Below are 72,089 nucleotides of genomic sequence, written 5' to 3'. Positions count from 1 at the left end.
TATAGGAAGGGTCTCAGGTTTGGTATAAGCATTGAAATATCACATCTCTGCTATCGGAAGGGTCTCAGGATTGGAATGGGAAGGATTTAGATATCACATCTCATGCTACAGGGAGGGGCTCAGTTTTGATATTAGAAGCATTGAGATATCACATCTCATGGTATAGGAAGGGTCTCAGGATTGGAATGGGAAGGAGTTGGCTGTCACATCTCAAGCTATCTCAGGACTGGAATGGGAAAGATTTTGATATCACATCTCAAGCTATAGGAAGGGTCTCAGGTTTGGAAAGGGAAGGATTTGGATTTCACATCTCATGTTATAGGATGGTTCTCAGGTTTGGTTTTAGAAGCATTAAGATATAACATCTCAAGCTATATTAACGGTCTCAGGTTTGGAATGGGAAGGAGTTAGATATCACATCTCATGCTAAAGGAAAGGTCTCAGGTTTGGAAGGGGAAGGATTTGGATCTCACATCTCATGTTTTAGGACGGGTCTCAGGTTTGGTATTAGAAGCATTGAAATATCACATCTCATGGTATAGGAAGGGTCTCAGGATTGGAATGGGAAGGAATTGGATATCACATTGAATGGGAAGGAGTTTGATATCACATCTCAAGCTATAGGAAGGGTCTCAGGTTTGGAAAGGGAATGATTTGGATTTCACATCTCATGTTATAGGATGGTTCTCATGTTTGGTTTTAGAAGCATTTAGATATCACATCTCATGCTATAGGAAGGGTCTCAGGATTGGAATGGGAAGGAGTTGGATATCACATCTCATGCTATAGGAAGGGTCTCAGGTTTGGTATAAGCATTGAGATATCCCATCTCATGCTATAGGAAGGGTCTCAGGATTGGAATCGGAAGGAGTTGTATATGACATCTCATGCCATAGGAAGGGTCTCAGGTTTGGTATAAGCATTGAGATATCACATCTCTGCTATCGGAAGGGTCTCAGGATTGGAATGGGAAGGAGTTGGATATCCCATCTCGTTATAGGAAGGGTCTCAGGTTTGGTATTAGAAGCATTGAGATATCACATCTCATGCTATAGGAAGGGTCTAAGGTTTGGAAGGGGAAGGATTTGGGTATCACATCTCATGTTATAGGACCGGTCTCAGGTTTGGTATTAGAAGCATTGAGATATCAAGTCTCATGGTATAGGACGGGTCTCAGAATTGGAATGGGAAGGAGTTGGATATCACATCTCAAGCTATAGGAAGGGTCTCAGGATTGGAATGGGAAGGAGTTTGATATCACATCTCATGCCATGGTATGGGTTTCAGGTTTTGTAGAAGCATTGGGATATCACATCTCATGCTATCAGAAGGGTATCGGGATTGGATTTGGAAGGAGTTGGATATCCCATCTCATGCTATAGGAAGGGTCTAAGGTTGGAATGTGAAGGAGTTGGATATCACATCTCATGTTATAGGAAGGGTCTCAGGATTGGAATGGGAAGGACTTGGATATCACATCTCATTCTATAGGAAGGCTTTCAGGGTTGGAAGGGGAAGGAGTTGGATATCACATTTCATGTAGAGGTAGGATCTCAGTTTTGGTATTAGAGGCATTGAGATATCACATCTCATGCTATCAGAAGGGTCTCAGGATTGGAATGGGAAGGAGTTGGATATCACATCTCATGCCATAGGAAGGGTCTCAGGTTTGGTATAAGCATTGAGATATCACATCTCATGCTATAGGAAGGGTCTCAGGATTGGAATGGGAAGGACTTGGATATCACATCTCATGTTATAGGAAGGGTCTCAGGTTTGGTATTAGAAGCATTGAGATATCACATCTCATGCTATAGGAAGGGTCTCAGGAATGGAATGGGAAGGACTTGGATATCGCATCTCATGATAAAGGAAGGGTCTAAGGTTTGGAAGGGGAAGGATTTGGATATCACATCTCATGTTATTGGACCGGTCTCAGGTTTGGTATTAGAAGCATTGAGATATCAAGTCTCATGGTATAGGACGGGAGTTTGATATCACATCATGCCATGGTATGGGTCTCAGGTTTTGTAGAAGCATTGGGATATCACATCTCATGCTATCGGAAGGGTATCAGGATTGGATTTGGAAGGAGTTGGATATCCCATCTCATGCTATAGGAAGGGTCTCAGGTTGGAATGGGAAAGAGTTGGATATCACATCTCATGTTATAGGAAGGGTCTCAGGATTGGAATGGGAAGGACTTGGATATCACATCTCATGCTGTAGGAATGCTCTCAGGTTTGGAAAGGGAAGGAGTTGGATATCACATTTCATGTTAGAGGTAGGATCTCAGGTTTGGTATTAGAGGCATTGAGATATCACATCTCATGCTATCAGAAGGGTATCAGGATTGGAATGGGAAGGAGTTGGATATCACATCTCATGCTAAAGGGAGGGTCTCAGGTTTGGAAGGGAAAGGATTTGGATATCACATCTCATGTTATAGGAAGGATCTCAGGTTTGGTATTAGAAGCATTGAGATATCACATCTCATGCTATCGGAAGGATCTCAGGTTTGGTATTAGAAGCATTGAGATATCACATCTCATGCTATAGGACGGGTCTCAGGATTGGAATGGGAAGGAGTTGGATATCACATCTCATGCTAAAGGAAGGGTCTCAGTTTTGGTAGAAGCATTGCGATATCACATCTCATGCTATAGGAAGGGTCTGAGGATTGGAATGGGAAGGACTTAGATATCACATCTCATGCTATAGGGAGGGTCTCAGTTTTGATATTAGAAGCATTGAGATATCACATCTCATGCTATCGGAAGGGTCTCAGGGTTGGAATGGGAGGAGCTGGATATCACATCTCATGCTAAAGGAAGGGTCTCAGGTTTGGAAGGGGAATGATTTGGATATCACATCTCATGCTATAGGAAGGGTTTCAGGTTTGGTAGAAGCATTGAGATATCACATCTCATGCTATAGGAATAGTCTCAGGTTTGGGAAGGGAAGGATTTGGATTTCACATCTCATGTTATAGGATGGTTCTCATGTTTGGTTTTTGAAGCATTGAGATATCACATCTCATGCTATCGGTAGGGTCTCAGATTTGGTATTAGAAGCATTGAGATATCACATCTCATGCTATAGGATTGGGCTCCAGATTGGAATGTGAAGGATTTGGAAATCACATCTCATGCTAAAGGAAGGGTCTCAGGTTTGGAATGGGAAGGAGTTGGATATGACATCTCTTGTTATAGGGAGGGTCTCAGGATTTGAATTGCAAGGGGTTGGATATCACATCTCATGCCGTAGGAAGGGTCTCAGGTTTGGTATAAGCATTGAGATATCACATCTCTGCTATCGGAAGGGTCTCAGGATTGGATTGGGAAGGAGTTGGATATCACATCTCATGTTATAGGAAGGGTCTCCGGATTGGAATGTGAAGGATTTGGATATCACATCTCATGCTAAAGGAAGGGTCTCAGGTTTGGAATGGGAAGGAGTTGGATATGACATCTCTTGTTATAGGGAGGGTCTCAGGATTTGAATGGCAAGGAGTTGGATATCACATCTCATGCCATAGGAAGGGTCTCAGGTTTGGTATAAGCATTGAGATATCACATCTCTGCTATAGGAAGGGTCTCAGGATTGTATTGGGAAGGAGTTGGATATCACATCTCATGCCATAGGAAGGGTCTCAGGTTTGGTAGAAGCATTGAGATATCACATCTCATGCTATAGGAAGGGTCTCAGGATTGGAATGGGAAGGACTTAGATATCACATATCATGCTATAGGGAGGGTTTCAGTTTTGATATTAGAAGCATTGAGATATCACATCTCATGCTATCGGAAGTGTCTCAGGATTGGAATGCGAAGGAGCTGGATATCACATCTCATGCTAAAGGAAGGGTCTCAGGTTTGGAACGAAAAGGAGTTGGATATCCGATCTCATGTTATAGGAAGGGTCTCAGGTTTGGTATAAGCATTGAGATATCACATCTCTGCTATCGGAAGTGTCTCAGGATTGGAATGGGAAGGAATTGGATATCCCATCTCATGTTATAGGACGGGTCTCAGGATTGTTATTAGAATCATTGAGATATCATATTGCATGCTGTAGGAAGGGTCTAAGGATTGGAATGGGAAGGACTTGGATATCACATCTCATGCTATAGGAAGGGTCTCAGGTTTGGTATAAGCATTGAGATATCAAATCTCATGCTATAGGAAGGGTCTCAGGATTGGAATGGAAGGAGTTGGATATCACATCTCATGTTATAGGAAGGATCTCAGGTTTGGTATTAGAAGCATTGAGACATCACATCTCATGCTATAGGAAGGGTCTCAGGATTGGAATGGGAAGGAGTTGGATATCACATCTCATACTATAGGAAGGGTCTCAGGTTTGGTATAAGCATTGAGATATCACATCTCATGCTATAGGAAGGGTCTCAGGATTGGAATGGGAAGGAGTTGTATATGACATCTCATGCCGTAGGAAGGGTCTCAGGTTTGGTATAAGCATTGAGATATCACATCTCTGCTATCGGAAGGGTCTCAGGATTGGAATGGGAAGGAGTTGGATATCCCATCTCATGTTATAGGAAGAGTCTCAGGTTTGGTATTAGAAGCATTGAGATATCACATCTCATGCTATAGGAAGTGTCTCAGGATTGGAATGGGAAGGACTTGGATATCACATCTCATGCTATAGGGAGGGTCTCAAGTTTGATATTAGAAGCATTGAGATATCACATCTCATGCTATAGGAAGGGTCTCAGGATTGGAATGGGAAGGAGTTGTATATGACATCTCATGCCGTAGGAAGGGTCTCTGGTTTGGTATAAGCATTGAGATATCACATCTCTGCTATCGGAAGGGTCTCAGGATTGGAATGGGAAGGAGTTGGATATCCCATCTCATGTTATAGGAAGAGTCTCAGGTTTGGTATTAGAGGCATTGAGATATCACATCTCATGCTGTAGGAAGTGTCTCAGGATTGGAATGGGAAGGACTTGGATATCACATCTCATGCTATAGGGAGGCTCTCAAGTTTGATATTAGAAGCATTGAGATATCACATCTCATGCTATAGGAAGGGTCTCAGGATTGGAATGGGAAGGAGTTGGATATCACATCACATGCTATAGGAAGGGTCTCAGGTTTGGTATAAGCAGTGAGATATCACATCTCATGCTATAGGCAGTGTCTCAGTATTGGAATGGGAAGGAGTTGGATATCACATCTCATGTTATAGGAAGGATCTCAGGTTTGGTATAAACATTGAGATATCACATCTCTGCTATCGGAAGGGTCTCAGGATTGGAATGTAAGGAGTTGGATATTCCCATCTCATGTTATAGGAAGGGTCTCAGGTTTGGTATTAGAAGCATTGAGATATCACATCTCATGCTATAGGAAGGGTCTCAGGATTGGAATGGGAAAGACTTGGATATCACATCTCATGATATAGGGAGGGTCTCAAGTTTGATATTAGAAGCATTGAGATATCACATCTCATGATATCGGAAGGGTCTCAGGATTGGAATGGGAAGGAGTTGGATATCACATCTCATGATAAAGGAAGGGTCTAAGGTTTGGAAGGGGAAGGATTTGGATATCACATCTCATGTTATAGGACGGGTCTCAGGTTTGGTATTAGAAGCATTGAGATAGCAAGTCTCATGGTATAGGAAGGGTCTCAGAATTGGAATGGGAAGGAGTTTGATATCACATCTCATGCCATAGTATGGGTCTCAGGTTTGGTAGAAGCATTGGGATATCACATCTCATGCTATCGGAATGGTATCAGGATTGGATTTGGAAGGAGTTGGATATCCCATCTCATGCTATAGGAAGGGTCTCAGGTTGGAATGGGAAGGAGTTGGATATCACATCTCATGTTATAGGAAGGGTCTCAGGATTGGAATGCGAAGGACTTGGATATCACATCTCATGCTATAGTAAGGCTCTCAGGTTTGGAAGGGGAGAGAGTTGGATATCACATTTCATGTTAGAGGTAGGATCTCAGGTTTGGTATTAGAGGCATTGAGATATCACATCTCATGCTATCAGAAGGGTCTCAGGATTGGAATGGGAAGGACTTAGATATCACATATCATGCTATAGGGAGGGTCTCAGTTTTGATATTAGAAGCATTGAGATATCACATCTCATGCTATCGGAAGTGTCTCAGGATTGGAATGGGAAGGAGCTGGATATCACATCTCATGCTAAAGGAAGAGTCTCAGGTTTGGAACGGGAAGGAGTTGGATATCACATCTCATGTTATAGGAAGGGTCTCAGGTTTGGTATAAGCATTGAGATATCACATCTCTGCTATCGGAAGTGTCTCAGGATTGGAATGGGAAGGAGTTGGATATCCCATCTCATGTTATAGGACGGGTCTCAGGTTTGTTATTAGAATCATTGAGATATCATATTGCATGCTGTAGGAAGGGTCTAAGGATTGGAATGGGAAGGACTTGGATATCACATCTCATGCTATAGATAGGCTCTCAGGTTTGGAAAGGGAAGGAGTTGGATATCACATCTCATGTTAAAGGAAGGGTCTCAGGTTTGGTAGAAGCATTGAGATATCACATCTCATGCTATAGGAAGGGTCTCAGGATTGGAATGGGAAGGACTTAGATATCACATATCATGCTATAGGGAGGGTTTCCGTTTTGATATTAGAAGCATTGAGATATCACATCTCATGCTATCGGAAGTGTCTCAGGATTGGAATGGGAAGGAGCTGGATATCACATCTCATGCTAAAGGAAGGGTCTCAGGTTTGGAACGGGAAGGAGTTGGATATCCGATCTCATGTTATAGGAAGGGTCTAAGGTCTGGTATAAGCATTGAGATATCACATCTCTGCTATCGGAAGTGTCTCAGGATTGGAATGGGAAGGAGTTGGATATCCCATCTCATGTTATAGGAAGGGTCTCAGGTTTGGTATAAGCATTGAGATATCACATCTCATGCTATAGGAAGGGTCTCAGGATTGGAATGGGAAGTAGTTGGATATCACATCTCATGCTATAGGAAGGGTCTCAGGTTTGGTATAAGCATTGAGATATCACATCTCATGCTATAGGAAGGGTCTCAGGATTGGAATGGGAAGGAGTTGTATATGACATCTCATGCCGTAGGAAGGGTCTCAGGTTTGGTATAAGCATTGAGATATCACATCTCATGCTATAGGAAGGGTCTCAGGATTGGAATGGGAAGGAGTTGGATATCACATCTCATGCTATAGGAAGGGTCTCAGGTTTGGTATAAGCATTGAGATATCACATCTCATGCTATAGGAAGGTTCTCAGGATTGGAATGGGAAGGAGTTGTATATGACATCTCATGCCGTAGGAAGGGTCTCAGGTTTGGTATAAGCATTGAGATATCACATCTCTGCTATCGCAAGGGTCTCTGGATTTGAATGGGAAGGAGTTGTATATCCCATCTCATGTTATAGGAAGAGTCTCAGGTTTGGTATTAGAAGCATTGAGATATCACATCTCATGCTATAGGAAGGGTCTCAGGATTGGAATGGGAAGGAGTTGGATATCACATCTCATGCTATAGGAAGGGTCTCAGGTTTGGTATAAGCAGTGAGATATCACATCGCATGCTGTAGGAAGGGTCTCAGGTTTGGTATTAGAAGCATTGAGATATCACATCTCATGCTATAGGAAGGATCTCAGGTTTGGTATTAGAAGTATTGAGATATCACATCTCATGCTATAGGAAGGGTCTCAGGATTGGAATGGGAAGGAGTTGGATATCACATATCATGCTAAAGGAAGGGTCTCAGGTTTGGTAGAAGCATTGAGATATCACATCTCATGCTATAGGAAGGGTCTCAGGATTGGAATGGGAAGGACTTAGATATCACATATCATGCTATAGGGAGGGTCTCAGTTTTGATATTAGAAGCATTGAGATATCACATCTCATGCTATCGGAAGTGTCTCAGGATTGGAATGGGAAGGAGCTGGATATCACATCTCATGCTAAAGGAAGAGTCTCAGGTTTGGAACGGGAAGGAGTTGGATATCACATCTTATGTTATAGGAAGGGTCTCAGGTTTGGTATAAGCATTGAGATATCACATCTCTGCTATCGGAAGTGTCTCAGGATTTCACATCTCATGCTAAAGGAAGGGTCTCAGGTTTGGAATGGGAAGGAGTTGGATATCACATCTCATGTTATAGGAAGGGTCTCAGGTTTGGTATAAGCATTGAGATATCACATCTCTGCTATCGGAAGTGTCTCAGGATTGGAATGGGAAGGAGTTGGATATCCCATCTCATGTTATAGGACGGGTCTCAGGTTTGTTATTAGAATCATTGAGATATCATATTGCATGCTGTAGGAAGGGTCTAAGGATTGGAATGGGAAGGACTTGGATATCACATCTCATGCTATAGATAGGCTCTCAGGTTTGGAAAGGGAAGGAGTTGGATATCACATTTCATGTTAGAGGAAGGATCTCAGGTTCGGTATTAGAGGCATTGAGATATCACATCTCATGCTATAGGAAGGGTCTCAGGATTGGAATGGGAAGGAGTTGGGTATCACATCTCATGCTATAGGAAGGGTCTCAGGTTTGGTATAAGCATTGAGATTTCACATCTCATGCTATAGGAAGGGTCTCAGGATTGGAATGGGAAGGAGTTGGATATCACATCTCATGTTATAGGAAGGATCTCAGGTTTGGTATAAGCATTGAGATATCACATCTCTGCTATCGGAAGGGTCTCGGGATTGGAATGGGAAGGAGTTGGATATCCCATCTCATGTTATAGGAAGAGTCTCAGGTTTGGTATTAGAAGCATTGAGATATCACATCTCATGCTATAGGAAGTGTCTCAGGATTGGAATGGGAAGGACTTGGATATCACTACTCATGCTATAGGGAGGGTCTCAAGTTTGATATTAGAAGCATTGAGATATCACATCTCATGCTATAGGAAGGGTCTCAGGATTGGAATGGGAAGGAGTTGGATATCACATCTCATGCTATAGGAAGGGTCTCACGTTTGGTAAAAGCAGTGAGATATCACGTCTCATGCTATAGGAAGGGTCTCAGGATTGGAATGGGAAGGAGTTGGATATCACATCTCATGTTATAGGAAGGATATCAGGTTTGGTATAAGCATTGAGATATCACATCTCTGCTATCGGAAGGGTCTCAGGATTGGAATGGGAAGGAGTTGGATATTCCCATCTCATGTTATAGGAAGGGTCTCAGGATTGGTATTAGAAGCATTGAGATATCACATCTCATGCTGTATGAAGGGTCTCAGGATTAGAATAGGAAGGAGTTGGATATCACATCTCATGCTAAAGGGAGGGTCTCAGGTTTGGAAGGGGAAGGATTTGGATATCACATCTCATGTTATAGGAAGGATCACAGGTTTGGTATTAGAAGCATTGAGATATCACATCTCATGCTATCGGAAGGGTCTCAGGATTGGAATGGGAAGGAGTTGGATATCACATCTCATGCTATAGGAAGGGTCTCAGGTTTGGAAGGGGAAGGATTTGGATATCACATCTCATGTTATAGGAAGGATCACAGGTTTGGTATTAGATGCATTGAGATATCACATCTCATGCTATAGGAAGTGTCTCAGGATTGGAATGGGAAGGACTTGGATATCACATCTCATGCTATAGGGAGGCTCTCAAGTTTGATATTAGAAGCATTGAGATATCACATCTCATGCTATAGGAAGGGTCTCAGGATTGGAATGGGAAGGAGTTGGATATCACATCTCATGCTATAGGAAGGGTCTCAGGTTTGGTATAAGCAGTGAGATATCACATCTCATGCTATAGGAAGTGTCTCAGGATTGGAATGGGAAGGAGTTGGATATCACATCTCATGTTATAGGAAGGATCTCAGGTTTGGTATAAGAATTGAGATATCACATCTCTGCTATCGGAAGGGTCTCAGGATTGGAATTTGAAGGAGTTGGATATTCCAATCTCATGTTATAGGAAGGGTCTCAGGTTTGGTATTAGAAGCATTGAGATATCACATCTCATGCTATAGGAAGGGTCTCAGGATTGGAATGGGAAGGACTTGGATATCACATCTCATGCTATAGGGAGGGTCTCAAGTTTGATATTAGAAGCATTGAGATATTACATCTCATGATATCGGAAGGGTCTCAGGATTGGAATGGGAAGGAGTTGGATATCACATCTCATGATAAAGGAAGGGTCTAAGGTTTGGAAGGGGAAGGATTTGGATATCACATCTCATGTTATAGGACGGGTCTCAGGTTTGGTATTAGAAGCATTGAGATATCAAGTCTCATGGTATAGGAAGGGGATCAGAATTGGAATGGGAAGGAGTTGGATGTCACATCTCAAGCTATAGGAAGGGTCTCAGGATTGGAATGGGAAGGACTTGGATATCACATCTCATGCTATAGGGAGGGTCTCAAGTTTGATATTAGAAGCATTGAGATATCACATCTCATGATATCGGAAGGGTCTCAGGATTGGAATGGGAAGGAGTTGGATATCACATCTCATCATAAAGGAAGGGTCTAAGGTTTGGAAGGGGAAGGATTTGGATATCACATCTCATGTTATAGGACGGGTCTCAGGTTTGGTATTAGAAGCATTGAGATATCAAGTCTCATGGTATAGGAAGGGGCTCAGAATTGGAATGGGAAGGAGTTGGATATCAAGTCTCATGGTATAGGAAGGGGCTCAGAATTGGAATGGGAAGGAGTTGGATATCACATCTCATGCTAAAGGGAGGGTCTCAGGTTTGGAAGGGGAAGGATTTGGATATCACATCTCATGTTATAGGAAGGATCTCAGGTTTGGTATTAGAAGCATTGAGATATCACATCTCATGCTATCGGAAGGATCTCAGGTTTGGTATTAGAAGCATTGAGATATCACATCTCATGCTATAGGAAGGGTCTCAGGATTGGAATGGGAGGGAGTTGGATATCACATCTCATGCTAAAGGAAGGGTCTCAGGTTTGGTAGAAGCATTGAGATATCACATCTCATGCTATAGGAAGGGTCTCAGGATTGGAATGGGAAGGAGTTGGATATCACATCTCATGCTATAGGAAGGGTCTCAGGTTTGGTATAAGCATTGAGATATCACATGTCATGCTATAGGAAGGGTCTCAGGATTGGAATGGGAAGGAGTTGTATATGACATCTCATGCCGTAGGAAGGGTCTCAGGTTTGGTATAAGCATTGAGATATCACATCTCATGCTATAGGAAGGGTCTCAGGATTGGAATGGGAAGGAGTTGGATATCACATCTCATGCTATAGGAAGGGTCTCAGGTTTGGTATAAGCATTGAGATATCACATCTCATGCTATAGGAAGGGTCTCAGGATTGGAATGGGAAGGAGTTGTATATGACATCTCATGCCGTAGGAAGGGTCTCAGGTTTGATATAAGCATTGAGATATCACATCTCTGCTATCGGAAGGGTCTCAGGATTGGAATGGGAAGGAGTTGGATATCCCATCTCATGTTATAGGAAGAGTCTCAGGTTTGGTATTAGAAGCATTGAGATATCACATCTCATGCTATAGGAAGTGTCTCAGGATTGGAATGGGAAGGACTTGCATATCACATCTCATGCTATAGGGAGGCTCTCAAGTTTGATATTAGAAGCATTGAGATATCACATCTCTTGCTATAGGAAGGGTCTCAGGATTGGAATGGGAAGGAGTTGGATATCACATCTCATGCTATAGGAAGGATATCAGGTTTGGTATAAGCATTGAGATATCACATCTCTGCTATCGGAAGGGTCTCAGGATTGGAATGGGAAGGAGTTGGATATTCCCATCTCATGTTATAGGAAGGGTCTCAGGATTGGTATTAGAAGCATTGAGATATCACATCTCATGCTGTATGAAGGGTCTCAGGATTGGAATAGGAAGGAGTTGGATATCACATCTCATGCTAAAGGGAGGGTCTCAGGTTTGGAAGGGGAAGGATTTGGATATCACATCTCATGTTATAGGAAGGATCACAGGTTTGGTATTAGAAGCATTGAGATATCACATCTCATGCTATCGGAAGGGTCTCAGGATTGGAATGGGAAGGAGTTGGATATCACATCTCATGCTATAGGAAGGGTCTCAGGTTTGGAAGGGGAAGGATTTGGATATCACATCTCATGTTATAGGAAGGATCACAGGTTTGGTATTAGAAGCATTGAGATATCACATCTCATGCTATAGGAAGTGTCTCAGGATTGGAATGGGAAGGACTTGGATATCACATCTCATGCTATAGGGAGGCTCTCAAGTTTGATATTAGAAGCATTGAGATATCACATCTCATGCTATAGGAAGGGTCTCAGGATTGGAATGGGAAGGAGTTGGATATCACATCTCATGCTATAGGAAGGGTCTCAGGTTTGGTATAAGCAGTGAGATATCACATCTCATGCTATAGGAAGTGTCTCAGGATTGGAATGGGAAGGAGTTGGATATCACATCTCATGTTATAGGAAGGATCTCAGGTTTGGTATAAGAATTGAGATATCACATCTCTGCTATCGGAAGGGTCTCAGGATTGGAATTTGAAGGAGTTGGATATTCCAATCTCATGTTATAGGAAGGGTCTCAGGTTTGGTATTAGAAGCATTGAGATATCACATCTCATGCTATAGGAAGGGTCTCAGGATTGGAATGGGAAGGACTTGGATATCACATCTCATGCTATAGGGAGGGTCTCAAGTTTGATATTAGAAGCATTGAGATATTACATCTCATGATATCGGAAGGGTCTCAGGATTGGAATGGGAAGGAGTTGGATATCACATCTCATGATAAAGGAAGGGTCTAAGGTTTGGAAGGGGAAGGATTTGGATATCACATCTCATGTTATAGGACGGGTCTCAGGTTTGGTATTAGAAGCATTGAGATATCAAGTCTCATGGTATAGGAAGGGGATCAGAATTGGAATGGGAAGGAGTTGGATGTCACATCTCAAGCTATAGGAAGGGTCTCAGGATTGGAATGGGAAGGACTTGGATATCACATCTCATGCTATAGGGAGGGTCTCAAGTTTGATATTAGAAGCATTGAGATATCACATCTCATGATATCGGAAGGGTCTCAGGATTGGAATGGGAAGGAGTTGGATATCACATCTCATCATAAAGGAAGGGTCTAAGGTTTGGAAGGGGAAGGATTTGGATATCACATCTCATGTTATAGGACGGGTCTCAGGTTTGGTATTAGAAGCATTGAGATATCAAGTCTCATGGTATAGGAAGGGGCTCAGAATTGGAATGGGAAGGAGTTGGATATCAAGTCTCATGGTATAGGAAGGGGCTCAGAATTGGAATGGGAAGGAGTTGGATATCACATCTCATGCTAAAGGGAGGGTCTCAGGTTTGGAAGGGGAAGGATTTGGATATCACATCTCATGTTATAGGAAGGATCTCAGGTTTGGTATTAGAAGCATTGAGATATCACATCTCATGCTATCGGAAGGATCTCAGGTTTGGTATTAGAAGCATTGAGATATCACATCTCATGCTATAGGAAGGGTCTCAGGATTGGAATGGGAGGGAGTTGGATATCACATCTCATGCTAAAGGAAGGGTCTCAGGTTTGGTAGAAGCATTGAGATATCACATCTCATGCTATAGGAAGGGTCTCAGGATTGGAATGGGAAGGAGTTGGATATCACATCTCATGCTATAGGAAGGGTCTCAGGTTTGGTATAAGCATTGAGATATCACATGTCATGCTATAGGAAGGGTCTCAGGATTGGAATGGGAAGGAGTTGTATACGACATCTCATGCCGTAGGAAGGGTCTCAGGTTTGGTATAAGCATTGAGATATCACATCTCATGCTATAGGAAGGGTCTCAGGATTGGAATGGGAAGGAGTTGGATATCACATCTCATGCTATAGGAAGGGTCTCAGGTTTGGTATAAGCATTGAGATATCACATCTCATGCTATAGGAAGGGTCTCAGGATTGGAATGGGAAGGAGTTGTATATGACATCTCATGCCGTAGGAAGGGTCTCAGGTTTGATATAAGCATTGAGATATCACATCTCTGCTATCGGAAGGGTCTCAGGATTGGAATGGGAAGGAGTTGGATATCCCATCTCATGTTATAGGAAGAGTCTCAGGTTTGGTATTAGAAGCATTGAGATATCACATCTCATGCTATAGGAAGTGTCTCAGGATTGGAATGGGAAGGACTTGGATATCACATCTCATGCTATAGGGAGGCTCTCAAGTTTGATATTAGAAGCATTGAGATATCACATCTCTTGCTATAGGAAGGGTCTCAGGATTGGAATGGGAAGGAGTTGGATATCACATCTCATGCTATAGGAAGGGTCTCAGGTTTGGTATAAGCAGTGAGATATCACATCTCATGCTATAGGAAGTGTCTCAGGATTGGAATGGGAAGGAGTTGGATATCACATCTCATGTTATAGGAAGGATCTCAGGTTTGGTATAAGAATTGAGATATCACATCTCTGCTATCGGAAGGGTCTCAGGATTAGAATGGGAAGGAGTTGGATATTCCAATCTCATGTTATAGGAAGGGTCTCAGGTTTGGTATTAGAAGCATTGAGATATCACATCTCATGCTATAGGAAGGGTCTCAGGATTGGAATGGGAAGGACTTGGATATCACATCTCATGCTATAGGGAGGGTCTCAAGTTTGATATTAGAAGCATTGAGATATCACATCTCATGATATCGGAAGGGTCTCAGGATTGGAATGGGAAGGAGTTGGATATCACATCTCATGATAAAGGAAGGGTCTAAGGTTTGGAAGGGGAAGGATTTGGATATCACATCTCATGTTATAGGACGGGTCTCAGGTTTGGTATTAGAAGCATTGAGATATCAAGTCTCATGGTATAGGAAGGGGCTCAGAATTGGAATGGGAAGGAGTTGGATATCACATCTCAAGCTATAGGAAGGGTCTCAGGATTGGAATGGGAAGGACTTGGATATCACATCTCATGCTATAGTAAGGCTCTCAGGTTTGGAAGGGGAGAGAGTTGGATATCACATTTCATGTTAGAGGTAGGATCTCAGGTTTGGTATTAGAGGCATTGAGATATCACATCTCATGCTATCAGAAGGGTCTCAGGATTGGAATGGGAAGGACTTAGATATCACATATCATGCTATAGGGAGGGTCTCAGTTTTGATATTAGAAGCATTGAGATATCACATCTCATGCTATCGGAAGTGTCTCAGGATTGGAATGGGAAGGAGCTGGATATCACATCTCATGCTAAAGGAAGAGTCTCAGGTTTGGAACGGGAAGGAGTTGGATATCACATCTCATGTTATAGGAAGGGTCTCAGGTTTGGTATAAGCATTGAGATATCACATCTCTGCTATCGGAAGTGTCTCAGGATTGGAATGGGAAGGAGTTGGATATCCCATCTCATGTTATAGGACGGGTCTCAGGTTTGTTATTAGAATCATTGAGATATCATATTGCATGCTGTAGGAAGGGTCTAAGGATTGGAATGGGAAGGACTTGGATATCACATCTCATGCTATAGATAGGCTCTCAGGTTTGGAAAGGGAAGGAGTTGGATATCACATTTCATGTTAGAGGAAGGATCTCAGGTTTGGTATTAGAGGCATTGAGATATCACATCTCATGCTATAGGAAGGGTCTCAGGTTGGAATGGGAAGGAGTTGGATATCACATCTCATGCTAAAATGGAGGGTCTCAGAATTGGAAGGGGAAGGATTTGGATATCACATCTCATGTTATAGGAAAGATCTCAGGTTTGGTATTAGAAGCATTGAGATATCACATCTCATGCTATCGGAAGGATCTCAGGTTTGGTATTAGAAGCATTGAGTTATCACATCTCATGCTATCAGAAGGGTCTCAGGATTGGAATGGGAAGGAGTTGGATATCACATATCATGCTAAAATGGAGGGTCTCAGGTTTGGAAGGGGAAGGATTTGGATATCACATCTCATGTTATCGGAAGGATCTCAGGTTTGGTATTAGAAGTATTGAGATATCACATCTCATGCTATAGGAAGGGTCTCAGGATTAGAATGGGAAGGAGTTGGATATCACATCTCATGCTAAAGGAAGGGTCTCAGGTTTGGTAGAAGCATTGAGATATCACATCTCATGCTATAGGAAGGGTCTCAGGATTGGAATGGGAAGGACTTAGATATCACATATCATGCTATAGGGAGGGTTTCCGTTTTGATATTAGAAGCATTGAGATATCACATCTCATGCTATCGGAAGTGTCTCAGGATTGGAATGGGAAGGAGCTGGATATCACATCTCATGCTAAAGGAAGGGTCTCAGGTTTGGAACGGGAAGGAGTTGGATATCCGATCTCATGTTATAGGAAGGGTCTAAGGTCTGGTATAAGCATTGAGATATCACATCTCTGCTATCGGAAGTGTCTCAGGATTGGAATGGGAAGGAGTTGGATATCCCATCTCATGTTATAGGAAGGGTCTCAGGTTTGGTATAAGCATTGAGATATCACATCTCATGCTATAGGAAGGGTCTCAGGATTGGAATGGGAAGTAGTTGGATATCACATCTCATGCTATAGGAAGGGTCTCAGGTTTGGTATAAGCATTGAGATATCACATCTCATGCTATAGGAAGGGTCTCAGGATTGGAATGGGAAGGAGTTGTATATGACATCTCATGCCGTAGGAAGGGTCTCAGGTTTGGTATAAGCATTGAGATATCACATCTCATGCTATAGGAAGGGTCTCAGGATTGGAATGGGAAGGAGTTGAATATCACATCTCATGCTATAGGAAGGGTCTCAGGTTTGGTATAAGCATTGAGATATCACATCTCATGCTATAGGAAGGGTCTCAGGATTGGAATGGGAAGGAGTTGTATATGACATCTCATGCCGTAGGAAGGGTCTCAGGTTTGGTATAAGCATTGAGATATCACATCTCTGCTATCGCAAGGGTCTCTGGATTTGAATGGGAAGGAGTTGGATATCCCATCTCATGTTATAGGAAGAGTCTCAGGTTTGGTATTAGAAGCATTGAGATATCACATCTCATGCTATAGGAAGGGTCTCAGGATTGGAATGGGAAGGAGTTGGATATGACATCTCATGCCGTAGGAAGGGTCTCAGGTTTGGTATAAGCATTGAGATATCACATCTCTGCTATCGCAAGGGTCTCTGGATTTGAATGGGAAGGAGTTGGATATCCCATCTCATGTTATAGGAAGGGTCTCAGGTTTGGTATAAGCAGTGAGATATCACATCGCATGCTGTAGGAAGGGTCTCAGGTTTGGTATTAGAAGCATTGAGATATCACATCTCATGCTATAGGAAGGATCTCAGGTTTGGTATTAGAAGTATTGAGATATCACATCTCATGCTATAGGAAGGGTCTCAGGATTGGAATGGGAAGGAGTTGGATATCACATATCATGCTAAAGGAAGGGTCTCAGGTTTGGTAGAAGCATTGAGATATCACATCTCATGCTATAGGAAGGATCTCAGGATTGGAATGGGAAGGACTTAGATATCACATATCATGCTATAGGGAGGGTCTCAGTTTTGATATTAGAAGCATTGAGATATCACATCTCATGCTATCGGAAGTGTCTCAGGATTGGAATGGGAAGGAGCTGGATATCACATCTCATGCTAAAGGAAGAGTCTCAGGTTTGGAACGGGAAGGAGTTGGATATCACATCTTATGTTATAGGAAGGGTCTCAGGTTTGGTATAAGCATTGAGATATCACATCTCTGCTATCGGAAGTGTCTCAGGATTTCACATCTCATGCTAAAGGAAGGGTCTCAGGTTTGGAATGGGAAGGAGTTGGATATCACATCTCATGTTATAGGAAGGGTCTCAGGTTTGGTATAAGCATTGAGATATCACATCTCTGCTATCGGAAGTGTCTCAGGATTGGAATGGGAAGGAGTTGGATATCCCATCTCATGTTATAGGACGGGTCTCAGGTTTGTTATTAGAATCATTGAGATATCATATTGCATGCTGTAGGAAGGGTCTAAGGATTGGAATGGGAAGGACTTGGATATCACATCTCATGCTATAGATAGGCTCTCAGGTTTGGAAAGGGAAGGAGTTGGATTTCACATTTCATGTTAGAGGAAGGATCTCAGGTTCGGTATTAGAGGCATTGAGATATCACATCTCATGCTATAGGAAGGGTCTCAGGATTGGAATGGGAAGGAGTTGGGTATCACATCTCATGCTATAGGAAGGGTCTCAGGTTTGGTATAAGCATTGAGATTTCACATCTCATGCTATAGGAAGGGTCTCAGGATTGGAATGGGAAGGAGTTGGATATCACATCTCATGTTATAGGAAGGATCTCAGGTTTGGTATAAGCATTGAGATATCACATCTCTGCTATCGGAAGGGTCTCGGGATTGGAATGGGAAGGAGTTGGATATCCCATCTCATGTTATAGGAAGAGTCTCAGGTTTGGTATTAGAAGCATTGAGATATCACATCTCATGCTATAGGAAGTGTCTCAGGATTGGAATGGGAAGGACTTGGATATCACTACTCATGCTATAGGGAGGGTAGGGAGGGTCTCAAGTTTGATATTAGAAGCATTGAGATATCACATCTCATGCTATAGGAAGGGTCTCAGGATTGGAATGGGAAGGAGTTGGATATCACATCTCATGCTATAGGAAGGGTCTCACGTTTGGTAAAAGCAGTGAGATATCACATCTCATGCTATAGGAAGGGTCTCAGGATTGGAATGGGAAGGAGTTGGATATCACATCTCATGTTATAGGAAGGATATCAGGTTTGGTATAAGCATTGAGATATCACATCTCTGCTATCGGAAGGGTCTCAGGATTGGAATGGGAAGGAGTTGGATATTCCCATCTCATGTTATAGGAAGGGTCTCAGGTTTGGTATTAGAAGCATTGAGATATCACATCTCATGCTGTATGAAGGGTCTCAGGATTGGAATGGGAAGGAGTTGGATATCACATCTCATGCTAAAGGGAGGGTCTCAGGTTTGGAAGGGGAAGGATTTGGATATCACATCTCATGTTATAGGAAGGATCACAGGTTTGGTATTAGAAGCATTGAGATATCACATCTCATGCTATCGGAAGGGTCTCAGGATTGGAATGGGAAGGAGTTGGATATCACATCTCATGCTATAGGAAGGGTCTCAGGTTTGGAAGGGGAAGGATTTGGATATCACATCTCATGTTATAGGAAGGATCACAGGTTTGGTATTAGAAGCATTGAGATATCACATCTCATGCTATAGGAAGTGTCTCAGGATTGGAATGGGAAGGACTTGGATATCACATCTCATGCTATAGGGAGGCTCTCAAGTTTGATATTAGAAGCATTGAGATATCACATCTCATGCTATAGGAAGGGTCTAAGGATTGGAATGGGAAGGACTTGGATATCACATCTCATGCTATAGATAGGCTCTCAGGTTTGGAAAGGGAAGGAGTTGGATTTCACATTTCATGTTAGAGGAAGGATCTCAGGTTCGGTATTAGAGGCATTGAGATATCACATCTCATGCTATAGGAAGGGTCTCAGGATTGGAATGGGAAGGAGTTGGGTATCACATCTCATGCTATAGGAAGGGTCTCAGGTTTGGTATAAGCATTGAGATTTCACATCTCATGCTATAGGAAGGGTCTCAGGATTGGAATGGGAAGGAGTTGGATATCACATCTCATGTTATAGGAAGGATCTCAGGTTTGGTATAAGCATTGAGATATCACATCTCTGCTATCGGAAGGGTCTCGGGATTGGAATGGGAAGGAGTTGGATATCCCATCTCATGTTATAGGAAGAGTCTCAGGTTTGGTATTAGAAGCATTGAGATATCACATCTCATGCTATAGGAAGTGTCTCAGGATTGGAATGGGAAGGACTTGGATATCACTACTCATGCTATAGGGAGGGTAGGGAGGGTCTCAAGTTTGATATTAGAAGCATTGAGATATCACATCTCATGCTATAGGAAGGGTCTCAGGATTGGAATGGGAAGGAGTTGGATATCACATCTCATGCTATAGGAAGGGTCTCACGTTTGGTAAAAGCAGTGAGATATCACATCTCATGCTATAGGAAGGGTCTCAGGATTGGAATGGGAAGGAGTTGGATATCACATCTCATGTTATAGGAAGGATATCAGGTTTGGTATAAGCATTGAGATATCACATCTCTGCTATCGGAAGGGTCTCAGGATTGGAATGGGAAGGAGTTGGATATTCCCATCTCATGTTATAGGAAGGGTCTCAGGTTTGGTATTAGAAGCATTGAGATATCACATCTCATGCTGTATGAAGGGTCTCAGGATTGGAATGGGAAGGAGTTGGATATCACATCTCATGCTAAAGGGAGGGTCTCAGGTTTGGAAGGGGAAGGATTTGGATATCACATCTCATGTTATAGGAAGGATCACAGGTTTGGTATTAGAAGCATTGAGATATCACATCTCATGCTATCGGAAGGGTCTCAGGATTGGAATGGGAAGGAGTTGGATATCACATCTCATGCTATAGGAAGGGTCTCAGGTTTGGAAGGGGAAGGATTTGGATATCACATCTCATGTTATAGGAAGGATCACAGGTTTGGTATTAGAAGCATTGAGATATCACATCTCATGCTATAGGAAGTGTCTCAGGATTGGAATGGGAAGGACTTGGATATCACATCTCATGCTATAGGGAGGCTCTCAAGTTTGATATTAGAAGCATTGAGATATCACATCTCATGCTATAGGAAGGGTCTCAGGATTGGAATGGGAAGGAGTTGGATATCACATCTCATGCTATAGGAAGGGTCTCAGGTTTGGTATAAGCAGTGAGATATCACATCTCATGCTATAGGAAGTGTCTCAGGATTGGAATGGGAAGGAGTTGGATATCACATCTCATGTTATAGGAAGGATCTCAGGTTTGGTATAAGAATTGAGATATCACATCTCTGCTATCGGAAGGGTCTCAGGATTGGAATTTGAAGGAGTTGGATATTCCAATCTCATGTTATAGGAAGGGTCTCAGGTTTGGTATTAGAAGCATTGAGATATCACATCTCATGCTATGGGAAGGGTCTCAGGATTGGAATGGGAAGGACTTGGATATCACATCTCATGCTATAGGGAGGGTCTCAAGTTTGATATTAGAAGCATTGAGATATTACATCTCATGATATCGGAAGGGTCTCAGGATTGGAATGGGAAGGAGTTGGATATCACATCTCATGATAAAGGAAGGGTCTAAGGTTTGGAAGGGGAAGGATTTGGATATCACATCTCATGTTATAGGACGGGTCTCAGGTTTGGTATTAGAAGCATTGAGATATCAAGTCTCATGGTATAGGAAGGGGATCAGAATTGGAATGGGAAGGAGTTGGATGTCACATCTCAAGCTATAGGAAGGGTCTCAGGATTGGAATGGGAAGGACTTGGATATCACATCTCATGCTATAGGGAGGGTCTCAAGTTTGATATTAGAAGCATTGAGATATCACATCTCATGATATCGGAAGGGTCTCAGGATTGGAATGGGAAGGAGTTGGATATCACATCTCATCATAAAGGAAGGGTCTAAGGTTTGGAAGGGGAAGGATTTGGATATCACATCTCATGTTATAGGACGGGTCTCAGGTTTGGTATTAGAAGCATTGAGATATCAAGTCTCATGGTATAGGAAGGGGCTCAGAATTGGAATGGGAAGGAGTTGGATATCAAGTCTCATGGTATAGGAAGGGGCTCAGAATTGGAATGGGAAGGAGTTGGATATCACATCTCATGCTAAAGGGAGGGTCTCAGGTTTGGAAGGGGAAGGATTTGGATATCACATCTCATGTTATAGGAAGGATCTCAGGTTTGGTATTAGAAGCATTGAGATATCACATCTCATGCTATCGGAAGGATCTCAGGTTTGGTATTAGAAGCATTGAGATATCACATCTCATGCTATCAGAAGGGTCTCAGGATTGGAAGGGGAAGGATTTGGATATCACATCTCATGTTATCGGAAGGATCTCAGGTTTGGTATTAGAAGTATTGAGATATCACAACTCATGCTATAGGAAGGGTCTCAGGATTGGAATGGGAGGGAGTTGGATATCACATCTCATGCTAAAGGAAGGGTCTCAGGTTTGGTAGAAGCATTGAGATATCACATCTCATGCTATAGGAAGGGTCTCAGGATTGGAATGGGAAGGAGTTGGATAACACATCTCATGCTACAGGAAGGGTCTCAGGTTTGGTATAAGCATTGAGATATCACATGTCATGCTATAGGAAGGGTCTCAGGATTGGAATGGGAAGGAGTTGTATATGACATCTCATGCCGTAGGAAGGGTCTCAGGTTTGGTATAAGCATTGAGATATCACATCTCATGCTATAGGAAGGGTCTCAGGATTGGAATGGGAAGGAGTTGGATATCACATCTCATGCTATAGGAAGGGTCTCAGGTTTGGTATAAGCATTGAGATATCACATCTCATGCTATAGGAAGGGTCTCAGGATTGGAATGTGAAGGAGTTGTATATGACATCTCATGCCGTAGGAAGGGTCTCAGGTTTGATATAAGCATTGAGATATCACATCTCTGCTATCGGAAGGGTCTCAGGATTGGAATGGGAAGGAGTTGGATATCCCATCTCATGTTATAGGAAGAGTCTCAGGTTTGGTATTAGAAGCATTGAGATATCACATCTCATGCTATAGGAAGTGTCTCAGGATTGGAATGGGAAGGACTTGGATATCACATCTCATGCTATAGGGAGGCTCTCAAGTTTGATATTAGAAGCATTGAGATATCACATCTCTTGCTATAGGAAGGGTCTCAGGATTGGAATGGGAAGGAGTTGGATATCACATCTCATGCTATAGGAAGGGTCTCAGGTTTGGTATAAGCAGTGAGATATCACATCTCATGCTATAGGAAGTGTCTCAGGATTGGAATGGGAAGGAGTTGGATATCACATCTCATGTTATAGGAAGGATCTCAGGTTTGGTATAAGAATTGAGATATAACATCTCTGCTATCGGAAGGGTCTCAGGATTGGAATTTGAAGGAGTTGGATATTCCAATCTCATGTTATAGGAAGGGTCTCAGGTTTGGTATTAGAAGCATTGAGATATCACATCTCATGCTATAGGAAGGGTCTCAGGATTGGAATGGGAAGGACTTGGATATCACATCTCATGCTATAGGGAGGCTCTCAAGTTTGATATTAGAAGCATTGAGATATCACATCTCATGCTATAGGAAGGGTCTCAGGATTGGAATGGGAAGGAGTTGGATATCACATCTCATGCTATAGGAAGGGTCTCAGGTTTGGTATAAGCAGTGAGATATCACATCTCATGCTATAGGAAGTGTCTCAGGATTGGAATGGGAAGGAGTTGGATATCACATCTCATGTTATAGGAAGGATCTCAGGTTTGGTATAAGAATTGAGATATCACATCTCTGCTATCGGAAGGGTCTCAGGATTGGAATTTGAAGGAGTTGGATATTCCAATCTCATGTTATAGGAAGGGTCTCAGGTTTGGTATTAGAAGCATTGAGATATCACATCTCATGCTATAGGAAGGGTCTCAGGATTGGAATGGGAAGGACTTGGATATCACATCTCATGCTATAGGGAGGGTCTCAAGTTTGATATTAGAAGCATTGAGATATTACATCTCATGATATCGGAAGGGTCTCAGGATTGGAATGGGAAGGAGTTGGATATCACATCTCATGATAAAGGAAGGGTCTAAGGTTTGGAAGGGGAAGGATTTGGATATCACATCTCATGTTATAGGACGGGTCTCAGGTTTGGTATTAGAAGCATTGAGATATCAAGTCTCATGGTATAGGAAGGGGATCAGAATTGGAATGGGAAGGAGTTGGATGTCACATCTCAAGCTATAGGAAGGGACTCAGGATTGGAATGGGAAGGACTTGGATATCACATCTCATGCTATAGGGAGGGTCTCAAGTTTGATATTAGAAGCATTGAGATGTCACATCTCATGATATCGGAAGGGTCTCAGGATTGGAATGGGAAGGAGTTGGATATCACATCTCATCATAAAGGAAGGGTCTAAGGTTTGGAAGGGGAAGGATTTGGATATCACATCTCATGTTATAGGACGGGTCTCAGGTTTGGTATTAGAAGCATTGAGATATCAAGTCTCATGGTATAGGAAGGGGCTCAGAATTGGAATGGGAAGGAGTTGGATATCAAGTCTCATGGTATAGGAAGGGGCTCAGAATTGGAATGGGAAGGAGTTGGATATCACATCTCATGCTAAAGGGAGGGTCTCAGGTTTGGAAGGGGAAGGATTTGGATATCACATCTCATGTTATAGGAAGGATCTCAGGTTTGATATTAGAAGCATTGAGATATCACATCTCATGCTATCGGAAGGATCTCAGGTTTGGTATTAGAAGCATTGAGATATCACATCTCATGCTATCAGAAGGGTCTCAGGATTGGAAGGGGAAGGATTTGGATATCACATCTCATGTTATCGGAAGGATCTCAGGTTTGGTATTAGAAGTATTGAGATATCACAACTCATGCTATAGGAAGGGTCTCAGGATTGGAATGGGAGGGAGTTGGATATCACATCTCATGCTAAAGGAAGGGTCTCAGGTTTGGTAGAAGCATTGAGATATCACATCTCATGCTATAGGAAGGGTCTCAGGATTGGAATGGGAAGGAGTTGGATATCACATCTCATGCTATAGGAAGGGTCTCAGGTTTGGTATAAGCATTGAGATATCACATGTCATGCTATAGGAAGGGTCTCAGGATTGGAATGGGAAGGAGTTGTATATGACATCTCATGCCGTAGGAAGGGTCTCAGGTTTGGTATAAGCATTGAGATATCACATCTCATGCTATAGGAAGGGTCTCAGGATTGGAATGGGAAGGAGTTGGATATCACATCTCATGCTATAGGAAGGGTCTCAGGTTTGGTATAAGCATTGAGATATCACATCTCATGCTATAGGAAGGGTCTCAGGATTGGAATGGGAAGGAGTTGTATATGACATCTCATGCCGTAGGAAGGGTCTCAGGTTTGATATAAGCATTGAGATATCACATCTCTGCTATCGGAAGGGTCTCAGGATTGGAATGGGAAGGAGTTGGATATCCCATCTCATGTTATAGGAAGAGTCTCAGGTTTGGTATTAGAAGCATTGAGATATCACATCTCATGCTATAGGAAGTGTCTCAGGATTGGAATGGGAAGGACTTGGATATCACATCTCATGCTATAGGGAGGCTCTCAAGTTTGATATTAGAAGCATTGAGATATCACATCTCTTGCTATAGGAAGGGTCTCAGGATTGGAATGGGAAGGAGTTGGATATCACATCTCATGCTATAGGAAGGGTCTCAGGTTTGGTATAAGCAGTGAGATATCACATCTCATGCTATAGGAAGTGTCTCAGGATTGGAATGGGAAGGAGTTGGATATCACATCTCATGTTATAGGAAGGATCTCAGGTTTGGTATAAGAATTGAGATATCACATCTCTGCTATCGGAAGGGTCTCAGGATTAGAATGGGAAGGAGTTGGATATTCCAATCTCATGTTATAGGAAGGGTCTCAGGTTTGGTATTAGAAGCATTGAGATATCACATCTCATGCTATAGGAAGGGTCTCAGGATTGGAATGGGAAGGACTTGGATATCACATCTCATGCTATAGGGAGGGTCTCAAGTTTGATATTAGAAGCATTGAGATATCACATCTCATGATATCGGAAGGGTCTCAGGATTGGAATGGGAAGGAGTTGGATATCACATCTCATGATAAAGGAAGGGTCTAAGGTTTGGAAGGGGAAGGATTTGGATATCACATCTCATGTTATAGGACGGGTCTCAGGTTTGGTATTAGAAGCATTGAGATATCAAGTCTCATGGTATAGGAAGGGGCTCAGAATTGGAATGGGAAGGAGTTGGATATCACATCTCAAGCTATAGGAAGGGTCTCAGGATTGGAATGGGAAGGACTTGGATATCACATCTCATGCTATAGGGAGTGTCTCAAGTTTGATATTAGAAGCATTGAGATATCACATCTCATGAAATCGGAAGGGTCTCAGGATTGGAATGGGAAGGAGTTGGATATCACATCTCATGATAAAGGAAGGGTCTAAGGTTTGGAAGGGGAAGGATTTGGATATCACATCTCATGTTATAGGACGGGTCTCAGGTTTGGTATTAGAAGCATTGAGATATCAAGTCTCATGGTATAGGAAGGGGCTAAGAATTGGAATGGGAAGGAGTTGGATATCAAGTCTCATGGTATAGGAAGGGGCTCAGAATTGGAATGGGAAGGAGTTGGATATCACATCTCATGCTAAAGGGAGGGTCTCAGGTTTGGAAGGGGAAGGATTTGGATATAACATCTCATGTTATAGGAAGGATCTCAGGTTTGGTATTAGAAGCATTGAGATATCACATCTCAAGCTATCGGAAGGATCTCAGGTTTGGTATTAGAAGCATTGAGATATCACATCTCATGCTATCAGAAGGGTCTCGGGATTGGAAGGGGAAGGATTTGGATATCACATCTCATGTTATCGGAAGGATCTCAGGTTTGGTATTAGAAGTATTGAGATATCACATCTCATGCTATAGGAAGGGTCTCAGGATTGGAATGGGAAGGAGTTGGATATCACATCTCATGCTAAAGGAAGGGTCTCAGGTTTGGTAGAAGCATTGAGATATCACATCTCATGCTATAGGAAGGGTCTCAGGATTGGAATGGGAAGGACTTAGATATCACATATCATGCTATAGGGAGGGTCTCAGTTTTGATATTAGAAGCATTGAGATATCACATCTCATGCTATTCGAAGTGTCTCAGGATTGGAATGGGAACGAGCTGGATATCACATCTCATGCTAAAGGAAGGGTCTCAGGTTTGGAATGGGAAGGAGTTGGATATCACATCTCATGTTATAGGAAGGGTCTCAGGTTTGGTATAAGCATTGAGATATCACATCTCTGCTATCGGAAGTGTCTCAGGATTGGAATGGGAAGGAGTTGGATATCCGATCTCATGTTATAGGACGGGTCTCAGGTTTGTTATTAGAATCATTGAGATATCATATTGCATGCTGTAGGAAGGGTCTAAGGATTGGAATGGGAAGGACTTGGATATCACATCTCATGCTATAGATAGGCTCTCAGGTTTGGAAAGGGAAGGAGTTGGATATCACATTTCATGTTAGAGGAAGGATCTCAGGTTCGGTATTAGAGGCATTGAGATATCACATCTCATGCTATAGGAAGGGTCTCAGGATTGGAATGGGAAGGAGTTGGGTATCACATCTCATGCTATAGGAAGGGTCTCAGGTTTGGTATAAGCATTGAGATTTCACATCTCATGCTATAGGAAGGGTCTCAGGATTGGAATGGGAAGGAGTTGGATATCACATCTCATGTTATAGGAAGGATCTCAGGTTTGGTATAAGCATTGAGATATCACATCTCTGCTATCGGAAGGGTCTCGGGATTGGAATGGGAAGGAGTTGGATATCCCATCTCATGTTATAGGAAGAGTCTCAGGTTTGGTATTAGAAGCATTGAGATATCACATCTCATGCTATAGGAAGTGTCTCAGGATTGGAATGGGAAGGACTTGGAATCACTACTCATGCTATAGGGAGGGTCTCAAGTTTGATATTAGAAGCATTGAGATATCACATCTCATGCTATAGGAAGGGTCTCATAATTGGAATGGGAAGGAGTTGGATATCACATCTCATGCTATAGGAAGGGTCTCACGTTTGGTATAAGCAGTGAGATATCACATCTCATGCTATAGGAAGGGTCTCAGGATTGGAATGGGAAGGAGTTGGATATCACATCTCATGTTATAGGAAGGATATCAGGTTTGGTATAAGCATTGAGATATCACATCTCTGCTATCGGAAGGGTCTCAGGATTGGAATGGGAAGGAGTTGGATATTCCCATCTCATGTTATAGGAAGGGTCTCAGGTTTGGTATTAGAAGCATTGAGATATCACATCTCATGCTGTATGAAGGGTCTCAGGATTGGAATGGGAAGGAGTTGGATATCACATCTCATGCTAAAGGGAGGGTCTCAGGTTTGGAAGGGGAAGGATTTGGATATCACATCTCATGTTATAGGAAGGATCACAGGTTTGGTATTAGAAGCATTGAGATATCACATCTCATGCTATCGGAAGGGTCTCAGGATTGGAATGGGAAGGAGTTGGATATCACATCTCATGCTATAGGAAGGGTCTCAGGTTTGGAACGGGAAGGAGTTGGATATCACATCTCATGTTATAGGAAGAGTCTCAGGTTTGGTATAAGCATTGAGATATCACATCTCTGCTATCGGAGGTGTCTCAGGATTGGGATGGGAAGGAGTTGGATATTACATCTCATGCTATAGGAAGGGTATCAGGTATGGAACGGGAAGGAGTTGGATATCCCATCTCATGTTATAGGACGGGTCTCAGGTTTGGTATTAGAAGCATTGAGATATCACATCGCATGCTGTAGGAAGGATCTCAGGTTTGGAATGGGAAGGAATTGGATATCACATCTCATGTCATAGGAATTATCTCAGGTTTGGCATTAGAAGCATTGAGATATCACATCTCATGCTATAGGAATGGTCTCAGGATTGGAATGGGTAGGAGTTGGATATTACATTCTTGCTATAGGAAGGGTCTCATGTTTGGAATGGGAAGGAGTTGGATATCACATATGCTATAGGAAGGGTCTCAGGTTTGGAACGGGAAGGAGTTGGATATCACATCTCATGTTATAGGAAGGGTCTCAGGTTTGGTATAAGCATTGAGATATCACATCTCTGCTATCGGAGGTGGCTCAGGATTGGAATGGGAAGGAGTTGGATATCCCATCTCATGTTATAGGACGGGTCTCTGGTTTGGTATTAGAATCATTGAGATATCACATCGCATGCTGTAGGAAGGGTCTAAGGATTGGAATGGGATGGACTTGGATATCACATCTCATGCTATAGGTAGGCTCTCAGGTTTGGTATAAGCATTGAGATATCACATCTCATGCTATAGGAAGGGTCTCGGGATTGGAATGGGAAGGATTTGGATATCACATCTCATGCTATAGGAAGGATCTCAGGTTTGGTATAAGCATGGAGATGTCACTTCTCATGCTATAGGAAGTGTCTCAGGATTGGAATGGGAAGGAGTTGGATATCACATCTCATGTTATAGGAAGGATCTCAGGTTTGGTATTAGAAGCATTGAGACATCACATCTCATGCTATAGGAAGGGTCTCAGGATTGGAATGGGAAGGAGTTGGATATCACATCTCATGCTAAAGGGAGGGTCTCAGGTTTGGAAGGGGAAGGATTTGGATATTACATCTTGTGTTATAGGAATGATCTCAGGTTTGGTATTAGAAGCATTGAGATATCACATCTCATGCTATCGGAAGGATCTCAGGATTGGAATGGGAAGGAGTTCGATATCACATCTCATGTTATAGGAAGGGTCTCAGGATTGGAATGGGAAGGAGTTTTATATGACATCTCATGCCATAGGAAGGATCTCAGTTTTGGTTTTAGAAGCATTGAGACATCACATCTCATGCTATAGGAAGGGTCTCAGGTTTGGTATAAGCATTGAGATATCACATCTCATGCTATAGGAAGGGTCTCAGGATTGGAATGGGAAGGAGTTGTATATGACATCTCATGCCACAGGAAGGGTCTCAGGTTTGGTATAAGCATTGAGATATCACATCTCTGCTATCGGAAGGGTCTCAGGATTGCAATGGGAAGGAGTTGGATATCCCATCTTATGTTATAGGAAGGGTCTCAGGTTTGGTATTAGAAGCATTGAGATATCACATCTCATGCTATAGGAAGGGTCTCAGGATTGGAATGGGAAGGACTTGGATATCACATCTCATGCTATAGGGAGGGTCTCACGTTTGGAAAGGGAAGGAGTTGGATATCACATCTCATGCTAAAGGGAGGGTCTCAGGAATGGAAGGGGAAGGATTTGGATATCACATCTCATGTTATAGGAAGGATCTCAGGTTTGGTATTAGAAGCATTGAGATATCACATCTCATGCTATCGGAAGGATCTCAGGTTTGGTATTAGAGGCATTGAGATATCACATCTCATGCTAAAGGGAGGGTCTCGGGTTTGGAAGGGAAAGGATTTGGATATCACATCTCTTGTTATAGGAAGGATCACAGGTTTGGTATTAGAAGCATTGAGATATCACATCTCATGCTATCGGAAGGGTCTCAGGATTGGAATGGGAAGGAGTTGGATATCACATCTCATGCTATAGGAAGGGTCTCAGGTTTGGAACGGGAAGGAGTTGGATATCACATCTCATGTTATAGGAAGAGTCTCAGGTTTGGTATAAGCATTGAGATATCACATCTCTGCTATCGGAGGTGTCTCAGGATTGGGATGGGAAGGAATTGGATATCACATCTCATGCTATAGGAAGGGTATCAGTTTTGGAACATGAAGGATTTGGATATCACATCTCATGTTATTGGACCGGTCTCAGGTTTGGTATTAGAAGCATTGAGATATCAAGTCTCATGGTATAGGACGGGAGTTTGATATCACATCTCATGCCATGGTATGGGTCTCAGGTTTTGTAGAAGCATTGGCATATCACATCTCATGCTATCGGAAGGGTATCAGGATTGGATTTGGAAGGAGTTGGATATCCCATCTCATGCTATAGGAAGGGTCTCAGGATTGGAATGGGAAGGACTTGGATATCACATCTCATGCTGTAGGAAGGCTCTCAGGTTTGGAAAGGGAAGGAGTTGGATATCACATTTCATGTTAGAGGTAGGATCTCAGGTTTGGTATTAGAGGCATTGAGATATCACACCTCATGCTATCAGAAGTGTTAGGAAAGATTTCGTAATTGTAGGTAATTTTCCTTCCATGTGGCAACCCCTAAACTTTTTGCTGTTGTTTTTCACCTTGTTCTTGACTTTGCCAGAGAAGTGCAGCCTTCTGCTGCACTCCTCTGGGCTTTCGCTCCTTTTCTCATGGGGAAACTGACATGCCCTTAAGACAGTCAGTACCGGGGAACGCTGTTTCCCGTAGTTTCTTTTATCATGTTGCGGCTTTAGTGCAACATGACACAAGAGGGCACTGTAAGCTAAGTTACAGCTCTCTTGGGTCTCTAGCCTTCTACGGGCCCTAGATACTCGTTTAGGATTGTATCTGATCGGTGCAAGTAATTCAGGGACGGGAATGGTGGCAGCGATCGTTTTCTTGTGTTTTGAGCTCCTTTTGGCGTTCTAAGCGCATTTCTCGCGCTTAACCCAAAATGGTGGCCTGGCTCCCAAAATGGCCAGACCACGAGGCTCCTTTGTCCTGTCCGCTGACCGTCTTGCTCCCTTCACCTTTCCCAGGTCGAGCCGACCCGGGGCCTTCCTTATTTGGGCATGTACTTTCCCGCGAAACACGGATGCTTTTGCGGGCTTCTACATGTCGTGTGTGTGCCTCCAGGATGTGGGCTGGGATGTCTGGTCCCAATACACATCCTGGGTGCCAGAGAGTCTAGGGTGGTGTGAATGCCTGGGACCACCGTGGTCCGTGATTGGTCCACGAATGGTGTGAGTGTTGATGAGCGGATCTCCCATCGGGTCCCCTCCGTTTTGGCGCGAAGGGAACCGTGGATAAGAGGGGGCTGGAAACACCACTACCATGTCGATCTCCTGAGTTCTCACGAACGAAGGAATACAGGAGCCAAGTATCCTGCAACCAAGAGGCTGGACCGAGGAATCGCTGGTGACCCGCTGAAGGACTCCTCCTTTGCACTGCTGTCGTCCTGTGAAACCCTTTCCTCCTTTGATCGAACCAGAAGGCCTTTACTGGTGCTTCGACCTTTGGAATAGCAGGAACAGCTATTCTCGGCAACTTCATCATCTCCTGCCAGTAAGCCTTCGGAAGCGTCTCTGGGCCATCCAGTTGACTGACCAGCTTACACGGGAGTCCTGCTCTGTAACCGCCGCCAGGTTGTGTAGTATCTCGAGTCCTTGTCACTCTCCCACGCTTCGTACTCTTGGCGTTCCCAGGTCTGAAGGGAGGAGTGGACATTTGGCTCAGATACACACGGCCGCTCCGTTGCCCTGCTGCGGCAACAAACTGTGCAGGTTTCTTCGATTGGGATGTCTTTTTGCTCTACACGACGATGAGGCGTTCCCTGCTCTTCTGAACCTGCCAGCTGCTGAAACTGACGCGGAGAAGCCTGGGTCTGCTTGCATCGGGGACCGGTGAGTAGCATAGCTAGGATCTGGTCGCCCTCCTGCAGGAGCCCATTGCTTTTCCCCGCTGTGTAAAACAGCACCCTTGTCCGTACTCGCGCTCTGCTTCTGCCCACTGTGGAGGCTGCGCTTGAGTCGCGGAACTTGTTCTTCTTCTTTCGTGCACTAAACTGAACTGCCTGACTTCCTTCAAAGAGCTTCTCCTTTTGCCCGTTGGCACCAGCGCGTGCAGGTACTTTGAGCACAAGGCTCCACTCTTCGCAGGGCTCGGACTTCCATCTAGTTAGGTGCCTCTGAAGGCGAACTGAGTCTAAGCATTATATCGCACTGCCTGTTTTCCTTCCCTTTTAGGTGGACTACACATTTCGTGCCTATAACGCTTGCGACTGTCGTATTTGTATATATATTGTGTGGATATGGTATGTGTTGGTTTAATATTGTGATATTGTGATTTTCTCGCTACGGTCATTGTTTTAAAGGCCTTAAAATAAATGTGTATATATTTTTTATATAACAACTGTTTGGAGTAGTTTGTAAGTGATCTTGCTTTGTGGGCTCATTACGAGCTTTCAGTCACCCTCACCCCTCTTGAGACCTAGTCTTGCCCGCCGCGATCGCTACCTTGATTGGTCTGGCTCGTCCAGAGGTTACCCTGTTCCAAGTAACTAGGTTGGCCTTCTGAACTTCTGCGCCACCAGGACAGAGTTCAGAAATCCGTCTTAACAAGAAGGGTATCAGGATTGGAATGGGAAGGAGTTGGATATCACATCTCATGCTAAAGGGAGGGTCTCAGGTTTGGAAGGGGAAGGATTTGGATATCACATCTCATGTTATAGGAAGGATCTCAGGTTTGGTATTAGAAGCATTGAGATATCACATCTCATGCTATCGGAAGGATCTCAGGTTTGGTATTAAAAGCATTGAGATATCACATCTCATGCTATAGGAAGGGTCTCAGGATTGGAATGGGAAGGAGTTGGATATCACATCTCATGTTATAGGAAGGATCTCAGGTTTGGTATTAGAAGCATTGAGATATCACATCTCATGCTAAAGGAAGGGTCTCAGGATTGGAATGGGAAGGAGTTGGATATCACATCTCATGCTAAAGGAAGGTTCTCAGTTTTGGTAGAAGCATTGCGATATCACATCTCATGCTATAGGAAGGGTCTCAGGATTGGAATCGGAAGGAGTTGGATATCACATCTCATGCTATAGGAAGGGTCTCAGGTTTGGTATAAGCATTGAAATATCACATCTCTGCTATCGGAAGGGTCTCAAGATTGGAATGGGAAGGACTTAGATATCACATCTCATGCTATAGGGAGGGTCTCAGTTTTGATATCAGAAGCATTGAGATATCACATCTCATGCTATCGGAAGGGTCTCAGGATTGGAATGGGAGGAGCTGGATATCACATCTCATGCTAAAGGAAGGGTCTCAGGTTTGGAAGGGGAAGGATTTGGATATCACATCTCATGTTATAGGACGGGTCTCAGGTTTGGTATTAGAAGCATTGTGATATCACATCTCATGCTATAGGAAGTGTCTCAGGATTGGAATGGGAAGGAGTTGGATATCACATCTCATGCTATAGGAAGGGTTTCAGGTTTGGTAGAAGCATTGAGATATCACATCTCATGCTATGGGAAGAGTCTCAGGTTTGGGAAGGGAAGGATTTGGATTTCACATCTCATGTTATAGGATGGTTCTCATGTTTGGTTTTTGAAGCATTGATATATCACATCTCATGCTATCGGAAGGGTCTCAGGTTTGGAATGGGAAGGAGTTGGATATCACATCTCATGTTATAGGAAGGATCTCAGGTTTGGTATTAGAAGCATTGAGATATCACATCTCATGCTATAGGAAGGGTCTCAGGATTGGAATGGCAAGGAGTTGGATATCACATCTCATGCTAAAGGAAGGGTCTCAGGTTTGATAGAAGCATTGAGATATCACATCTCATGCTATAGGAAGGAACTCAGGATTGGAATGGGAAGGAGTTGGATATCACATCTCATGCCATAGGAAGGGTTATCAGGTTTGGTATAAACATTGAGATATCACATCTCATGCTATAGGAAGGATCTCAGGTTTGGTATTAGAAGCATTGAGACATCACATCTCATGCTATAGGAAGGGTCTCAGGTTTGGTATAAGCATTGAGATATCACCACATCCCATGCTATAGGAAGGGTCTCAGGATTGGAATTGGAAGTTGTATATGACATCTCATGCCATAGGAAGGATCTCAGGTTTGGTATAAGCATTGAGATATCACATCTCTGCTATCGGAAGGGTATCAGGATTGGAATGGGAAGGAGTTGGATATCCCATCTCATGTTATAGGAAGAGTCTCAGGTTTGGTATTAGAAGCATTGAGACATCACATCTCATGCTATAGGAAGGGTCTCAGGATTGGAATGGGAAGGAGTTGGATATCCCATCTCATGTTATAGGAAGGGTCTCAAGTTTGATATTAGAAGCATTGAGATATCACATCTCATGATATCGGAAGGGTCTCAGGATTGGAATGGGAAGGAGTTGGATATCACATCTCATGATAAAGGAAGGGTCTCAGGATTGGAATGGGAAGGACTTGGATATCACATCTCATGCTATAGGAAGGCTCTCAGGTTTGGAAGGGGAAGGAGTTGGATACCACATTTCATGTTAGAGGTAGAATCGCAGGTTTGGAATTAGAGGCATTGAGATATCACATCTCATGCTATCAGAAGGGTCTCAGGATTGGGATGGGAAGGCGTTGGATATCACATCTCATGCTAAAGGGAGGGTCTCAGATTTGGAAGGGGAAGGATTTGGATATCACATCTCATGTTATAGGAAGGATCTCAGGTTTGGTATTAGAAGCATTGAGATATCACTTCTCATGCTATCGGAAGGATCTCAGGTTTAGTATTAGAGGCATTGAAACATCACATCTCATGCTATCGGAAGGGTATCAGGATTGGATTTGGAAGTAGTTGGATATCCAATCTCATGCTATCTACCAAACCTGAGACCCTTCCTTTAGCATGAGATGTGATATCCAACTCCTTCCCATTCCAATCCTGAGACCCTTCCTATAGCATGAGATGTGATATCTCAATGCTTCTAATACCAAACCTGAGACCCTTCCTATAGCATGAGATGGGAAATGTGATATCCAACTCCTTCCCCTTCCAAACCTGAGAGCCTTCCTATAGCATGAGATGTGATATCCAACTCCTTCCCATTCCAATCCTGAGACCCTTATTATACCATGAGATGTCATATCTCAATGCTTCTAATACCAAACCTGAGACCCGTCCTAAAACATGAGATGTGAGATCCAAATCCTTCCCCTTCCAAACCTGAGACCTTTCCTTTAGCATGAGATGTGATATCCAACTCCTTACCATTCCAATCCTGAGACCCTTCCGATAGCATGAGATGTGCTATCTCAATGCTTCTAATATCAAACCTGAGATTCTACCTCTAACATGAAATGTGATATCCAACTCCTTCCCCTTCCAAACCTGAGCCCCTTCCTATAGCATGAGATGGGATATCCAACTACTTCCAAATCCAATCCTGATACCCTTACGATAGCATGAGATGTGATATTTCAATGCCTCTAATACTGAACCTGAGATTCTTCCGATAGCATGAGAAGTGATATCTCAAAGCTTCTAATACCAAACCTGAGATCCTTCCTATAACATGAGATGTGATATCCAAGTCCTTCCCATTCCAATCCTGAGACCCTTCCTTTATCATGAGATGTGATATCCAACTCCTTCCCATTCCAATCCTGAGACCTTTCCGATATCATGAGATGTGATATCTCAATGCTTCTAATATCAAACTTGAGACCCTCCCTACAGCATGAGATGTGATATCCAAGTCCTTCCCATTCCAATCCTGAGACCCTTCCTATAGCATGAGATGTGATATCTCAATGCTTCTAATACCAAACCTGAGACCCTTCCTATGACATGAGATGGGATATCCAACTCCTTCCCATTCCAATCCTGAGACCCTTCGGATAGCAGAGATATGATATCTCAATGCTTATACCAAGCCTGAGACCCTTCCTACAGCATGAGATGTGATATCCAAGTCCTTCCCATTCCAATCCTGAGACCCTTCCTATAGCATGAGATGTGATATCTCAATGCTTCTAATACCAAACCTGAGACCCTTCCTATGACATGAGATGGGATATCCAACTCCTTCCCATTCCAATCCTGAGACCCTTCCTATAGCATGAGATGTGATGTCTCAATGCTTCTAATACCAAACCTGAGATCCTTCCTATAACATGAGATGTGATATCCAACTCCTTCCCATTCCAATCCTGAGACCCTTCCTATAGCATGAGATGTGATATTTCACTGCTTATACCAAACCTGAGACCCTTCCTATAGCATGAGATGTGATATCCAACTCCTTCCCATTCCAATCCTGAGACCCTTCCTATAGCATGAGATGTGATATCTCAATGCTTCTAATATCAAACTTGAGACCCTCCCTATAGCATGAGACGTGATATCCAACTCCTTCCCATTCCAATCCTGAGACTCTTCCTATAGCATGAGATGTGATATCTCAATGCTTCTACCAAACCTGAGACCCTTCCTATAACATGAGATGGGATATCCAACTCCTTCCCATTCCAATCCTCAGACACTTCCTATAGCATGAGATGTGATATCTCAATGCTTCTAATACCAAACCTGAGACCCTTCCTATGGCATGAGATTTGATATCAAACTCCTTCCCATTCCAATCCTGAGACCCTTCCTATAGCATGAGATATGATATCCAACTCCTTCCCATTCCAATCCTGAAACCCTTCCTATACCATGAGATGTGATATCTTAATGCTTCTAATACCAAACCTGAGACCCGTCCTATAACATGAGATGTGATATCCAACTCCTTCCCCTTCCAAACCTGAGACCCTTCCTTTAGCATGAGATGTGATATCCAGCTCCTTCCCATTCCAATCCTGAGACCCTTCCGATGGCATGAGATGTGATATCTCAATGCTTCTAATATCAAAACTGAGACCCTCCCTATAGCATGAGATGTGATATCTAAGTCCTTCCCATTCCAATCCTGAGTCCCTTCCGATAGCAGAGATGTGATATCTCAATGCTTATACCAAACCTGAGACCCTTCCTATGGCATGAGATGTGATATCCAACTCCTTCCCATTTCAATCCTGAGACCCTTCCTATAGCATGAGATGTGATATCTCAATGCTTCTACCAAACATGAGACCCTTCCTTTAGCATGAGATGTGATATCCATCTCCTTCCCATTCCAATCCTGAGACCCTTCCTATAGCATGAGATGTGATATCTCAATGCTTCTAATACCAAACCTGAGATCCTTCCGATAACATGAGATGTGATATCCAAATCCTTCCCCTTCCAAACCTGAGACCCTCCCTTTAGCATGAGATGTGATATCCAACTCCTTCCCATTCCAATCCTGAGACCCTTCTGATAGCATGAGATGTGATATCTCAATTCTTCTAATACTAAACCTGAGATCCTTCCGATAGCATAAGAAGTGATGTCTCAATGCTTCTAATACCAAACCTGGGACCCGTCCTATAACATGAGATATTATATCCAAATCCTTCCCATTCCAATCCTGAAACCCTTCCTTTAGCATGAGATGTGATATCTCAATGTTTCTAATAAAAAACCTGAGACCCTTCCTATAGCAAGAGATGTGATATCCAGCTCCTTCCCGTTCCAATCCTGAGACCCTTCCGATAGCATGAGATGTGATATCTCAATGCTTCTAATATCAAAACTGAAACCCTCCCTATAGCATGAGATGTGATATCTAGGTCCTTCCCATTCCAATCCTGAGACCCTTCCGATAGCAGAGATGTGATATCTCAATGCTTATACTAAACCTGAGACCCTTCCTATGGCATGAGATGTGATATCCAACTCCTTCCCATTTCAATCCTGAGACCCTTCCTATAGCATGAGATGTGATATCTCAATGCTTCTACCAAACATGAGACCCTTCCTTTAGCATGAGATGTGATATCCATCTCCTTCCCATTCCAATCCTGAGACCCTTCCTATAGCATGAGATGTGATATCTCAATGCTTCTAATACCAAACCTGAGATCCTTCCGATAACATGAGATGTGATATCCAAATCCTTCCCCTTCCAAACCCGAGACCCTCCCTTTAGCATGAGATGTGATATCCAACTCCTTCCCATTCCAATCCTGAGACCCTTCTGATAGCATGAGATGTGATATCTCAATGCTTCTAATACTAAACCTGAGATCCTTCCGATAGCATGAGAAGTGATATCTCAATGCTTCTAATACCAAACCTGGGACCCGTCCTATAACATGAGATATGATATCCAACTCCTTCCCATTCCAATCCTGAGACCCTTCCTATAGCATGAGATGTGATATCTCAATGCTTCTAATACCAAACCTGAGACCCTTCCTATAGCATGAGATGGGAAATGTGATATCCAACTCCTTCCCCTTCCAAACCTGAGAGCCTTCCTATAGCATGAGATGTGATATCCAACTCCTTCCCATTCCAATCCTGAGACCCTTATTATACCATGAGATGTCATATCTCAATGCTTCTAATACCAAACCTGAGACCCGTCCTAAAACATGAGATGTGAGATCCAAATCCTTCCCCTTCCAAACCTGAGACCTTTCCTTTAGCATGAGATGTGATATCCAACTCCTTACCATTCCAATCCTGAGACCCTTCCGATAGCATGAGATGTGCTATCTCAATGCTTCTAATATCAAACCTGAGATTCTACCTCTAACATGAAATGTGATATCCAACTCCTTCCCCTTCCAAACCTGAGCCCCTTCCTATAGCATGAAATGGGATATCCAACTACTTCCAAATCCAATCCTGATACCCTAACGATAGCATGAGATGTGATATTTCAATGCCTCTAATACTAAACCTGAGATCCTTCCGATAGCATGAGAAGTGATATCTCAAAGCTTCTAATACCAAACCTGAGATCCTTCCTATAACATGAGATGTGATATCCAAGTCCTTCCCATTCCAATCCTGAGACCCTTCCTTTATCATGAGATGTGATATCCAACTCCTTCCCATTCCAATCCTGAGACCTTTCCGATATCATGAGATGTGATATCTCAATGCTTCTAATATCAAACTTGAGACCCTCCCTACAGCATGAGATGTGATATCCAAGTCCTTCCCATTCCAATCCTGAGACCCTTCCTATAGCATGAGATGTGATATCTCAATGCTTCTAATACCAAACCTGAGACCCTTCCTATGACATGAGATGGGATATCCAACTCCTTCCCATTCCAATCCTGAGACCCTTCGGATAGCAGAGATATGATATCTCAATGCTTATACCAAGCCTGAGACCCTTCCTACAGCATGAGATGTGATATCCAAGTCCTTCCCATTCCAATCCTGAGACCCTTCCTATAGCATGAGATGTGATATCTCAATGCTTCTAATACCAAACCTGAGACCCTTCCTATGACATGAGATGGGATATCCAACTCTTTCCCATTCCAATCCTGAGACCCTTCCTATAGCATGAGATGTGATGTCTCAATGCTTCTAATACCAAACCTGAGATCCTTCCTATAACATGAGATGTGATATCCAACTCCTTCCCATTCCAATCCTGAGACCCTTCCTATAGCATGAGATGTGATATTTCACTGCTTATACCAAACCTGAGACCCTTCCTATAGCATGAGATGTGATATCCAACTCCTTCCCATTCCAATCCTGAGACCCTTCCTATAGCATGAGATGTGATATCTCAATGCTTCTAATATCAAACTTGAGACCCTCCCTATAGCATGAGACGTGATATCCAACTCCTTCCCATTCCAATCCTGAGACTCTTCCTATAGCATGAGATGTGATATCTCAATGCTTCTACCAAACCTGAGACCCTTCCTATAACATGAGATGGGATATCCAACTCCTTCCCATTCCAATCCTCAGACACTTCCTATAGCATGAGATGTGATATCTCAATGCTTCTAATACCAAACCTGAGACCCTTCCTATGGCATGAGATTTGATATCAAACTCCTTCCCATTCCAATCCTGAGACCCTTCCTATAGCATGAGATATGATATCCAACTCCTTCCCATTCCAATCCTGAAACCCTTCCTATACCATGAGATGTGATATCTTAATGCTTCTAATACCAAACCTGAGACCCGTCCTATAACATGAGATGTGATATCCAACTCCTTCCCCTTCCAAACCTGAGACCCTTCCTTTAGCATGAGATGTGATATCCAGCTCCTTCCCATTCCAATCCTGAGACCCTTCCGATGGCATGAGATGTGATATCTCAATGCTTCTAATATCAAAACTGAGACCCTCCCTATAGCATGAGATGTGATATCTAAGTCCTTCCCATTCCAATCCTGAGTCCCTTCCGATAGCAGAGATGTGATATCTCAATGCTTATACCAAACCTGAGACCCTTCCTATGGCATGAGATGTGATATCCAACTCCTTCCCATTTCAATCCTGAGACCCTTCCTATAGCATGAGATGTGATATCTCAATGCTTCTACCAAACATGAGACCCTTCCTTTAGCATGAGATGTGATATCCATCTCCTTCCCATTCCAATCCTGAGACCCTTCCTATAGCATGAGATGTGATATCTCAATGCTTCTAATACCAAACCTGAGATCCTTCCGATAACATGAGATGTGATATCCAAATCCTTCCCCTTCCAAACCTGAGACCCTCCCTTTAGCATGAGATGTGATATCCAACTCCTTCCCATTCCAATCCTGAGACCCTTCTGATAGCATGAGATGTGATATCTCAATTCTTCTAATACTAAACCTGAGATCCTTCCGATAGCATAAGAAGTGATGTCTCAATGCTTCTAATACCAAACCTGGGACCCGTCCTATAACATGAGATATTATATCCAAATCCTTCCCATTCCAATCCTGAAACCCTTCCTTTAGCATGAGATGTGATATCTCAATGTTTCTAATAAAAAACCTGAGACCCTTCCTATAGCAAGAGATGTGATATCCAGCTCCTTCCCGTTCCAATCCTGAGACCCTTCCGATAGCATGAGATGTGATATCTCAATGCTTCTAATATCAAAACTGAAACCCTCCCTATAGCATGAGATGTGATATCTAGGTCCTTCCCATTCCAATCCTGAGACCCTTCCGATAGCAGAGATGTGATATCTCAATGCTTATACTAAACCTGAGACCCTTCCTATGGCATGAGATGTGATATCCAACTCCTTCCCATTTCAATCCTGAGACCCTTCCTATAGCATGAGATGTGATATCTCAATGCTTCTACCAAACATGAGACCCTTCCTTTAGCATGAGATGTGATATCCATCTCCTTCCCATTCCAATCCTGAGACCCTTCCTATAGCATGAGATGTGATATCTCAATGCTTCTAATACCAAACCTGAGATCCTTCCGATAACATGAGATGTGATATCCAAATCCTTCCCCTTCCAAACCCGAGACCCTCCCTTTAGCATGAGATGTGATATCCAACTCCTTCCCATTCCAATCCTGAGACCCTTCTGATAGCATGAGATGTGATATCTCAATGCTTCTAATACTAAACCTGAGATCCTTCCGATAGCATGAGAAGTGATATCTCAATGCTTCTAATACCAAACCTGGGACCCGTCCTATAACATGAGATATGATATCCAAATCCTTCCCATTCCAATCCTGAAACCCTTCCTTTAGCATGAGATGTGATATCTCAATGTTTCTAATAAAAAACCTGAGACCGTTCCTATAGCATGACAAGGGATATCCAACTCCTTCCCATTCCAATCCTGAGACCCATCCTATAGCAAGAGATGTGATATCCAAATCCTTCCCATTCCAATCCTGAGATGCTTCCTATAACATGAGATGTGATACCCAATTATTTCCCATTCCAAACCTGAGACCCTTCCTATTGGATGAGATGTGATATCCAAAACCTTCCCATTCCAATCCTGACACCCTTCCTATACCATGAGATGTGATATCTCAATGCGTCTAATACCAAACCTGGGACTCGTCCTATAACATGAGATATGATATCCAAATCCTTCCCCTTCCAAACCTGAGACCCTTCCTTTAGCATGAGATGTGATATCCAAATCCTTCCCATTCCAATCCTGAAACCCCTCCTATAGCATGAGATGTGATATCTCAATGTTTCTAATAAAAATCTGAGACCCTTCCTATAGCAAGAGATGTGATATCCAAATCCTTCCCATTTCAATCCTGAGACCCTACCTATAACATGAGATGTGATATCCAACTCCTTCCCATTCCAACCTGAGACCCTTCCTATAACATGAGATGTGATATCCAACTCCTTCCCATTCCAATCCTGAAACCCTTCCTATAGCATGAGATGTGATATCTCAATGTTTCTAATAAAAAACCTGAGACCCTTCCAATAGCAAGAGATGTGCTATCCAAATCCTTCCCATTCCAATCCTGAGACCCTTCCTATAACATGAGATGTGATATCCAACTCCTTCCCATTCCAACCTGAGACGTTTCCTATAGCATGAGAAGGGATATCCAACTCCTTCCCATTCCAATCCTGAGACCCTTCCTATAGCAAGAGATGTGATATCCAAATCCTTCCCATTCCAATCCTGAGATCCTTCCTATAACATGAGATGTGATACCCAATTATTTCCCATTCCAAACCTGAGACTCTTCAAATTGGATGAGATGTGATATCCAACACCTTCCCATTCCAATCCTGACACCCTTCCTATACCATGAGATGTGATATCTCAATGCTTCTAATACCAAACCTGGGACCCGTCCTATAACATGAGATATGATATCCAAATCCTTCCCCTTCCAAACCTGAGACCCTTCCTTTAGCATGAGATGTGATATCCAAATCCTTCCCATTCCAATCCTGAAACCCCTCCTATAGCATGAGATGTGATATCTCAATGTTTCTAATAAAAAACCGGGGCCCTTCCTATAGCAAGAGATGTGATATCCAAATCCTTCCCATTTCAATCCTGAGACCCTACCTATAGCATGAGATGTGATATCCAACTCCTTCCCATTCCAACCTGAGACCGTTCCTATAGCATGAGAAGGGATATCCAACTCCTTCCCATTCCAATCCTGAGACCCTTCCTATAGCAAGAGATGTGATATCCAAATCCTTCCAATTCCAATCCTGAGATGCTTCCTATAACATGAGATGTGATACCCAATTATTTCCCATTCCAAACCTGAGACCCTTCCTATACCATGAGATGTGATATCCAACACCTTCCCATTCCAATCCTGACACCCTTCCTATACCATGAGATGTGATATCTCAATGCGTCTAATACCAAACCTGGTACTCGTCCTATAACATGAGATATGATATCCAAATCCTTCCCCTTCCAAACCTGAGACCCTTCCTTTAGCATGAGATGTGATATCCAAATCCTTCCCATTCCAATCCTGAAACCCCTCCTATAGCATGAGATGTGATATCTCAATGTTTCTAATAAAAAACTGAGACCCTTCCTATAGCAAGAGATGTGATATCCAAATCCTTCCCATTTCAATCCTGAGACCCTACCTATAACATGAGATGTGATATCCAACTCCTTCCCATTCCAACCTGAGACCCTTCCTATAACATGAGATGTGATATCCAACTCCTTCCCATTCCAATCCTGAAACCCTTCCTATAGCATGAGATGTGATATCTCAATGTTTCTAATAAAAAACCTGAGACCCTTCCAATAGCAAGAGATGTGCTATCCAAATCCTTCCCATTCCAATCCTGAGACCCTTCCTATAACATGAGATGTGATATCCAACTCCTTCCCATTCCAACCTGAGACGTTTCCTATAGCATGAGAAGGGATATCCAACTCCTTCCCATTCCAATCCTGAGACCCTTCCTATAGCAAGAGATGTGATATCCAAATCCTTCCCATTCCAATCCTGAGATCCTTCCTATAACATGAGATGTGATACCCAATTATTTCCCATTCCAAACCTGAGACCCTTCCTATTGGATGAGATGTGATATCCAACACCTTCCCATTCCAATCCTGACACCCTTCCTATACCATGAGATGTGATATCTCAATGTTTCTAATAAAAAACTGAGACCCTTCCTATAGCAAGAGATGTGATATCCAAATCCTTCCCATTTCAATCCTGAGACCCTACCTATAGCATGAGATGTGATATCCAACTCCTTCCCATTCCAACCTGAGACCCTTCCTATAACATGAGATGTGATATCCAACTCCTTCCCATTCCAATCCTGAAACCCTTCCTATAGCATGAGATGTGATATCTCAATGTTTCTAATAAAAAACCTGAGACCCTTCCAATAGCAAGAGATGTGATATCCAAATCCTTCCCATTCCAATCCTGAGACCCTTCCTATAACATGAGATGTGATATCCAACTCCTTCCCATACCAACCTGAGACCCTTCCTATTGCATGAGAAGGGATATCCAACTCCTTCCCATTCCAATCCTGAGACCCTTCCTATAGCAAGAGATGTGATATCCAAATCCTTCCCATTCCAATCCTGAGATCCTTCCTATAACATGAGATGTGATATCTCAATGCTTCTAATACCAAACCTGAGACCCTTCCTATGACATGAGATGGGATATCCAACTCCTTCCCATTCCAATCCTGAGACCCTTCGGGTAGCATAGATGTGATATCTCAATGCTTATACCAAGCCTGAGACCCTTCCTATGGCATGAGATGTGATATCCAACTCCTTCCCATTCCAATCCTGAGACCCTTCCTATAGCATGAGATGTGATGTCTCAATGCTTCTAATACCAAACCTGAGATCCTTCCTATAACATGAGATGTGATATCCAACTCCTTCCCATTCCAATCCTGAGACCCTTCTTATAGCATGAGATGTGATATCTCACTGCTTATACCAAACCTGAGACCCTTCCTATAGCATGAGATGTGATATCCAACTCCTTCCCATTCCAATCCTGAGACCCTTCCTATAGCATGAGATGTGATATCTCAATGCTTCTAATATCAAACTTGAGACCCTCCCTATAGCATGAGACGTGATATCCAACTCCTTCCCATTCCAATCCTGAGACTCTTCCTATAGCATGAGATGTGATATCTCAATGCTTCTACCAAACCTGAGACCCTTCCTATAACATGAGATGGGATATCCAACTCCTTCCCATTCCAATCCTCAGACACTTCCTATAGCATGAGATGTGATATCTCAATGCTTCTAATACCAAACCTGAGACCCTTCCTATGGCATGAGATTTGATATCAAACTCCTTCCCATTCCAATCCTGAGACCCTTCCTATAGCATGAGATATGATATCCAACTCCTTCCCATTCCAATCCTGAAACCCTTCCTATACCATGAGATGTGATATCTTAATGCTTATAATACCAAACATGAGACCCGTCCTATAACATGAGATGTGATATCCAAATCCTTACCCTTCCAAACCTGAGACCCTTCCTTTAGCATGAGATGTGATATCCAGCTCCTTCCCATTCCAATCCTGAGACCCTTCCGATAGCATGAGATGTGATATCTCAATGCTTCTAATATCAAAACTGAGACCCTCCCTATAGCATGAGATGTGATATCTAAGTCCTTCCCATTCCAATCCTGAGACCCTTCCAATAGCAGAGATGTGATATCTCAATGCTTATACCAAACCTGAGACCCTTCCTATGGCATGAGATGTGATATCCAACTCCTTCCCATTTCAATCCTGAGACCCTTCCTATAGCATGAGATGTGATATCTCAATGCTTCTACCAAACATGAGACCCTTCCTTTAGCATGAGATGTGATATCCATCTCCTTCCCATTCCAATCCTGAGACCCTTCCTATAGCATGAGATGTGATATCTCAATGCTTCTAATACCAAACCTGAGATCCTTCCGATAACATGAGATGTGATATCCTAATCCTTCCCCTTCCAAACCTGAGACCCTCCCTTTAGCATGAGATGTGATATCCAACTACTTCCCATTCCAATCCTGAGACCCTTCTGATAGCATGAGATGTGATATCTCAATGCTTCTAATACTAAACCTGAGATCCTTCCGATAGCATGAGAAGTGATATCTCAATGCTTCTAATACCAAACCTGGGACCCGTCCTATAACATGAGATATTATATCCAAATCCTTCCCATTCCAATCCTGAGACCCTTCCTATAACATGAGATGTGATATCCAACTCCTTCCCATTCCAATCCTGAAACCCTTCCTTTAGCATGAGATGTGATATCTCAATGTTTCTAATAAAAAACCTGAGACCCTTCCTATAGCAAGAGATGTGATATCCAAATCCTTCCCATTCCAATCCTGAGACCCTTCCTATAACATGAGATGTGATATCCAACTCCTTCCCATTCCAATCCTGAAACCCTTCCTATAGCATGAGATGTGATATCTCAATTTTTCTAATAAAAAACCTGAGACCCTTCCAATAGCAAGAGATGTGATATCCAAATCCTTCCCATTCCAATCCTGAGACCCTTCCTATAACATGAGATGTGATATCCAACTCCTTCCCATTCCAACCTGAGACCCTTCCTATAGCATGAGAAGGGATATCCAACGCCTTCCCATTCCAATCCTGAGACCCTTCCTATAGCAAGAGATGTGATATCCAATTCCTTCCCATTCCAATCCTGAGATCCTTCCTATAACATGAGATGTGATACCCAATTATTTCCCATTCCAAACCTGAGACCCTTCCTATTGGATGATATCCAACACCTTCCCATTCCAATCCTGACACCCTTCCTATACCATGAGATGTGATATCTCAATGCTTCTAATACCAAACCTGGGACCCGTCCTATAACATGAGATATGATATCCAAATCCTTCCCCTTCCAAACCTGAGACCCTTCCTTTAGCATGAGATGTGATATCCAAATCCTTCCCATTCCAATCCTGAAACCCCTCCTATAGCATGAGATGTGATATCTCAATGTTTCTAATAAAAAACTGAGACCCTTCCTATAGCAAGAGATGTGATATCCAAATCCTTCCCATTTCAATCCTGAGACCCTACCTATAACATGAGATGTGATATCCAACTCCTTCCCATTCCAACCTGAGACCCTTCCTATAGCATGAGATGTGATGTCTCAATGCTTCTAATACCAAACCTGAGATCCTTCCTATAACATGAGATGTGATATCCAACTCCTTCCCATTCCAATCCTGAGGCCCTTCCTATAGTATGAGATGTGATATCTCACTGCTTATACCAAGCCTGAGACCCTTCCTATAGCATGAGATGTGATATCCAACTCCTTCCCATTCCAATCCTGAGACCCTTCCTATAGCATGAGATGTGATATCTCAATGCTTCTAATATCAAACTTGAGACCCTCCTATAGCATGAGACGTGATATCCAACTCCTTCCCATTCCAATCCTGAGACTCTTCCTATAGCATGAGATGTGATATCTCAATGCTTCTACCAAACCTGAGACCCTTCCTATAACATGAGATGGGATATCCAACTCCTTCCCATTCCAATCCTCAGACACTTCCTATAGCATGAGATGTGATATCTCAATGCTTCTAATACCAAACCTGAGACCCTTCCTATGGCATGAGATTTGATATCAAACTCCTTCCCATTCCAATCCTGAGACCCTTCCTATAGCATGAGATATGATATCCAACTCCTTCCCATTCCAATCCTGAAACCCTTCCTATACCATGAGATGTGATATCTTAATGCTTCTAATACCAAACCTGAGACCCGTCCTATAACATGAGATGTGATATCCAAATCCTTCCCCTTCCAAACTTGAGACCCTTCCTTTAGCATGAGATGTGATATCCAGCTCCTTCCCATTCCAATCCTGAAACCCTTCCTATAGCATGAGATGTGATATCTCAATGTTTCTAATAAAAAACCTGAGACCCTTCCAATAGCAAGAGATGTGATATCCAAATCCTTCCCATTTCAATCCTGAGACCCTACCTATAGCATGAGATGTGATATCCAACTCCTTCCCATTCCAACCTGAGACCCTTCCTATAACATGAGATTTGATATCAAACTCCTTCCCATTCCAATCCTGAAACCCTTCCTATAGCATGAGATGTGATATCTCAATGTTTCTAATAAAAAACTGAGACCCTTCCTATAGCAAGAGATGTGATATCCAAATCCTTCCCATTTCAATCCTGAGACCCTACCTATAGCATGAGATGTGATATCCAACTCCTTCCCATTCCAACCTGAGACCCTTCCTATAACATGAGATGTGATATCCAACTCCTTCCCATTCCAATCCTGAAACCCTTCCTATAGCATGAGATGTGATATCTCAATGTTTCTAATAAAAAACCTGAGACCCTTCCAATAGCAAGAGATGTGATATCCAAATCCTTCCCATTCCAATCCTGAGACCCTTCCTATAACATGAGATGTGATATCCAACTCCTTCCCATACCAACCTGAGACCCTTCCTATTGCATGAGAAGGGATATCCAACTCCTTCCCATTCCAATCCTGAGACCCTTCCTATAGCAAGAGATGTGATATCCAAATCCTTCCCATTCCAATCCTGAGATCCTTCCTATAACATGAGATGTGATATCTCAATGCTTCTAATACCAAACCTGAGACCCTTCCTATGACATGAGATGGGATATCCAACTCCTTCCCATTCCAATCCTGAGACCCTTCGGGTAGCATAGATGTGATATCTCAATGCTTATACCAAGCCTGAGACCCTTCCTATGGCATGAGATGTGATATCCAACTCCTTCCCATTCCAATCCTGAGACCCTTCCTATAGCATGAGATGTGATGTCTCAATGCTTCTAATACCAAACCTGAGATCCTTCCTATAACATGAGATGTGATATCCAACTCCTTCCCATTCCAATCCTGAGACCCTTCTTATAGCATGAGATGTGATATCTCACTGCTTATACCAAACCTGAGACCCTTCCTATAGCATGAGATGTGATATCCAACTCCTTCCCATTCCAATCCTGAGACCCTTCCTATAGCATGAGATGTGATATCTCAATGCTTCTAATATCAAACTTGAGACCCTCCCTATAGCATGAGACGTGATATCCAACTCCTTCCCATTCCAATCCTGAGACTCTTCCTATAGCATGAGATGTGATATCTCAATGCTTCTACCAAACCTGAGACCCTTCCTATAACATGAGATGGGATATCCAACTCCTTCCCATTCCAATCCTCAGACACTTCCTATAGCATGAGATGTGATATCTCAATGCTTCTAATACCAAACCTGAGACCCTTCCTATGGCATGAGATTTGATATCAAACTCCTTCCCATTCCAATCCTGAGACCCTTCCTATAGCATGAGATATGATATCCAACTCCTTCCCATTCCAATCCTGAAACCCTTCCTATACCATGAGATGTGATATCTTAATGCTTATAATACCAAACATGAGACCCGTCCTATAACATGAGATGTGATATCCAAATCCTTACCCTTCCAAACCTGAGACCCTTCCTTTAGCATGAGATGTGATATCCAGCTCCTTCCCATTCCAATCCTGAGACCCTTCCGATAGCATGAGATGTGATATCTCAATGCTTCTAATATCAAAACTGAGACCCTCCCTATAGCATGAGATGTGATATCTAAGTCCTTCCCATTCCAATCCTGAGACCCTTCCAATAGCAGAGATGTGATATCTCAATGCTTATACCAAACCTGAGACCCTTCCTATGGCATGAGATGTGATATCCAACTCCTTCCCATTTCAATCCTGAGACCCTTCCTATAGCATGAGATGTGATATCTCAATGCTTCTACCAAACATGAGACCCTTCCTTTAGCATGAGATGTGATATCCATCTCCTTCCCATTCCAATCCTGAGACCCTTCCTATAGCATGAGATGTGATATCTCAATGCTTCTAATACCAAACCTGAGATCCTTCCGATAACATGAGATGTGATATCCTAATCCTTCCCCTTCCAAACCTGAGACCCTCCCTTTAGCATGAGATGTGATATCCAACTACTTCCCATTCCAATCCTGAGACCCTTCTGATAGCATGAGATGTGATATCTCAATGCTTCTAATACTAAACCTGAGATCCTTCCGATAGCATGAGAAGTGATATCTCAATGCTTCTAATACCAAACCTGGGACCCGTCCTATAACATGAGATATTATATCCAAATCCTTCCCATTCCAATCCTGAGACCCTTCCTATAACATGAGATGTGATATCCAACTCCTTCCCATTCCAATCCTGAAACCCTTCCTTTAGCATGAGATGTGATATCTCAATGTTTCTAATAAAAAACCTGAGACCCTTCCTATAGCAAGAGATGTGATATCCAAATCCTTCCCATTCCAATCCTGAGACCCTTCCTATAACATGAGATGTGATATCCAACTCCTTCCCATTCCAATCCTGAAACCCTTCCTATAGCATGAGATGTGATATCTCAATTTTTCTAATAAAAAACCTGAGACCCTTCCAATAGCAAGAGATGTGATATCCAAATCCTTCCCATTCCAATCCTGAGACCCTTCCTATAACATGAGATGTGATATCCAACTCCTTCCCATTCCAACCTGAGACCCTTCCTATAGCATGAGAAGGGATATCCAACGCCTTCCCATTCCAATCCTGAGACCCTTCCTATAGCAAGAGATGTGATATCCAATTCCTTCCCATTCCAATCCTGAGATCCTTCCTATAACATGAGATGTGATACCCAATTATTTCCCATTCCAAACCTGAGACCCTTCCTATTGGATGATATCCAACACCTTCCCATTCCAATCCTGACACCCTTCCTATACCATGAGATGTGATATCTCAATGCTTCTAATACCAAACCTGGGACCCGTCCTATAACATGAGATATGATATCCAAATCCTTCCCCTTCCAAACCTGAGACCCTTCCTTTAGCATGAGATGTGATATCCAAATCCTTCCCATTCCAATCCTGAAACCCCTCCTATAGCATGAGATGTGATATCTCAATGTTTCTAATAAAAAACTGAGACCCTTCCTATAGCAAGAGATGTGATATCCAAATCCTTCCCATTTCAATCCTGAGACCCTACCTATAACATGAGATGTGATATCCAACTCCTTCCCATTCCAACCTGAGACCCTTCCTATAGCATGAGATGTGATGTCTCAATGCTTCTAATACCAAACCTGAGATCCTTCCTATAACATGAGATGTGATATCCAACTCCTTCCCATTCCAATCCTGAGGCCCTTCCTATAGTATGAGATGTGATATCTCACTGCTTATACCAAGCCTGAGACCCTTCCTATAGCATGAGATGTGATATCCAACTCCTTCCCATTCCAATCCTGAGACCCTTCCTATAGCATGAGATGTGATATCTCAATGCTTCTAATATCAAACTTGAGACCCTCCTATAGCATGAGACGTGATATCCAACTCCTTCCCATTCCAATCCTGAGACTCTTCCTATAGCATGAGATGTGATATCTCAATGCTTCTACCAAACCTGAGACCCTTCCTATAACATGAGATGGGATATCCAACTCCTTCCCATTCCAATCCTCAGACACTTCCTATAGCATGAGATGTGATATCTCAATGCTTCTAATACCAAACCTGAGACCCTTCCTATGGCATGAGATTTGATATCAAACTCCTTCCCATTCCAATCCTGAGACCCTTCCTATAGCATGAGATATGATATCCAACTCCTTCCCATTCCAATCCTGAAACCCTTCCTATACCATGAGATGTGATATCTTAATGCTTCTAATACCAAACCTGAGACCCGTCCTATAACATGAGATGTGATATCCAAATCCTTCCCCTTCCAAACTTGAGACCCTTCCTTTAGCATGAGATGTGATATCCAGCTCCTTCCCATTCCAATCCTGAGACCCTTCCGATAGCATGAGATGTGATATATCAATGCTTCTAATATCAAAACTGAGACCCTCCCTATAGCATGAGATGTGATATCTAAGACCTTCCCATTCCAATCCTGAGACCCTTCCGATAGCAGAGATGTGATATTTCAATGCTTATACCAAACCTGAGACCCTTCCTATGGCATGAGATGTGATATCCAACTCCTTCCCATTTCAATCCTGAGACCCTTCCTATAGCATGAGATGTGATATCTCAATGCTTCTACCAAACATGAGACCCTTCCTTTAGCATGAGATGTGATATCCATCTCCTTCCCATTCCAATCCTGAGACCCTTCCTATAGCATGAGATGTGATATCTCAATGCTTCTAATACCAAACCTGAGATCCTTCCGATAACATGAGATGTGATATCCAAATCCTTCCCCTTCCATTTCAATCCTGAGACCCTACCTATAACATGAGATGTGATATCCAACTCCTTCCCATTCCAACCTGAGACCCTCCCTTTAGCATGAGATGTGATATCCAACTCCTTCCCATTCCAATCCTGAGACCCTTCTGATAGCATGAGATGTGATATCTCAATGCTTCTAATACTAAACCTGAGATCCTTCCGATAGCATGAGAAGTGATATCTCAATGCTTCTAATACCAAACCTGGGACCCGTCCTATAACATGAGATATTATATCCAAATCCTTCCCATTCCAATCCTGAAACCCTTCCTATAGCATGAGATGTGATATCTCAATTTTTCTAATAAAAAACCTGAGACCCTTCCAATAGCAAGAGATGTGATATCCAAATCCTTCCCATTCCAATCCTGAGAACCTTCCTATAACATGAGATGTGATATCCAACTCCTTCCCATTCCAACCTGAGACCCTTCCTATAGCATGAGAAGGGATATCCAACTCCTTCCCATTCCAATCCTGAGACCCTTCCTATAGCAAGAGATGTGATATCCAAATCCTTCCCATTCCAATCCTGAGATCCTTCCTATAACATGAGATGTGATACCCAATTATTTCCCATTCCAAACCTGAGACCCTTCCTATTGGATGAGATGTGATATCCAACACCTTCCCATTCCAATCCTGACACCCTTCCTATACCATGAGATGTGATATCTCAATGCTTCTAATACCAAACCTGGGACCCGTCCTATAACATGAGATATGATATCCAAATCCTTCCCCTTCCAATCCTGAAACCCCTCCTATAGCATGAGATGTGATATCTCAATGTTTCTAATAAAAAACTGAGACCCTTCCTATAGCAAGAGATGTGATATCCAAATCCTTCCCATTTCAATCCTGAGACCCTACCTATAACATGAGATGTGATATCCAACTCCTTCCCATTCCAACCTGAGACCCTTCCTATAGCATGAGATGTGATGTCTCAATGCTTCTAATACCAAACCTGAGATCCTTCCTATAACATGAGATGTGATATCCAACTCATTCCCATTCCAATCCTGAGGCCCTTCCTATAGCATGAGATGTGATATCTCACTGCTTATACCAAACCTGAAACCCTTCCTATAGCATGAGATGTAATATCCAACTCCTTCCCATTCCAATCCTGAGACCCTTCCTATAGCATGAGATGTGATATCTCAATGCTTCTAATATCAAACTTGAGACCCTCCCTATAGCATGAGACGTGATATCCAACTCCTTCCCATTCCAATCCTGAGACCCTTCCGATAGCAGAGATGTGATATCTCAGTGCTTATACCAAACCTGAGACCCTTCCTATGGCATGAGATGTGATATCCAACTCCTTCCCATTTCAATCCTGAGACCCTTCCTATAGCATGAGATGTGATATCTCAATGCTTCTACCAAACATGAGACCCTTCCTATAACATGAGATGGGATATCCAACTCCTTCCCATTCCAATCCTCAGACACTTCCTATAGCATGAGATGTGATATCTCAATGCTTCTAATACCAAACCTGAGACCCTTCCTATGGCATGAGATTTGATATCAAACTCCTTCCCATTCCAATCCTGAGACCCTTCCTATAGCATGAGATATGATATCCAACTCCTTCCCATTCCAATCCTGAAACCCTTCCTATACCATGAGATGTGATATCTTAATGCTTCTAATACCAAACCTGAGACCCGTCCTATAACATGAGATGTGATATCCAAATCCTTCCCCTTCCAAACCTGAGACCCTTCCTTTAGCATGAGATGTGAAATCCAGCTCCTTCCCATTCCAATCCTGAGACCCTTCCGATAGCATGAGATGTGATATATCAATGCTTCTAATATCAAAACTGAGACCCTCCCTATAGCATGAGATGTGATATCTAAGACCTTCCCATTCCAATCCTGAGACCCTTCCGATAGCAGAGATGTGATATCTCAGTGCTTATACCAAACCTGAGACCCTTCCTATGGCATGAGATGTGATATCCAACTCCTTCCCATTTCAATCCTGAGACCCTTCCTTTAGCATGAGATGTGATATCCATCTCCTTCCCATTCCAATCCTGAGACCCTTCCTATAGCATGAGATGTGATATCTCAATGCTTCTAATACCAAACCTGAGATCCTTCCGATAACATGAGATGTGATATCCAAATCCTTCCCCTTCCAAACCTGAGACCCTCCCTTTAGCATGAGATGTGATATCCAACTCCTTCCCATTCCAATCCCGAGACCCTTCTGATAGCATGAGATGTGATATCTCAATGCTTCTAATACTAAACCTGAGATCCTTCCGATAGCATGAGAAGTGATATCTCAATGCTTCTAATACCAAACCTGGGACCCGTCCTATAACATGAGATATTATATCAAAATCCTTCCCATTCGAATCCTGAAACCCTTCCTTTAGCATGAGATGTGATATCTCAATGTTTCTAATAAAAAACCTGAGACCCTTCCTATAGCAAGAGATGTGATATCCAGCTCCTTCCCATTCCAATCCTGAGACCCTTCCGATAGCATGAGATGTGATATCTCAATGCTTCTAATATCAAAACTGAGACCCTCCCTATAGCATGAGATGTGATATCTAAGTCCTTCGCATTCCAATCCTGAGACCCTTCCGATAGCAGAGATGTGATATCTCAATGCTTATACCAAACCTGAGACCCTTCCTATGGCATGAGATGTGATGTCCAACGCCTTCCCATTTCAATCCTGAGACCCTTCCTATAGCATGAGATGTGATATCTCAATGCTTCTACCAAACATGAGACCCTTCCATTAGCATGAGATGTGATATCCATCTCCTTCCCATTCCAATCCTGAGACCCTTCCTATAGCATGAGATGTGATATCTCAATGCTTCTAATACCAAACCTGAGATCCTTCCGATAACATGAGATGTGATATCCAAATCCTTCCCCTTCCAAACCTGAGACCCTCCCTTTAGCATGAGATGTGATATCCAACTCCTTCCCATTCCAATCCTGAGACCCTTCTGATAGCATGAGATGTGATATCTCAATGCTTCTAATACTAAACCTGAGATCCTTCTGATAGCATGAGAAGTGATATCTCAATGCTTCTAATACCAAACCTGGGACCCGTCCTATAACATGAGATATGATATCCAAATCCTTCCCATTCCAATCCTGAGACCCTTCCTATAACATGAGATGTGATATCCAACTCCTTTCCATTCCAATCCTGAAACCCTTCCTATAGCATGAGATGTGATATCTCAATGCTTCTAATATCAAAACTGAGACCCTCCCTATAGCATGAGATGTGATATCTAAGTCCTTCGCATTCCAATCCTGAGACCCTTCCGATAGCAGAGATGTGATATCTCAATGCTTCTACCAAACATGAGACCCTTCCTTTAGCATGAGATGTGATATCCATCTCCTTCCCATTCCAATCCTGAGGCCCTTCCTATAGCATGAGATGTGATATCTCAATGCTTCTAATACCAAACCTGAGATCCTTCCGATAACATGAGATGTGATATCCAAATCCTTCCCCTTCCAAACCTGAGACCCTCCCTTTAGCATGAGATGTGATATCCAACTCCTTCCCATTCCAATCCTGAGACCCTTCTGATAGCATGAGATGTGATATCTCAATGCTTCTAATACTAAACCTGAGATCCTTCTGATAGCATGAGATGTGATATCTCAATGTTTCTAATAAAAAACCTGAGACCCTTCCTATAGCAAGAGATGTGATATCCAAATCCTTCCCATTCCAATCCTGAGACCCTTCCTATAACATGAGATGTGATATCCAACTCCTTCCCATTCCAATCCTGAAACCCTTCCTATAGCATGAGATGTGATATCTCAATGTTTCTAATAAAAAACCTGAGACCCTTCCAATAGCAAGAGATGTGATATCCAAATCCTTACCATTCCAATCCTGAGACCCTTCCTATAACATGAGATGTGATATCCAACTCCTTCCCATTCCAACCTGAGACCCTTCCTATAGTATGAGAAGGGATATCCAACTCCTTCCCTTTCTAATCCTGAGACCCTTCCTATAGCAAGAGATGTGATATCCAAATCCTTCCCATTCCAATCCTGAGATCCTTCCTATAACATGAGATGTGATACCCAATTATTTCCCATTCCAAACCTGAGACCCTTCCTATTGAATGAGATGTGATATCCAACACCTTCCCATTCCAATCCTGACACCCTTCCTATACCATGAGATGTGATATCTTAATGCTTCTAATACCAACCCTGGGACAAGTCCTATAACATGAGATATGATATCCAAATCCTTCCCCTTCCAAACCTGAGACCCTTCCTTTAGCATGAGATGTGATATCCAAATCCTTCCCATTCCAATCCTGAAACCCCTCCTATAGCATGAGATGTGATATCTAAATGTTTCTAATAAAAAACCTGAGACCCTTCCAATAGCAAGAGATGTGATATCCAAATCCTTCCCATTCCAATCCTGAGACCCTTCCTATTGGATGAGATGTGATATTCAACACCTTCCCATTCCAATCCTGACACCCTTCCTATACCATGAGATGTGATATCTCAATGTTTCTAATACAAAACTGAGACCCTTCCTATAGCAAGAGATGTGATATCCAAATCCTTCCCATTTCAATCCTGAGACCCTACCTATAACATATGTGATATCCAACTCCTTCCCATTCCAACCTGTGACCCTTCCTATAGCATGAGAAGGGATATCCAACTCCTTCCCAATCCAATCCTGAGACCCTTCCGATAGCAGAGATGTGATATCTCAATGCTTATAGCAATCCTGAGACCCTTCCTATTGCAAGAGATGTGATATCTCAATGCTTCTGCCAAACCTGAGACCCTTCCTTTAGCATGAGATGTGATATCCAAATTCTTCACATTCCAATCCTGAGACCCTTCCTATAGCATGAGATATGATATCTCAATGCTTCTAATACCAAACCTGAGATCCTTCCTATAACATGAGACGGGATATCCAACTCCTTCCCATTCCAATCCTGAGACTCTTCTTATAGCATGAGATGTGATATCTCAATGCTTCTACCAAACCTGAGACCTTTCCTATAACATGAGATAATATCCAAATCCTTCCCATTCCAATTCTGAGACCCGTCCTATAACATGAGTAATATCCAACTCCTTCCCATTCCAATTCTGAGACCCGTCCTATACCATGAGACTTGATATCTCAATGCTTCTAATACCAAACCTGAGACCGGTCTATAACATGAGATGTGATACCCAAATCCTTCCCCTTCCAAACCATAGACCCTTCCTATAGCATGAGATGTGATATCTCAATGCTTCTAATACCAAACCTGAGACCCTTCCTATAACGAGATGGGATATCCAACTCCTTCCCATTCCAATCCTGAGACCCTTCCGATAGCAGAGATGTGATATCTCAATGCTTATACCAAACCTAAGACCCTTCCTATGGCATGAGATGTCATATACAACTCCTTCCGATTCAATCCTGAGACCCTTCCTATAGCATGAGATGTGATATCTCAATGCTTCTAATACCAAACCTGAGATCCTTCCTATAACATGAGATGTGATATCAAACTCCTTCCCATTCCAAACCTGAGACCCTTCCGATAGCATGATATGTGATATCACAATGCTTCTAAAACCAAACATGAGAACCATCCTATAACATGAGATGTGAAATCCAAATCATTCCCTTTCCAAACCTGAGACCCTTCCTATAGCTTGAGATGTGATATCAAACTCCTTCCCTTTCAATGAGATATCCAACTCCTTCCCATTCCAATCCTGAGACCCTTCCTATACCATGAGATGTGATATTTCAATGCTTCTAATACCAAACCTGAGACCCGTCCTAAAACATGAGATGTGAGATCCAAATCCTTCCCCTTCCAAACCTGAGACCTTTCCTATAGCATGAGATGTGATATCTCAATGCTTCTTATACCAAACCTGAAATCCTTCCGATAGCATGAGATGTGATATCTCAATGCTTCTAATACCAAACCTGAGATCCTTCCTATAACATGAGATGTGATATCCAAATCATTCGCCTTCCAAACCTGAGACCCTCCCTTTAGAATGAGATGTGATATCCAACTCCTTCCAATTCCAATCCTGATACCCTTCTGATAGCATGAGATGTGATATCTCAATGCCTCTAATACCAAATCTGAGATCCTACCTCTAACATGAAATGTGACATCCAACTCCTTCCCTTTCCAAACCTGAGAGCCTTCCTACAGCATGAGATGTGATATCCAAATCCTTCACATTCCAATCCTGAGACTCTTCCTATAGCATGAGATGTGATATCTCAATGCTTCTACCAAACCTGAGACCCTTCCTATAACATGAGATAATATCCAAATCCTTCCCATTCCAATTCTGAGACCCGTCCTATAACATGAGTAATATCCAACTCCTTCCCATTCCAATTCTGAGACCCGTCCTATACCATGAGACTTGATATCTCAATGCTTCTAATACCAAACCTGAGACCGGTCCTATAACATGAGATGTGATACCCAAATCCTTCCCCTTCCAAACCATAGACCCTTCCTATAGCATGAGATGTGATATCTCAATGCTTCTAATACCAAACCTGAGACCCTTCCTATAACGAGATGGGATATCCAACTCCTTCCCATTCCAATCCTGAGACCCTTCCGATAGCAGAGATGTGATATCTCAATGCTTATACCAAACCTGAGACCCTTCCTATGGCATGAGATGTCATATACAACTCCTTCCGATTCCAATCCTGAGACCCTTCCTATAGCATGAGATGTGATATCTCAATGCTTCTAATACCAAACCTGAGATCCTTCCTATAACATGAGATGTGATATCAAACTCCTTCCCATTCCAAACCTGAGACCCTTCCGATAGCATGATATGTGATATCACAATGCTTCTAAAACCAAACATGAGAACCATCCTATAACATGAGATGTGAAATCCAAATCATTCCCTTTCCAAACCTGAGACCCTTCCTATAGCTTGAGATGTGATATCAAACTCCTTCCCATTCAATGTGATTTCCAATTCCTTCCCATTCCAATCCTGAGACCCTTCTTATACCATGAGATGTGATATTTCAATGCTTCTAATACCAAACCTGAGACCCGTCCTAAAACATGAGATGTGAGATCCAAATCCTTCCCCTTCCAAACCTGAGACCTTTCCTATAGCATGAGATGTGATATCTCAATGCTTCTTATACCAAACCTGAAATCCTTCCGATAGCATGAGATGTGATATCTCAATGCTTCTAATACCAAACCTGAGATCCTTCCTATAACATGAGATGTGATATCCAAATCCTTCGCCTTCCAAACCTGAGACCCTCCCTTTAGAATGAGATGTGATATCCAACTCCTTCCAATTCCAATCCTGATACCCTTCTGATAGCATGAGATGTGATATCTCAATGCCTCTAATACCAAACCTGAGATCCTACCTCTAAAATGAAATGTGATATCCAACTCCTTCCCTTTCCAAACCTGAGAGCCTTCCTACAGCATGAGATGTGATATCCAAGTCCTTCCCATTCCAATCCTGAGACCCTTCCTATAACATGAGATGTGATATCCAACTCCTTCCCATTCCAACCTGAGACCCTTCCTATAGCATGAGATGGGATATCCAACTCCTTCCAAATCCAATCCTGATACCCTTCCGATAGCATGAGATGTGATATCCCAATGCTTCTACAAAACCTGAGACCCATACCATGGCATGAGATGTCATATCAAACTCCCCTCCTATACCATGAGATGTGATATCTCAATGCTTCTAATACCAAACCTGGGACCCGTCCTATAACATGAGATATGATATCCAAATCCTTCCCCTTCCAAACCTGAAACCCTTCCTATAGCATGAGAAGGGATATCCAACTCCTTCCCATTCCAATCCTGAGACCCTTCCTATACCATGAGATGTGATATCTCAATGCTTCTAATAAAAAACCTGAGACCCTTCATATAGCAAGAGATGTGATATCCAAATCCTTCCCATTCCAATCCTGAGATCCTTCCTATAACATGAGATGTGATATCCAAATCCTTCCCATTCCAATCCTGAAACCCTTCCAATAGCATGAGAAGGGATATCCAACTCCTTCCCATTCCAATCCTGAGACCCTTCCTATACCATGAGATGTGATATCTCAATGCTTCTAATAAAAAACCTGAGACCCTTCCTATAGCAAGAGATGTGATATCCCAATCCTTCCCATTCCAATCCTGAGATCCTTCCTATAACATGAGATGTGATATCCAAATCCTTCACATTCCAATCCTGAGACCCTTCCTATAACATGAGATGTGATATCTCAATGCTTCTAATAACAAACCTGAGATCCTTCCTATAACATGAGATGTGATATCCAACTCCTTCCCATTCCAAACCTGAGACCCTTCCGATAGCATGAGATGTGATATCTCAATGCTTCTAAAATTAAACATGAGAAACATCCTATAACATGAGATGTGAAATCCCAATCCTTCCCTTCCCAAACCTGAGACCCTTCCTATAGCTCGAGATGTGATATCAAACTCCTTCCCATTCCAATCCTGAGACCCTTCCGATAGCATGAGATGTGATATATCAATGCTTCTAATATCAAAACTGAGACCCTCCCTATAGCATGAGATGTGATATCTAAGACCTTCCCATTCCAATCCTGAGACCCTTCCGATAGCAGAGATGTGATATCTCAGTGCTTATACCAAACCTGAGACCCTTCCTATGGCATGAGATGTGATATCCAACTCCTTCCCATTTCAATCCTGAGACCCTTCCTTTAGCATGAGATGTGATATCCATCTCCTTCCCATTCCAATCCTGAGACCCTTCCTATAGCATGAGATGTGATATCTCAATGCTTCTAATACCAAACCTGAGATCCTTCCGATAACATGAGATGTGATATCCAAATCCTTCCCCTTCCAAACCTGAGACCCTCCCTTTAGCATGAGATGTGATATCCAACTCCTTCCCATTCCAATCCCGAGACCCTTCTGATAGCATGAGATGTGATATCTCAATGCTTCTAATACTAAACCTGAGATCCTTCCGATAGCATGAGAAGTGATATCTCAATGCTTCTAATACCAAACCTGGGACCCGTCCTATAACATGAGATATTATATCAAAATCCTTCCCATTCGAATCCTGAAACCCTTCCTTTAGCATGAGATGTGATATCTCAATGTTTCTAATAAAAAACCTGAGACCCTTCCTATAGCAAGAGATGTGATATCCAGCTCCTTCCCATTCCAATCCTGAGACCCTTCCGATAGCATGAGATGTGATATCTCAATGCTTCTAATATCAAAACTGAGACCCTCCCTATAGCATGAGATGTGATATCTAAGTCCTTCGCATTCCAATCCTGAGACCCTTCCGATAGCAGAGATGTGATATCTCAATGCTTATACCAAACCTGAGACCCTTCCTATGGCATGAGATGTGATATCCAACGCCTTCCCATTTCAATCCTGAGACCCTTCCTATAGCATGAGATGTGATATCTCAATGCTTCTACCAAACATGAGACCCTTCCATTAGCATGAGATGTGATATCCATCTCCTTCCCATTCCAATCCTGAGACCCTTCCTATAGCATGAGATGTGATATCTCAATGCTTCTAATACCAAACCTGAGATCCTTCCGATAACATGAGATGTGATATCCAAATCCTTCCCCTTCCAAACCTGAGACCCTCCCTTTAGCATGAGATGTGATATCCAACTCCTTCCCATTCCAATCCTGAGACCCTTCTGATAGCATGAGATGTGATATCTCAATGCTTCTAATACTAAACCTGAGATCCTTCTGATAGCATGAGAAGTGATATCTCAATGCTTCTAATACCAAACCTGGGACCCGTCCTATAACATGAGATATGATATCCAAATCCTTCCCATTCCAATCCTGAGACCCTTCCTATAACATGAGATGTGATATCCAACTCCTTTCCATTCCAATCCTGAAACCCTTCCTATAGCATGAGATGTGATATCTCAATGCTTCTAATATCAAAACTGAGACCCTCCCTATAGCATGAGATGTGATATCTAAGTCCTTCGCATTCCAATCCTGAGACCCTTCCGATAGCAGAGATGTGATATCTCAATGCTTCTACCAAACATGAGACCCTTCCTTTAGCATGAGATGTGATATCCATCTCCTTCCCATTCCAATCCTGAGGCCCTTCCTATAGCATGAGATGTGATATCTCAATGCTTCTAATACCAAACCTGAGATCCTTCCGATAACATGAGATGTGATATCCAAATCCTTCCCCTTCCAAACCTGAGACCCTCCCTTTAGCATGAGATGTGATATCCAACTCCTTCCCATTCCAATCCTGAGACCCTTCTGATAGCATGAGATGTGATATCTCAATGCTTCTAATACTAAACCTGAGATCCTTCTGATAGCATGAGATGTGATATCTCAATGTTTCTAATAAAAAACCTGAGACCCTTCCTATAGCAAGAGATGTGATATCCAAATCCTTCCCATTCCAATCCTGAGACCCTTCCTATAACATGAGATGTGATATCCAACTCCTTCCCATTCCAATCCTGAAACCCTTCCTATAGCATGAGATGTGATATCTCAATGTTTCTAATAAAAAACCTGAGACCCTTCCAATAGCAAGAGATGTGATATCCAAATCCTTACCATTCCAATCCTGAGACCCTTCCTATAACATGAGATGTGATATCCAACTCCTTCCCATTCCAACCTGAGACCCTTCCTATAGTATGAGAAGGGATATCCAACTCCTTCCCTTTCTAATCCTGAGACCCTTCCTATAGCAAGAGATGTGATATCCAAATCCTTCCCATTCCAATCCTGAGATCCTTCCTATAACATGAGATGTGATACCCAATTATTTCCCATTCCAAACCTGAGACCCTTCCTATTGGATGAGATGTGATATCCAACACCTTCCCATTCCAATCCTGACACCCTTCCTATACCATGAGATGTGATATCTTAATGCTTCTAATACCAACCCTGGGACACGTCCTATAACATGAGATATGATATCCAAATCCTTCCCCTTCCAAACCTGAGACCCTTCCTTTAGCATGAGATGTGATATCCAAATCCTTCCCATTCCAATCCTGAAACCCCTCCTATAGCATGAGATGTGATATCTAAATGTTTCTAATAAAAAACCTGAGACCCTTCCAATAGCAAGAGATGTGATATCCAAATCCTTCCCATTCCAATCCTGAGACCCTTCCTATTGGATGAGATGTGATATTCAACACCTTCCCATTCCAATCCTGACACCCTTCCTATACCATGAGATGTGATATCTCAATGTTTCTAATACAAAACTGAGACCCTTCCTATAGCAAGAGATGTGATATCCAAATCCTTCCCATTTCAATCCTGAGACCCTACCTATAACATATGTGATATCCAACTCCTTCCCATTCCAACCTGTGACCCTTCCTATAGCATGAGAAGGGATATCCAACTCCTTCCCAATCCAATCCTGAGACCCTTCCGATAGCAGAGATGTGATATCTCAATGCTTATAGCAATCCTGAGACCCTTCCTATTGCAAGAGATGTGATATCTCAATGCTTCTGCCAAACCTGAGACCCTTCCTTTAGCATGAGATGTGATATCCAAATTCTTCACATTCCAATCCTGAGACCCTTCCTATAGCATGAGATATGATATCTCAATGCTTCTAATACCAAACCTGAGATCCTTCCTATAACATGAGACGGGATATCCAACTCCTTCCCATTCCAATCCTGAGACTCTTCTTATAGCATGAGATGTGATATCTCAATGCTTCTACCAAACCTGAGACCTTTCCTATAACATGAGATAATATCCAAATCCTTCCCATTCCAATTCTGAGACCCGTCCTATAACATGAGTAATATCCAACTCCTTCCCATTCCAATTCTGAGACCCGTCCTATACCATGAGACTTGATATCTCAATGCTTCTAATACCAAACCTGAGACCGGTCTATAACATGAGATGTGATACCCAAATCCTTCCCCTTCCAAACCATAGACCCTTCCTATAGCATGAGATGTGATATCTCAATGCTTCTAATACCAAACCTGAGACCCTTCCTATAACGAGATGGGATATCCAACTCCTTCCCATTCCAATCCTGAGACCCTTCCGATAGCAGAGATGTGATATCTCAATGCTTATACCAAACCTAAGACCCTTCCTATGGCATGAGATGTCATATACAACTCCTTCCGATTCAATCCTGAGACCCTTCCTATAGCATGAGATGTGATATCTCAATGCTTCTAATACCAAACCTGAGATCCTTCCTATAACATGAGATGTGATATCAAACTCCTTCCCATTCCAAACCTGAGACCCTTCCGATAGCATGATATGTGATATCACAATGCTTCTAAAACCAAACATGAGAACCATCCTATAACATGAGATGTGAAATCCAAATCATTCCCTTTCCAAACCTGAGACCCTTCCTATAGCTTGAGATGTGATATCAAACTCCTTCCCTTTCAATGAGATATCCAACTCCTTCCCATTCCAATCCTGAGACCCTTCCTATACCATGAGATGTGATATTTCAATGCTTCTAATACCAAACCTGAGACCCGTCCTAAAACATGAGATGTGAGATCCAAATCCTTCCCCTTCCAAACCTGAGACCTTTCCTATAGCATGAGATGTGATATCTCAATGCTTCTTATACCAAACCTGAAATCCTTCCGATAGCATGAGATGTGATATCTCAATGCTTCTAATACCAAACCTGAGATCCTTCCTATAACATGAGATGTGATATCCAAATCATTCGCCTTCCAAATCTGAGACCCTCCCTTTAGAATGAGATGTGATATCCAACTCCTTCCAATTCCAATCCTGATACCCTTCTGATAGCATGAGATGTGATATCTCAATGCCTCTAATACCAAATCTGAGATCCTACCTCTAACATGAAATGTGACATCCAACTCCTTCCCTTTCCAAACCTGAGAGCCTTCCTACAGCATGAGATGTGATATCCAAATCCTTCACATTCCAATCCTGAGACTCTTCCTATAGCATGAGATGTGATATCTCAATGCTTCTACCAAACCTGAGACCCTTCCTATAACATGAGATAATATCCAAATCCTTCCCATTCCAATTCTGAGACCCGTCCTATAACATGAGTAATATCCAACTCCTTCCCATTCCAATTCTGAGACCCGTCCTATACCATGAGACTTGATATCTCAATGCTTCTAATACCAAACCTGAGACCGGTCCTATAACATGAGATGTGATACCCAAATCCTTCCCCTTCCAAACCATAGACCCTTCCTATAGCATGAGATGTGATATCTCAATGCTTCTAATACCAAACCTGAGACCCTTCCTATAACGAGATGGGATATCCAACTCCTTCCCATTCCAATCCTGAGACCCTTCCGATAGCAGAGATGTGATATCTCAATGCTTATACCAAACCTGAGACCCTTCCTATGGCATGAGATGTCATATACAACTCCTTCCGATTCCAATCCTGAGACCCTTCCTATAGCATGAGATGTGATATCTCAATGCTTCTAATACCAAACCTGAGATCCTTCCTATAACATGAGATGTGATATCAAACTCCTTCCCATTCCAAACCTGAGACCCTTCCGATAGCATGATATGTGATATCACAATGCTTCTAAAACCAAACATGAGAACCATCCTATAACATGAGATGTGAAATCCAAATCATTCCCTTTCCAAACCTGAGACCCTTCCTATAGCTTGAGATGTGATATCAAACTCCTTCCCATTCAATGTGATATCCAATTCCTTCCCATTCCAATCCTGAGACCCTTCCTATACCATGAGATGTGATATTTCAATGCTTCTAATACCAAACCTGAGACCCGTCCTAAAACATGAGATGTGAGATCCAAATCCTTCCCCTTCCAAACCTGAGACCTTTCCTATAGCATGAGATGTGATATCTCAATGCTTCTTATACCAAACCTGAAATCCTTCCGATAGCATGAGATGTGATATCTCAATGCTTCTAATACCAAACCTGAGATCCTTCCTATAACATGAGATGTGATATCCAAATCCTTCGCCTTCCAAACCTGAGACCCTCCCTTTAGAATGAGATGTGATATCCAACTCCTTCCAATTCCAATCCTGATACCCTTCTGATAGCATGAGATGTGATATCTCAATGCCTCTAATACCAAACCTGAGATCCTACCTCTAAAATGAAATGTGATATCCAACTCCTTCCCTTTCCAAACCTGAGAGCCTTCCTACAGCATGAGATGTGATATCCAAGTCCTTCCCATTCCAATCCTGAGACCCTTCCTATAACATGAGATGTGATATCCAACTCCTTCCCATTCCAACCTGAGACCCTTCCTATAGCATGAGATGGGATATCCAACTCCTTCCAAATCCAATCCTGATACCCTTCCGATAGCATGAGATGTGATATCCCAATGCTTCTACAAAACCTGAGACCCATACCATGGCATGAGATGTCATATCAAACTCCCCTCCTATACCATGAGATGTGATATCTCAATGCTTCTAATACCAAACCTGGGACCCGTCCTATAACATGAGATATGATATCCAAATCCTTCCCCTTCCAAACCTGAAACCCTTCCTATAGCATGAGAAGGGATATCCAACTCCTTCCCATTCCAATCCTGAGACCCTTCCTATACCATGAGATGTGATATCTCAATGCTTCTAATAAAAAACCTGAGACCCTTCATATAGCAAGAGATGTGATATCCAAATCCTTCCCATTCCAATCCTGAGATCCTTCCTATAACATGAGATGTGATATCCAAATCCTTCCCATTCCAATCCTGAAACCCTTCCAATAGCATGAGAAGGGATATCCAACTCCTTCCCATTCCAATCCTGAGACCCTTCCTATACCATGAGATGTGATATCTCAATGCTTCTAATAAAAAACCTGAGACCCTTCCTATAGCAAGAGATGTGATATCCCAATCCTTCCCATTCCAATCCTGAGATCCTTCCTATAACATGAGATGTGATATCCAAATCCTTCACATTCCAATCCTGAGACCCTTCCTATAACATGAGATGTGATATCTCAATGCTTCTAATAACAAACCTGAGATCCTTCCTATAACATGAGATGTGATATCCAACTCCTTCCCATTCCAAACCTGAGACCCTTCCGATAGCATGAGATGTGATATCTCAATGCTTCTAAAATTAAACATGAGAACCATCCTATAACATGAGATGTGAAATCCCAATCCTTCCCTTCCCAAACCTGAGACCCTTCCTATAGCTCGAGATGTGATATCAAACTCCTTCCCATTCCAATCCTGAGATAGCTTTAGATGTGATATCCAACTCCTTCCCATTCCAATCCTGATACCCTTATTATACCATGAGATGTGATATCTCAAGGCTTCTAATACCAAACCTGAGACCCGTCCTAAAACATGAGATGTGAGATACAAATCCTTCCCCTTCCAAACCTGAGACCTTTCCTTTAGCATATGTGATATCCAACTCCTTCCCATTCCAATCCTGAGACCCTTCCGATAGCATGAGATGTGATATCTCAATGCTTCTAATATCAAACCTGAGAACCTCCCTATAGCATATGTGATATCCAACTCCTTCCAATTCCAATACTGAGACCCTTCCAATAGCATATGTGATATCTCAATGCTTCTAATATCAAAACTGAGACCCTCCCTATAGCATGAGATGTGATATCTCAATGCTTCTAATACCAAACCTGGGACCCGCCCTATAACATGAGATGTGATATCCAAATCCTTCCCATTCCAATCGAGACCCTTCCTACAACATGAGATGTGATATCTCTATGCTTCTAATACCAAACCTGAGACCATTCCCACAGCCTGAGATTTGAAATCTCATTTCTTCCAATACCAAACTCGAGACCCTTCCGATAGGATGAGATTTACTATCTCACTCCTTAAAATACCAACCTCGAGTCCCTTCCTAAAGGATGTGATTCTAATACCAAACCTGAGACTCTCCCTATAACAAGAGATGTCATATCCAACTCCTTCCCATTCCAATCCTGAGACTCTTCCTATAGCATGACATGTGATATCGAACTTCCCATTCCAATCCTGAGACTCAGACCTCCCCGTCTAACCTTCTCACCACTCCTAGCTCCCGGATTGATCATGCACTCCTGCTGTCTCTTCTCTCCCTTCTTCTGCATCCTTTCCTCTCTCCTTCCTCATCTGCCCTAGGTCAGGCTCCTTCTACACCTCCGCAGGGATTACTGATTTGTACCCCTCCCCACTCTCAACTCTCACTCAGTTTCAAACACTCATCTGACATCTGCCATTTCCTGGAAGTACCCGACCTTGATGTTCTTGGTCTAACCGAGACATGGTTGACGGCCAGCGCTGTCTCGAGCTTTGACACTTTCCTCCCTGATGACAAGTTCCTCTCCATGCCCAGATCCAACCGTTCTTGAGGGGGAGTATCCTTGTTTCCTGTAGTAAATTGCTTTCCTTTGCAGGCCGACTCCTCTCACGAATGCCTTGTCTGCATGCATTCTCTCTTTCCTGGCGAATCTCTCACCGTGGCTATTTGCCTACCCCCTTCCTCTCAGTGGATGGACTTCTCCATCCTAGCCTCCTACCACTCAACTCCGCCTACTTGGAGAATTCAACATGAACCTGTATGCTTCCTGACCTGGACTTTTACGAGATCTGCAACTCTTCATGTCGCTGGCCCTACTCACTGCAGGAAATACTCAGGATTTTCAGATCTCAGACCTCCCCCTCTGTAACCCTCTCAACAATCCTCTCCCGTGGTGATCAAGTTCTCATCTCCAAAGAAGGCTAACTGCCAGCTGTTCCTCCTCAGTGGAGTTCTCCCTTTCTGTCCCTGCTCCCTGCACCGTTTCGCGTTGCAAACACTCGCTTCCCAGCTCTCTGGTTTAGACGCGTGTTCCCTGCCTTCTCTCCTCTTCCCGCTGCCTTCAAATCAACAAATGAGCTTCAAAAGATACACATTGCTCAGAATGCTTTATAACGCCCATTATTCATCATATAGCCGTAACCCACTAGACGTATTGAAATGTGCTGTAAACTAGCAAAACCAGCTAGAAAATGTACTTTCCTCGCGTTTTTGTAAATGCGAATTCTGATGGGTTCCCATGTATATACTGTGTCCGTGCGTTTGTTGTCGAATCCTGAAGTTTTTAACCACTGTTCTCCCATACAAGGGGGGTTCAACATCTACTGCTGTTCACAGGCTGAATGTATACGGCTGAAATCTTCAAGGCATTATCAGCTTTCCTGACTGTTTTGGAACGTGTATTTGCCATCTGTTAATGCAGTCGCCTTGTGGTCATCGTCCCTTTTAGTTTACAGGCTGCACTCCCCTGGTGATTACATTCTCTTCTCCAGAGCAGGCTAACTACCAGCTGCTCCTCCTCAGAGGCGTTCCTTCTTTCTGTCCCTGCTCCCTGCACCGTTTCGCGTTGCATGTACTCGCTTCCCACCTCTCTGGTTTAGATGTGTGTTCCCTGCCTTCTCTCCTCTTCCTACAGCCTTCCAATGAGCTCCACAAGATAGTGTTCAGAATGCTTCATAACCCCATTATTCAACATATAGCTGTAACCCGCTAGACGTATTGAAACGTGCTAAAAACTAGCAAAAATAGCTAGAAAATGTACTTCCCTCGCGTTTTTGTAAATGCGAATTCTGGTGGGTTCCCATGTTGTATGTACTGTGTCCGTGCGTTTGTTGTCGAATCCTGAAGTTTTTAACCACTGTTCTCCCATACTAAGGGGGGTTAACATCTACTGCTGTTCACAGGCTGAATGTATACGGCTGAAATCTTCAAGGCATTATCAGCTTTCCTGACTGTTTTGGAACGTGTATTTGCCATCTGTTAATGCAGTCGCCTTGTGGTCATCGTCCCTTTTAATTTACAGGCTGCACTCCCCTGGTGATCACATTCTCCTCTCCAGAGCAGGCTAACTACCAGCTGCTCCTCCTCAGAGGCGTTCCTTCTTTCTGTCCCTGCTCCCTGCACCGTTTCGCGTTGCATGTTCTCGCTTCCCAGCTCTCTGGTTAGATGCGTATTCCCTGCCTTCTCTCCTCTTCCTACAGCCTTCCAATGAGCTCCACAAGATAGTGTTCAGAATGCTTTATAACCCCATTATTCAACATATAGCTGTAACCCGCTAGACGTATTGAAACGTGCTAAAAACTAGCAAAAACAGCTAGAAAATGTACTTCCTCGCGTTTTGGTAAATGCAGGGCACACGCGTCTAAACCAGAGAGCAGGGAAGCGAGCATTTCAGCAGTATAAATTCAGCCTGTGAACAACACATTTTGATCCTCCCTTTTATGGGAGAAGAGTGGTTCAAAAGTACAAAATGGGAATCCACCAGAATTCGCATTTACCAAAACGCGAGGAAAGTACATTTTCTAGCTGTTTTTGCTAGTTTTTAGAACGTTTCAATACGTCTAGCGGGTTACGGCTATATGTTGAATAATGGGTGTTATAAAGCATTCTGAACACTGTATCTTGTGGAGCTCATTGGAAGGCTTTAGGAAGAGGAGAGAAGCAGGGAACACGCATCTAAACCAGAGAGCTGGGAAGCGTGTACATGCAACGCGAAACGGAGCAGGGATCAGGGACAGAAAGGATGAACGCCTATGAGGAGGAGCAGCTGGTAGTTAGCCTGCTCTGGAGAGGAGAATGTGATCACCAGGGGAGTGCAGCCTGTAAAGTAGAAGGGACGATGAACACAGGGCGACTGCATTAACAGATGGCAAATACACGTTCCAAAACAGTCAGGAAAGCTGATAATGCATTGAAGATTTCAGCCGTATACATTCAGACTGTGAACAGCAGTAGATGTTGACCCCCCTTAGTATGGGAGAACAATGGTTAAAAACTTCAGGATTCGACAACAAACGCACGGACACAGTACATACAACATGGGAACCCACCAGAATTCGCATTTACAAAAACGCGAGGGAAATACATTTTCTAGCTATTTTTGCTAGTTTTTAGCACGTTTCAATACGTCTAGCGGGTTACAGCTAATGTTGAATAATGGGGTTATAAAGCATTCTGAACACTATCTTGTGGAGCTCATTGGAAGGCTGTAGGAAGAGGAGAGAAGGCAGGGAATACGCATCTAACCAGAGAGCTGGGAAGCGAGTACATGCAACGCGAAACGGTGCAGAGAGCAGGGACAGAAAGAAGGAACGCCTCTGAGGAGCAGCTGGTAGTTAGCCTGCTCTGGAGAGGAGAATGTGATCACCAGGGGAATGCAGCCTGTAAACTAAAAGGGACGATGACCACAAGGCGACTGCATTAACAGATGGCAAATACACGTTCCAAAACAGTCACGAAACCTG

The sequence above is a fragment of the Ambystoma mexicanum genome, chromosome 10 (assembly GCF_040938575.1).
Source record: "Ambystoma mexicanum isolate Mex_15411 chromosome 10, UKY_AmexF1_1, whole genome shotgun sequence".
Classification (NCBI taxonomy): domain Eukaryota; kingdom Metazoa; phylum Chordata; class Amphibia; order Caudata; family Ambystomatidae; genus Ambystoma; species Ambystoma mexicanum.
This window is presented reverse-complemented; position numbering follows the sequence as displayed.